The sequence below is a fragment of the Eptesicus fuscus genome, chromosome 19, assembly GCF_027574615.1.
Source record: "Eptesicus fuscus isolate TK198812 chromosome 19, DD_ASM_mEF_20220401, whole genome shotgun sequence".
NCBI lineage: Eukaryota > Metazoa > Chordata > Mammalia > Chiroptera > Vespertilionidae > Eptesicus > Eptesicus fuscus.
In genome coordinates this window covers 47,037,463-47,109,551 of record NC_072491.1, presented here as the reverse complement: position 1 = coordinate 47,109,551, position 72,089 = coordinate 47,037,463, and the positions used below count along the sequence as shown (strand labels likewise).

The 72,089-nt window shown below is 41.9% G+C and overlaps 1 long non-coding RNA gene across 1 annotated transcript; it reads left to right on the top strand.

The window, feature by feature from the left end:
* Positions 1-30,957: 30,957 nt before the first annotated feature.
* Positions 30,958-47,059, top strand: LOC129147211 (uncharacterized). Its single transcript, XR_008554553.1, has 3 exons — positions 30,958-31,166; positions 43,270-43,404; positions 46,877-47,059. It is a non-coding gene; the product is annotated as an uncharacterized LOC129147211 (long non-coding RNA).
* The last annotated feature ends 25,030 nt before the right edge of the window (positions 47,060-72,089 follow it).

The window sequence follows — 72,089 nt, the reverse complement described above, 5'->3', positions numbered from 1 at the left end:
CAAACAGTGACTCATCTCAGTACACCCTGTATTGCTTGCTAAGTGACACCAAGGCAAGCACTAATGGCAGCCAACCTGGATTCACAGTACAGCCTTTTTGGCACCTACAAGCCAAGTACAGGCAGCTACCAAGCAAAGATCACTTTGTAGCTTCTACCTGATGGCCCCAGGATGCACAGAGGCAGTGGCTGACCTTGGCCCGCACCTAAACCCCTCCCAAGTGGCCCCAGAACCAACCCACTGGTGGCCAGGTCTAGACCACACCAGAACACCAGCCAATTAGCGCCACCAGAGGGTGGGCTTGACAGGCACCAGGTCATTGATAGAGCAAACCCCACTCTGTGGGGTCAGCCCACACACAACAGTTGAATCTACAAACAAAATTGAACAAGCAGAACAGAAACAGACTCACTGATACAGAGAACTTTTTGTTGGTTGCCAGATGGGAGGGGGACCAGGGGATATGTGAAAAACGTGAGGGCATAAAGAAGTAGACATTGGTTATTACAGAATAGTCATGGGATGTAAAGTACAGCATAGGGAATATATCAATAATATTCTAATAACTAGGCATGGTACTGGGTGGGTGTGGGGATGATTGGGGTGGTCACTGAGGTAAACACCTGAAACTAATATAATGTTGTATGCCAATTGTAATCGAAAATTTTAAAAATGATTAAAAAAAGAAAAAAAAATGTCAGAAGGTAACTGTATCCACTGAAGGAAATATATAGGAGTCATAAAAGCGATCCTTTCCTTTGCACCAAGGGAAGGTACACTAACAACCTCCAGTGTGGTGGGATGAACCAGCTTCCGCCCATCCACCTGCCAGGTGTTGATGAAGCCAGGGATCACTATCCCTTCGCTATCTTCCACACCCATCAGTAAGCGCCTATGGCATATGGGTAAACATCTGGGGTCTGGGATAGAACATTAGCAGTTCAAATTTAAAGATGTAGCCCTGGCCGGGAGGTTCCGTCGATTGAAGCATTGTCAGGTACACCAAGAAAGGTTTCAGGTTCAATTTCCCATACCTAGGCTGCAGGCTTGGGCCCTGGTTGGAGAGGCAATCAATTGATGTTTCTTTATCACACCAGTGTTTCTCTCTCTCCCCCTTCCTCTGTCTCTAAAATCAATTAAGACACATATCCTTGGGTGAGGATTTAAAAAATGTAAAGATATATGTGAGAATACTTAGATCAAGATTAAACTTTCATATTTGAGGTGATTTTTAAGTTAACAAATTGAAGGCGTGGATAAAGATGAGGTTTACTCAGCCAACCACAGATTGCTCTCTTTTTGTGCCTCAGACATCGGAGAAGATTGTTATTCACTATAGACCCTCTAGTTAGCTACCTCAGTCTTGGCAGATCAGCCTCTCTCCAGTGCATGGAGCAGGAGCTGTGGAGGCCTATGCTGTCTGTGTCATCTCAGCCGACCCAGGCCCACCAAGAGACCTGGCAGCTGCCCAGGCCAGCCTTGAAGGGAAGTAACACCCAGAAGGACGCTCAACAAATGAGAAAAGGGAGTCTGGGAATAAATAGTCCAGCTTTCTTGCCCCTCAAAGGGACAACTCTGAAGTGTGTACCCACCCAGCATCTGCACTGAGTTGAGTCCTAGTGGCCCACAGGACTCGCCCTTCCTTTTTTTTATTGACTGCCCTGTCTTTCCTTTCTTGATTTCCTACTCCTTCCAAGCATTTCGTTTTGGATCACATCCTAAGTAAACTACATGTATTTAAGTCCGTGTCTCGGGGTCTGCTTCTGGGGGACCCCAAACTAAGGCAGTACATCTGACATATTGTCAACTGTTAGCTGCCTCCAGGGCAGTGCCATTTGTTATACCGGGGACAAGAGAGAGCTCTGTTTGAACTTGTCGAATCAGTATTCCACATTTTCTCTCTGCTCCATGGTAACTTAAAAAAAAAAAAAAAAGGTTGATTGACTTGGGTGAAGCAATAATACTCTATTAAAGGATGTTTATATTGAGTTTAGATTTAATTTTAGTTTGAGTGCTCCATCTTTAAACAAAATAGCAGCTGAAATTTTTCCAAATGGAATGTTTTCAATAATTTGTAAACTATATTTTACAAATGTAGTTTGCGAAAGAATTTGCTACATAGACAGAGGTCTCTTTGGGTAGCTTGTATAACGCATGGAGTTCATTAAACCACTATGTAAGATCAATAAAATGGAAGCCCCCACACGTTTCCATGCAAATAGCTGATATTTATATCCACCAACTGTCATTCAGTCTAAGAGCGATTATTCCAAAAAGTATGTGCTGGACTAAAGAGACTGAAGGAAATATGTCAAAACCATGATTCATTCATCCAGGTATTCATTTATTAATAGGATACTTATTGAACACTGAGTTTATTCAAGGTATGTGTTTCATTCAAATTGTGCGGAAGATTGTGTAACATAATTTTGAGGACTCTGCTCATTTAAGTTTTGATTTATATCCTGTGTGTTTTGCTTTTCTTATTTTCTGATCCAACACTAAGTCAAATTGGAGGAAAGAAAATGCTGTAATTAGTCTCTGCCCTAGAAAAAGGGAGGTTAGCCCATAAGATAGTGAAAGGGTATGAAAAGGAAACTGTTTGGGGTCTGAGTATACCTGAGGACAGACTCTTTCCACTGCTGAGGTGTTTTTTCTTTTTCTTTTTCTTTCTGTGTGTGTGTGTGTGTGTGTGATGTGTTTGTGTTTTAGGATGAGAAGATAGAAAAAACAATATATAAGTTTTGGACTGGAGCTAAGAGAGCTAAGTTCAGAGTCCAAAGTGGAAAAGTGAAGGAGTGAACGCAGGGAGTGGGGGCTTTGTTCTGGAGAGCACTGAGCTGCTGGGCTTAGCTCTGCTGGGATCCCCATGGCTCTTCAGGACTAAGTTCCCACTAGCGTTTCTTGTTGTCTAAGTGCCATTCCACACTTTTCCTCTTCCTTTAAGAAAGTTCCTTATTGTGTGTGTTTGGGGAAGGGTGAATGCGCTAAGGGCCAATGCAGGGAAATCTTCCCATGAATGTGGGATGTGATCGAAACCAGGTGGATCTGAGACTGGGCATTTCCCTGGCCTGCCGGTATGTATTGATGTGATTTCATTGCATGAGAAAATTCACTCTGACCTCTAAGGTCCCCCGGCATGGAGTGAAGCACAAAGTTTTTCTTATGATATGAAATGCTGAAAGTTACAGAGACTAGAGTCTGCTCCACTTCTAACAAGAATGCAGACCCTGTAGCACGGGATTTATGGGCTCATTCAACTCATTTATCCTACTTTTCATTCCGCCATTTCTTCTCCATTACTTTTTTTTTTTTTAAATATTGTACTATATAATTTTGTATATCACTTGAGAATAGAAATATATTCAGATATCATTTAGGACAGCTTTAAATTCCATAAAACCTAGTATACTAACCAAGAGCTTTAAGTTATGGCAGGGAAGAATTAAGTTAGATATTAAGAAGAATTTACTTGCTATCAAGGTTGTTAAATAGCTTGCCAAGGAGTCTTGTCTCTGTGGACATTTTAATGGTAACCCACTTTCTGAAGCAATTTAGTTGGAGTCCTGTTTATAGAGAGAGGGATATGCTCTGTTTTTCCAAAATGAGAGAATTCGACACTCAAATCACTGAGCTTCTTTCCTTTGGACTAAAAGGGTCAGTAGCTGCCAAACCTCCGAGGTTAAGGGGAGGAATAATAACAATAAAAGAAAACAACAACAAAAACTTTTGCCCATTCCTTGCAGATAAATTATCACAAAGAAGGAAACACTTCTGTGGAACTTATGGCCAGTCATGTAGAATGCAGTAATCTGCTTATTTAGATATTTAAAGCTAAACCCACCCTCTAACAGTCACTCCAGTTCCTCTTAGCCAAGTGGATGGACAAGATACACACATGCACAGCTGCTCGGCAGGTCTTGACATCAGACTTGCCTGGGAGATGCAGCCCAACCATATCACAGGGCAACACTGTACGTAGTGGAATAAGCTGTGCTGGGCCTCCGTGACCAAGTGCGGGTCTGAATGGCATTGCGGGGAATAGCAATTGATCCTCAGATCTGCTAAGGCCCATTGCAACTCAGCAGGAGCCGTTTATTTTTTTTGCTAAAAAACAGGCTGATGGAGCTATCACCTCTTTGAAAGTCCCCAGCTGTGGGTTCCAGGGAACGAGAACTCTAAAAAGTCTTGCATTAGCAATTATATGTTTGGCTGGGAAGTGAGGCATATCAATTCCACTCATGACTCATAGACTAGAACAATGAGATCTTTTCAACCATCCAACAGAGTGTCAGAAGTACCATACTACAAGGGGAAAGAACTGAAAATAGTTAAGGACGGTGTTAATGATTCTCTCTCTCTCTCCCCCCCCCCCTTCCTCTTTCTCTCTCTCTCTCTCTCTCTCTCTCTCTCTCTCTCTCTCTCTTCCTCTCTCTCTTCTCTCTCTCTCTCTCTCTCTCTCTCTCTCTCTCCCCCCCTCCCTCTCTTCTTTTCCCTCTCTCTCATTTTCTCTTTTTATGAAATGCAAACTAGTCAAAATTATTGGGTACCTGTTACTATGAGAATATTTTCTTCTCTGACTTCACGAAAGATAATAAATATCTGTTGATAATGCCGAGTGCTTGAGCATCTAAATAATTTATTTAAAGAAAAATATATGATTTACAATGTCAATTGGACACGAGCAATATATAATAGGATGTCGACATTTTTATTCCTGTGAATCTTTCCTTTTAAAGATCAATAAGAAAGTCTTTCAGTTCTAAGGAAAAGAACTGATTTGGCTTTCACTGATTTAATAAAGTAACTTGATTCCTTTTTTAGTGCTGAGCTAGACCACATTCCAAGATGTTGTAATGAACTGAACTATGGGAACAAATGGAAAGAATAGACAGTTGTTCTACTCAAGTATTATGCAAATCTAGACTCGAGCATGATGTCCACCAGGCGGGCATGATGCATCTTGTTGCATTTGGTACAAGGAGCAGGTTGTAGGTTAACTGGAGAATGTCGCAGCATCCATATTCTAAAAATCGACAAGTATTTTAAAGATTTCACTCTTTGGGCTGTGTATGTAAAGCAGTATTGTTAAACTTGGAGTGGAAAATAAACCCTATTTATATGAGTTATTAAGGCTCAAATATAAGTGATCAGTATACACCTGAGTTCTTTCACTTGGGAATACGTAAGAGGTTTAATTTTCTTGTTGTTTTTTTTTTTAAATATATTTTATTGACTTTTTACAGATAGGAAGAGAGAGGGATAGAGAGTTAGAAACATCAATCAGCTGCCTCCTGCACACCCCCTACTGGGGATGTGCCCGCAAACAAGGTACATGCCCTTGACCGGAATCGAACCTGGGACCTTTCAGTCCGCAGGCCGACGCTCTATCCACTGAGCCAAACCGGTTTCGGCAAGTTTAATTTTCTTAATCTTTCTCAGAGAACAACTGCTACATAGCATAAAGCTAGAATGTCCAGTATCAGTATAGTTTTCCCTCTTTGGTTCAGATTCATAGAATGAACATGAACTCCTTGATTTAATTAAGTTAAGTAAACATTTTGGGAAACATCAGCTATAAGACCTGCATTCACTGTTAAGGAAAGTAAAAATTATAGTTTTAATTCATAAGGAGTTTAGTATATCTTGAGAGAGACAAGATTTGTGTGTAACCATTTAATAAAACTTAGAGCATATTTAACTTAATATTAAATTAAGACTTTTCTAGGAATTCTGACTTTTCGGCAATGAAGGGTAAGATCTGAAAGAAGCTGGATTGGTTGAACAATGTGACAGCAAGGCAGACATGTGTAGGGAGGTCTTTGAGTATTTGAAATCCACTTCCAATCAATGCACTGGACAATTGGGCTGCACAGTACAATTGTAAAACTAGCCTCAAAATGTATTATTTTACCTATTTTTGGTCTTAAAATTTGAGTTTGCATGAGAGCCTTAGGTTATTCAGATCATTTAAATTTTTTTTAGCTTTTATTTTCAGCATATTCTGTACCTGTATATGTACTTTCTCAAAGTAATGCTTTCATATTAATTGCACTAATACAAATTTTGCACTAATTAACCGAGGTTAAAAAATCTTACATTTTATAAGTCTTAAATGTTAATGCCTAATCAGAGGTCATTCAGAGATAGTTGTCCATGATTTAATATAAATTTAACTGAGTTAAAAATAAGATATACTACTCAAATGAATATTAACTGCACATGTATAGATTTATACTTTACTGATATTAATTGAAGTAATATGAAAGTTAATTGAAAAGTTAAAAGATATGATAAAAGTTCATATAAATACTTTGACACTGAACATTTTCTTTTCTTCTTCTTGAGTTATGAGAGATCTAGATTGATTTCTTTATATTTAAACAATCTTAACTCCTTGAGGTAATAGAAATTGCAAAACAAAAGTGAGAATCAAAATGTAAGGGAATACAGTTTAAAAAGGTAGACCAGGCACATGCTTTTACTTGCAATTCCTCCTGAGACCCCACCGTACTGACAGCAGGGGAGGGGGAAATTAATAAAGCTGTGATAGAAAAAAATAATGGGAGAGGTCAGGACATGGGTCTTGGGGCAAATAAGCTCATCTATAAACAAGAGATCAAAGTGGGTGGGAGTGGGAAGGCAGAACAGCCTCACAATATTATCTAAAGGGGCTGGAGAAACCTGGACTTCAAGTCAGCAGGTGCAGGGAGGGTGAGAACCCAGTGGGTGGGAAAGCCAACTGAGGGGTTGTGACATGCAATTCCCACTCTGATTGAAATTACCTGGCTCTCATCATAGACTGCAACACTTTCAAGACCATGATCATTGCCATTGAGAGAGAGAGAGAGAGAGAGAGAGAGAGAGAGAAGAGAGAGAGAGAGAGAATTAGTTCTTGGCTATTTTTTTCTCGTATTTTTCTATCACAGAGACAATAAATCTTTGCCACATGTCTAGTTTTAATGAATGAAAAAAGAAACTTTGGGGCAAGATGGAACTATTGAAAGAGAAAAATATAGTAATGTTTAACTTTTTTTTCATTACAGTAGGAATCAAGTGTGTGGGCATAACAGGCATATGTCCTCTCTTTGGAAGTCAGTCCAGAATGAATTTTAGCAAAATTATAAAATTTAAACAAGGAAGAGAAATACATGATAGCTAGGAAATAGTAGATTTGCCCCAGGAATGTAGAGTGTTTGGAAGAGGCAGAGTTTCATGCTCAAAAAAGTATCTTGAAAGACCAGAGAAGCAGGGAGGTAGCTTCCAAAGGGAGTCCCCAAGAAAGAAAGGAACTTGATAAAATAGAAGCTATAATTTGAGGACAGACAAGCATGCAGTTCTAATAATTAGAACTTTGGATAAAAAAACATGTATGCGAAAGTTATTGCTCAAATATGTAGCAAACTAAATATAAAATGTTCAAGAAAATAACATCAACTTAGAAGAGAGAATACATTTGATCTTGCGGACAGTAAACACATAATTTGAGGGACCCAGATGTTGAGACTAGACTCAGTGAAAGAAAGCATTTCTGGCCCACCAGTTTGCTCAGTGAACAGTATTCGTACAATCACAATATACATTCTTTATTAGTTTTCAATCTTTTGAGCCAAACCATTGACAAAGCAGTAAAGATTGGACTGTGGTACCAACTGAATATGAAAGAAAGGGTGTAGTGGGCACAGGGCACATGGGAAAGTAGGAAAATTCACATGTATACGCATCCAAAATTTTGGAGATGGATCAAGAAATATGACCAATAGTTGACAATAAAGTAAATAGGCACATAAATACAGGTCATCAGTAGAAGAACTAACATATACATTTTAAAATTGAGAAAGAGGTCGGAGTGTAATTAAACCAAATTCCCATGTCCCTTTAAATAAATATTATTTGAGCTATAAATAAAAAATACAGAATAATGCATATATTACCTAGATTTGTGGAGGTAACCATCAGGAGAAATAATAAAATATAACAACCATAGAAAACATTTAAAATAGTTTGCTTTAACAGTAAGATGAGGAGGGAAGGGTTGGACAGGACATTGTTATTTTTGAAGTCATTTTTGTACTCTGATTTATTAGATGTGCATACATTACTTTCAGACTAATTAAAAAACTAAACTAAAATTAAGTTTAAAGAACTGCCCTCTCCCTTAGTACTGTGTGACGTAGGGAAAATTACTTAACCTCCTTGTGCCCCAACTTTCTTACCTGCAAATTGGAGATAAGAATAGTACCTACCTCACAGGGTTGATAGGAACAGAACAGTGCTTGGTACAGAAGCACTAAATCAACCTTAGCTTTTACTACTACTAACAACTACTTGATGCAGGCCAGTTGGCTAATGGAAAACTACGGCATTTGAGTAATTCAGACACTTTCAGAAATCCTGACACAAACTGAATTAGTCAGTAAAGGAATTGACTTGCTAGTGCCAAGTTTTTGCATGAAAGATTCAGAACCACATCTTTCTGCACTTCCGGCTTTGTGCTCCATCATCCTCAGGCTGGAGGAGAGGGGGCCACAGGAGTTGTACATTCACTTCTTGTCACAACAATGTTTTAGGAAGGAGAGAAATCATGGCTCTGTTTTAGGAGAGGGAAAACTTTTCCCAGAAAGTCTCAGCCAAAGAGCATATGGGCCAGTTTTCAGCCCACCCATTGAGGCCGGGAGTCAAGTCAGCTTCCTTGCAGCGCTGGTCTTCATGGGGATGGCGGCACATTGACACAAGCATATCCTGAAGGCACAGGCTGTATTTCCTAAATCTGTTGATAGCATCAGAAAACGGAAGAAAAGTGTTCATGAAAACTACCATAAAAAGTCTGGGGCAGTAATAACATGGCCATAAATCAGGAACCAGTCTAGAAATAACCATATGAGGCCACGGCGGAAGAACGAGGTCCGTGATATGCCTGATGCCATGGACATCATCTTCCCACCTGTTTTCAAGAAAGGGCAACATAAAGCGAAGCCCCAAAACTTTATTATTGTTATTATTATTGCTTGCTTGCAAATGTGGAGGGAACAATGTGGGGCATGCTGCTCAGGACTAACACCAAGTGACTCTGTGGTCATGCCAGTGCTGCAGGCTCAGTGTCATGGAGACATCTGAATTCCAACTGGCAAATTCCGATAGAGCAGGCAAGCCGTCTAGGTTCACACCTTGGTCGGGCCATTTGCCAGCAGAGCTCCCAATGCCAGTAGGTTTGTAGGTGTGCCTATTTTCCTCAGGCACTGAGTGCAATTTCTTGGCTTTTTCTACCTGGTTCCTTGGAGAGATGCTGGAGTTTCCAAGATGATCCCGTTACTGGACAGGAAACAGAAGTCATGGGACCCATCAGTACAACTTACTGGTTTATCCATCTCTGTCTCACCATTTTTTTTTCTTTTATATATTTTATTGATTTTTCACAGAGGGGAAGAGAGAGGGACAGAGAGCTAGAAACATCGATGAGAGAGAAACATCGATCAGCTGTCTCCTGCACAACCCCCACTGGGGATGTGCCCGCAACCAAGGTACATGCCCTTGACCGGAATCGAACCCAGGACCTTTCAGTCCGCAGGCCGACGCTTTATCCACTGAGCCAAACCGGTCCCATCTCTGTCTCACCATTTTATTACTGAAGGGTGTATTTTGCTCCGGTAAATAATATAATCTCCGTTCAAATGTGAGATTCCAAATACCTACTATGTAACCATTGTAACTATCAAAAGAGTTCAGAGAAGGCCAAAACCGGTTTGGCTCAGTGGATAGAGCGTCGGCCTGCAGACTGAAAGGTCCCAGGTTCGATTCCGGTCAAGGGCATGTACATTGGTTGCGGGCACAACCCTGGTAGGGGGTGTGCAGGAGGCAGCTGGTCGATGTTTCTCTCTCATCGATGTTTCTAGCTCTCTATCACTCTCCCTTCCTCTCTGTAAAAAATCAATAAAAATATATTTTAAAAAAAAGAGTTCAGAGAAGTTTTTAAATTGGACATTGTGACGTGTTTTCCGTTGGTTTACAGATCTCAGCTTCCTGGGCACATCCAGTAGAGTTTTGGAGTGGTCACTCTGAAGTGAAACAGCAGGATGCACACGAGGCTGTGAATTAAGAGCTCCAGGCTTATTTCCAGTGGGTTCTAGGCTGGGGGCTAAGACTGCTGGTAAAGGTAGTGCTTGAGTAAGGGTTTTATATTATAACTCCTACATATTGATTCTTACAAATGATAAAAGTCTTCTATGGGACTAAAGTCAGTATGGATATAAGTAGATATCAGAAAATCCCAATTCCTCGATCTTTAGATAAGTATTAAAAACTAATATATGAACATATTCTTTGAAGATGAAGCTTCTGTTTTGGTAATATGAAGCTAGGATCCTCTGCTGTGTAGAAAAGCCATTCAATTACCAAGTGATATTTTCCTTGCTCTGTTTTCTTTCCTCTAACTCTTTCCTGCCGTGGAGATTCTGGTCAGCGAATAAGCTATTTTATGGTGGGAAAAAACAAGAGCTCACCGTAGCACTCTTTGCCTGACAAATGGCAATGTGGGGGCTTTTCAAAGCAGTGCTTCGAGGGGAAACCACGGAGGGCCGCATGGACTTTGCAGCTGAGAATGTAACCGCTGATGGGGGTTTCCAGCCCAGATGCAAGTGCTGCTCTGCCACTGCCCTTCCTGCCCGGACCCTGGTGATGCCGAGGCCAAGAGCACTCGCTGGGCGGGATAAGGCTGCCCACCTGTCTGTACAGGACTTGCCTACCTGTACTCCACCTCCTGACTCTCCCCGGGGCCACCCTCCCCACCTTCTGCTTGGAAAACTTTGAATGTGGAACAAGTTTTAAAAAATGTAAGTTCCCCCTTTCAATCCTGAAGACCTGCAAAGGTGAGGGCTCTAGAGCCACACCCGCCCTGAGCGTTTTCTATGGACTTTTCACACTTGGCACCTTTTCGCTGCTCACCTGCAGGGCCAGGATGTTTTTAATAACTTGGTGCAATATGAATGTTGATTAATATTTCGATAGCAGCTTCAAAAGGAGAAGGTCGGTGTCAATAGCAGAGAATGCCCATATTTGGCAAAGCCATTGAAAGGAAAAAGCAACATAAAGGCAAATGATTTAAATCCCTTCTGGTGTAATAATATAAGGTGTTGGAACACAAGTTTATAACGAATGTTATTTATTTTCTGAAATCATTTTGACAGTCTAGTAGAAAACATGTTCTCTTAAAACAATTCATTACACTTTCCATATCATGGGCTGGTTTTGGTAAAATACTGTGTGTGCTAAGATTTTTAATACCTCAGGAAGTGGGAGGCACGGGACCGTTGTTAAAAGCACAGGCTGCGGAACTTCCCAGCCCTGAGTTTGGTTCCTGGATCAGCTGTTCACATCTTGTGTGAACATGGGCAAGTCAACCGCTTTACGCTTCAGTTACTTCATCCCTAAATGGGATGATAACAGATGCTATCTTCCTGGGGTTTAGGAAATTAAATGAGATAATATCTCTAAATTGTTCAGCACAGATACTGGCACATCGTAAGCCGCAGAAAATGTGAGGTAATGGTAATGAAATCTATTTTATTTTCCTACCACATCAATAATAACCTGCAGAGCCAGGGCAATGCTTGATAATGAGGCTTCCATGTCTTTGCCTCTTGAGCAAGTTAGCATGGCCGTCTTCGTCTTTCCCTTTCATCTTGTGCCATGCCATACTGCAGCCCAGAAACCCCGGGATGTTTTTCATTTATTTCTGATAGGCTAGAGTAAAAATAAAAAGTGAACTACGCAGTTATGAAAAGGGGCGGGCGCATCTGGATTCAGGGTCATGGACATACATGACGGACCCCATACAGAGGTAAGCTGTATGACCCCCGTCAGCTTGAAAGGCCTGTGAGCTTTAATTTCTTTTTATAAATATATTTTATTGATTTTTACAGAGAGGAAGGGAGAGGGATAGAGTTAGAAACATCGATGAGAGAGAAACATCGATCAGCTGCCCTCCTGCACACCCCCTACTGGGGATGTGCCCGCAACCAAGGTACATGCCCTTGGCCGGAATCGAACCTGGGACCTTTCAGTCCGCAGGCCGACGCTCTATCCACTGAGCCAAACCGGTTAGGGCGCTTTGATTTCTTCATCTGCAAAAATAGAGGCTAAGACCTAGCTCTCCAGGCAAATGAAACAACATACATGAAAACAGTCAAAAATTATAGTTAAAACATGAATTTTTAATAGAAATTGTTCCATCGTCCATGAATCCAGCCATCCAGCAATCCATTCCTGCATTCATTAATTGACTTCTACAATATTTAAGACACATTAGGGAAGGAGTGTCCTATTTTTAGCACTTTGTACCCTTTGCGCTATCCCTACACAGGTCAGAGACCAAAGCGGCCTGGGGAGACCTGCCAGGATGAAGGAAATAACAGAGTGGTGTTAGTAATTGTGGTAGGCAGAACTATGGCCTCCAAAGAGGTTCACATCCTGACCCCCAAACCTGTGAATACGTTGCCTTCCATGGCGAATTATTCTGTCTCTTGGAATGAAGAGATTTTCTGGATTATTCTGGTGAGCCCAACCTAATGATGCCTTTAAAAGCAGAAAGCAGAGAGTCTCTCCCTGATGCTGTGAGAGAGAAAGATGGGAAACAGAAAAAGAGGCGGGAGGAATTTGAAGCATGAAAGGGCCTCAGCTCACCACTGCTGACTTTGAAGATAGGAAAAGGGGCCACGAGCCAAAGAATGTGGTGGTCTCCAGAAACTGGGAATGACAGGAAACAGATTCTCCCTTGGAGCCTCCAGAAGCACCCGGCCCTGGATGTTAGCCCAGCGAGGCTCACATTGGACTTCTGATCTCCAGAGCTGTAAGATAAAATGCTTGTGCTGTTTTGAACCCCTGCTTTGTGGTACTTTGTTCTGGCTGCAACAGAAAGTGAAGACAGTCCTTAAAGGGCAATGGGTTCAGACGCAGATAGGAGTCTTGGAGTCCCGGGGAACGGAGTTGGCATTAGGACCAGACGGAGCTCCTAGGCCTGCCAGGAAAATGCAGGCTGCATGCAGTAGTCCTCAACCAACCACACCTGGCTCCTTTCAGATTTAAGGACACAATTTGCAAATAGCATGACAAGGTGTGCACGGAACGCAACACTCTGAGATCTAGCCAAACACGTATGGTGTGTGAAGACAGGCTGAGAGGACTGGTGGTAGGAGAAGCGGAGAAGAAGCAAAGGAGCGCACAGGGACCTGGCAGACCACGGCATGTTTGATGTCCCAGTGGGGACCCCAGCACCATGTGCAAAGGAACCACACAGAATAAAAAGAAGGACTCTCGTGCTGCAGTCCAAGAGAAAAACCAAGCATTTGGATTGGCATGAGACTTATTAGGGGCATTATAATTTACTGTACTGAAGAGGCCTTTAACTACACGTAACCATTCTATAATTATGCTTTTAAAGAGTCCTATTGATAATAACAACCTTTATTTCATTCCAGAACCAATAAGTGATGTGGTCTAAGAAGGCTAATGATTTGGTAGCTCTTGAAATTGACATACTTTAAACATATATTTATTATTTGCCCAATGAGAATAGGAAGAAACTGATTTTTTTTTACTTATAACTAAAGTTGGTATTAACTGGAAACTTTTTATTGAGTATCAAGTCATATGTGTAGTGTGCTATGGCTCGAGACACTGGGGGAGCAAACATGCCTGTAGAAACAGAGCCACTAGCCCAAGCAGTCATGGTTATAGTCTGTCATATTTATATCATATTTCTGTGCATGTATCTGGCACAGCCATATCGTTTGTCCCCACCATAATGACCCTTCTAATCTGCTAATAGGTATTTCCTACAGTTTCTTAGGATACTCATGTCTCTTATCTCTGCCATGTGGGATACTCATGTCTCTTATCTCTGCCATGTGGGATACTCATGTCTCTTATCTCTGCCATGTGGGAACTAAGAGGGGGAAGCTAACCACCTCCATCTATTTTCCTTCTACCTTACTGTGCCTCATTGCACTTTGAATGAGATTTTGCTTTTTTTGTAGACAGGGTGGTAGAGGGGCCTGACAACCAGCCTCCTTCCAGAACCCAAAATATCAGGCAGAAAGGCACGTTTGTTCTCAGAAGTACCCTTGGTGATCTGAACGTTGCCCCATAGTGACCCTCTTGCCAGATAGAAGCCTAGATAAGGGAGATGGAAGCCCCCTCTCCCATTATTGACCTAGCTTCTTCCTCCTACTGATAGGGGGGACTTGCAATCTAATAGATAGAGCACCTAAAATAATCATATTATTTTAAATCTTAGAACACATATATGTATATGAATAGGGGATTACATTTTTAATATGTGAATAGGGGGTTAAGTTTTTCTTAAAGTTGCCTTTTCAAGGCCTGTGCAAAATGATTAAGGAGGTGACTCAGCTGTGAATCCAGAAAGCAGAACCGATAAGGAGTCAAACATCATCTCATCAACATCATCTCACCAATGACTAAAGACAATAGTTGGTGCCTGCTGACCCCCGGGGCTGCACGTAGCACCCCGGCCCCTTCCCCTTTATAACCCTGGCCCCTGCACCTGCTGGGAGGCAGGATTTGATGCTTGTAAGTGCCCTGTCTTCTTGGTTGGCTGGCCTTCTCAATAAACGCCGTATGTGATTCAACCCGGCCTTCGTGATTGGGCACAGCGACAGGCAGCCCGGGCCCACCCAGGGGTTTCCCCGGTAACTACTTTGGCCTGGAGGCCTGGTGGCCGAGAATTATAACTGGAATGTTTATTGCTTTTACTCAATGAAACGAACACTCTCATCTAAGTCCGCCTGGTTCTGGCCTCAGTTCTTTCTAAGCCAATGTGGCTTGTTAGCTCTTCCACGGGAAGGTTCAGGTCAGGTGAGTTCCAGTGGGGCCTCACGTGCAGCTCTTGAGATACTCTGGGCCTGCGGGACGCCTTCACCCACTTTTGAGTCTATTGTCCTGCTGCAAAGTCCCGTTGTGCTTGCCGGAAGTTGTGTGAGTTGCGTTAAACTTTCTTTCTCTGCCTTCCTGCTGAACCGTCTTAAGCCTCCTCCCCTTACTCAGTAGGTATCTGGCATCTTGGGGGATGGGTGACTTGAACAGGCTGACAAAGAAAAGGTTATGAACATCAAAATGCAAAAGAGAAAAGCACAGTCCTTCTGCGTCCCAGTTTCTCCTTCCGTGAAATGTGGGGCTATTGGGAGGACGAGAGCTGGATGTTGATCTAGTCCCCGTGGTGTAATGCACATGCGATTCTGTGAACTTATCTACTGACGGTTACTGTGTGTGAATGTACCCGTGTGGGGAAAAGGTCTTGGGGAGACATTTCCACCAAAGGGGGGCTATATTTCATTACCAAGTGATACTGACAATACATCTTCAGACCCCCACATAAAGCTCCTGGCTTTTTTAAAAAGAAGTCTAATTAGACGATCTGACTTGTCAGAAGGCATATGATAGTCTCAACTTCAGGAGTCTAGTTGATGAGACTGTAGTCTTTAAAAATCCCAGTCTATTAGGCTGTAAATAACAGTTGGCTGATGGATAGACTCTCCTTATACTTTGATAATACTCTTTTATGGAAACGCTAGTGTAATACGTCCCTAGGGCGGTTTACATGATCTGAGAACTTGAGAGAGGTGTGGGCCTCTGCTTTAGGAGGTGCCCCTTAAACTCACGTGACCTGGGTTTTGGTGAAAGGGAGGTATAATTTAATAGCTCTTGGTGGGACCCCAGATTCATCCTAATGAGAAGGTGCCAGGCGACAGTGATGCCGCTGCCCCACAGCCCCCTTGTGGCTGGGCTGAGGGCAATATACACTGGGGGGGGGGGGGGGGGGCGGTTCAGATGATGCCAGCTGTTGCTACTGACCCCCTTGTGAGTGGTGGGTTGCTGAGCACACAGTTTGGGAAGCACAAGATGTTCTTGCACTTGGGCTTATGGAGAACAGTGTGGGATGTTTGAGGAGTTGCCATCATGCTGGCCGATGGCTCGCGGTGAGCAGGGAGGATACAAAGCACAGCTCGGATCCCAGACGGCGCGGCCCTGCTGCACTATGGACCACAATGCCGTCAGGGTGTGTGCAGTGCAGGGTTTCCCAGCAGAAGCCCATTATGTTTCCCATTGAACACATCAAGCTTTGCAAGAGCAAAATCCACTGCTATGGGGGGGGGGGGGATCCTGTGATGCCTGCACCCTGTCTCCCTGGCCCGTTCTGGGAAGAGTGGAGGTTTACAGCAAAGGGCTTGGTGTCCTTGCCATTCCCGTGCCCATTCTATAAATGAAGGCAATGTGCTATGATGTGGGGGGCAGTGCAGAGTGCTGAATGTCCCAGCCCAGGCTCATACCCCCGATCCGCTGTGGGTAGGAGTAGAGGTCCCAGTGCGGACAGTCTTCCAGGAGACTTGGCAGCTTTTCCACAAAGCCTATCATGAGGACTGATCTTAGCGTGCTGTGATGGTTAATTTCACGTATCAACTTGGCAAGCTAGGGGTCAAACACCAGTCTAGATGTTGCTCTGGAGATATTTTAAAAATGTGATTAGCAATGATCATTAGTAGACTTTGAATAGAGCAGATTACCCTCCATAATGTGGGTGGGCTTCATCCAACCAGTTGAAGGCCTTAAGAGAAAAACGACTGTGGTCCTTTAAGAAAAAGGGAATTCTGCTCCAAATAGCCTTCAGACTCAACCGCCACATCAGCTCCGCCATGGGTCTCCAGGTTGTCAGGTGGCTCTGCAGAATTGGATTAGCTAGCCCCAACGATGATGTGAGCCAGCCCCTTAAGATAAATCAGCCCTGTCTGCATTTAAACAGCTTTTGGAACCATTTCTCTGGAGAACTCTGAAAAGGAAATGTGGTGTCAGATACCCTTGGCTTTGTCCCAAAAACTTTTCCACAGATGCCCTGTGAGGAGCAGAGCACGGAGCCGCATGTCCTGGTAGCATCCTTCCTCTCCCCGGATTACAGAGTGACAGAGCAGGCTGGGCTGCAGCATCAGAAACCCACGGTGCTGTGTGCTGCTCCGTGTCCACACTGTGGTTGGTGGACAGAACAGAGGAGGAAATCCCAGAGGATACCCATGCTCATCTGTCACAGAACCCATGTGAGTGTGAGGCGCACTGTGGGGTACTGCTGTACACGGGGCGCATGGGAGCGCAGAGGTGTGAGGTACAGGGTGGGGTGCCATGGGTGTTGATACTGCTGACCCACAAACTGCCCTGTCAGGACTTGTGGTAGAGGTCTCAGCGGCAGGTACCCCAGCAATATGCATGTGGTGCGGGTCCATTGGTCACTCGGCGAGTCCTGGCTGTAAGTACAGTACTATGTTAGCATGTTCCATGTGTTCCATGGTCTATCCTGTGTGCTTGGCATTCAGGTGGCATTGCTGCTGCTTATCCATGAGCCATTCTGTGAGTTTGGGGGTTTGACATGGGGCTGGGGGAGGCCCATGTGATGCTGTGCTGAACTCGGGGACAACGTGATGGTGGAAGTTCAGGTTTCACTGACGGATGCTGCTTTTCCAGGTGCTCACTGTGCTTGGTGGCTGGGAAGTGGGGCATGGACCTTGCGTGGTGCCCATGTCACTAGTTCGCAGACCGCCATGGAGTATTAGGTTTTCAGCACACTGTTGTGTGTCCCAGGTGACACCTTCTTGTTTTTCCATGAGCCACCTGATGATCAGTGGGGTGTAGAGCACAGGTCGGGTGTCCCAGCTGGTGCAGGTGCTCTGCTGCTCCACGGGCCACACCTCAGGGGTGCTCTCCAGATGTTGCTTGCCTTGCTGCGTCGCGCCCCACACCATGGCCCCCACAGTGTCCTGCATGCCATGGGAGGCATTTCCTGCAGTGTTGCCCCTACAATCCTGTAGGAAAGGCTCCACATAACCTGCTGGGATTGCGTCTCAGTAGAATGAGGCTACGTAGATGCCATCCCTCCTCCTTGAGCATTCAAGATGAACATGAGGCCAAAAAAAAAAAAAATGTTTGTGATCTTTGCCCACTGCAATGGACCCCCTTGGAAGGACTTGAAATGCTCAAACTGCTATGGAATTCCAAGCCCCCATTCACCAGTATCTTGGCTGGAGAAACATCAGGAGGGGAAGAGGGAGAAGGTGAAGTCTGAAATTCTAAAGAATGAGAAGGTGTTTATAACCTGGCCTTGGAAATTCTGAAGAACCTCATAGAGACTGGCTCATCGTGTTCTCCACACTCTCTTGGTGAACTAACGAAGGCCTGTTCTAAGAAGAGGGGTCCCACAGGCCTCTCCCTCTTTTGTCCAACAAGGGTTCGCAGTTCCTGTAAGAGAAAGAGAACTCCTGCTTGTCATGAGAGAGAAAACTGTCCCCCAACAAAATGTTCCCTTCAGGAGCACACGCTCACCGTGCTTTCCTGTTAGCCTCACACTTGTGTTCGTGAATCTGGGGGGAGGGTGTTTCCGCACTTTGCAGGCGCTGTAATGGGCCCTGTGAAGTCTGTGTCTTCATGTGATGTTCTTCTCTGCGCCTCCCACGCAGGTGACTGCAGTCAAGTCAGGTCGAATGCCTGTCTCTCATTAACATCTCACAAAGTGGGTGTAAACTCCTTGCTCTCTGCTTAGCCTGGTGATAGAGAAGAGGGGGTAGCGGGGAGGGATTCTTTGGGCTGCTGGAGCTAAAGGGGAATCAAGTGTGCAGCACGAGGAAGCCTCGCCCTCGGGCTGCTGTGACCTCAGCCCAGAGAGCACATTCAGAGGGGCAGGGAAGTCTTCTTTCCCTGGCAGAGAGCATGCATTGCCAACAGCAAAACAGCTACGAGCTACTCAGAAAAGTTTCAAATATTTCAATGACTGACTTCGTACTCAAATTTGTTAAAGGGGGGGATGAGAGGTTTACCCCTGAGATTCTTGAGAGGTACACTGCAGGAGCAAATTCCCATGGGAAGCATTCCTGCAAACAGACAGAGGGCCACGGAGTTGTACAGTGCCTGGAGGCATGGGGCACAACCACGTGGTAAGCGAGGCATGTGGGGCTCTGCAAGCTCTAGGACAATGCCCTGATTTCTTCCCCACAAACACAAACCCCTCGAAAAACCCCATGATGCCCCAGAGCACAAAATCAATGCCAGAGGTTTTCAGGGCTGCTCAGAACAGGGCTGAGGTTTGCCTCCATTTAAGCACTTTCAAACCTGCTTTCAATTTTGACTCCTAATGATATAAGGGCTTTTTAAACACAAGGGGTCAGGGCAAAAGCCTGCTGATCTGTGTGGGAGCAGTGCTTCCTTGGCGAGTCATGTTGCAATGAGGGAAGGAAGCTGTAATGAGGCGCCCACCCTCTGAGTGGTGGAAAACGTCCCTATCTGGCTGACTTGGCACCCCAGAAGGCTGTGACTTCACTTAGAATCCTCATTTAGTGATGTCTTTGTAATGTCCCAATTATCCCCTGAAATCTATACTAATAAAAGCCTATGTGGTCGTCACACCCTCACACTGAGATTTCCTCACGCGGTAACAATCCATCACCAGGAGGCAGCAGGCACGATCGAGTGGGTCCCCTGGCTCCGGCCTACCGCTTTGGTGCAATCCATCGAGAAGCCCAGGATGGGTGGGTGGGGCCTACCTCTTTGGGGAGATCAATCACAGGGCTCCTGCACTGTGAGAGGACACAGGCCAGGCTGGGGAACCCCTGCCCCCCACACCCGAGTGCATGAATTTTGTGCATCAGGCCTCTAGTATTTAATAAGAGTAGTAGGAATGTGCATCTTCCCCTTCCCCACCCCAGCTCTGAATCTGCCGAAACAACAAAAACAACAAAATGTCCTCTAGCATTGGACATTTTACCAGCATAATGATCTGTTCAAGAAACAGCTGAGAAAAAAATGAAAAGCAAGGGTAACACTGACGTTCATGCAAGGTTATATGGGTAGCAGGGGTGGGAGAGACACCAGGTCTGCATATAGCCCGGGGTAAGCATGGTCCAGAGGGCTCTGCTCACCCGAAGGTATGAGGGAATGGTGGCTGACAAGGGGTTCCCAACATCATTGAAACAGAAATTTTGGGGGTGAAAAAGACAGGTTTTAGGAAATTTTAGAAATCAAAGGGACCATGGAAAAAGCACAGGGCTGCAGAGCAGCAGAAGGTATATTTCCATAGACTAGGGGAGCTGAAAAGCTGCAACAGGTACATTTCCATAGAATGAGGGAGCTGGGAACAGCCAAAGGTCTATATTTACAAAACAAAGGGAAGGAAGCCCTTCATCCAGAAGGAGAAGAAGAAAGCCCAAAGGGAATAGGAGGTTCAACCTTGAGCCCAGGAGTTACTATAGTAACCAGTCCAAGGGAATAGTGACCAATCAGAGGGGATATCAAGGCACCAGGATCTGCAGCCTTTATAAGCCACAGGGAAAATGCACTCAGTGGGACTCTCCCCCCTCTGTACAAGGTAATCAGTTCTGTGGGACTCTTTCCCTTTCCCCAAATGGGAGTCCGTTCTGTGGGACTCTTCTCCTTCCCCACGTGGGAGTCTGTACTTGTTCATTAGTAAATTTCCACCTTTGCTATACCCTCTTCTGTCCGTGGATTCATTCTTTGACTCCGGTGGACAAAGAATCCGGGTTCCAGTCCAAAAAATTCCATATCATCATCATGACACCACCACTCCCAGGAGGCCTTCACTAGGCCAGCCCAGACAGTGATGGGAGCAGTATGCTCTGAGGACAGCTCAGCCAGGGGTCTGGCACCCTGAGTTGTGGGGCTCTACTTGCTGTTAGTAGGGCTTCTCCAATCAACTATCCACCTAGTTTTCTTTCTTTCTCTCGTCCACAGAAATCGTGGCTCCTTCAGGAGTTTCAAGTGAGGTTGTGCAAGATCTATAGTGTGTGTGTGTGTGTGTGTGTGTGTGTACTGTTGACCCTTTGTATGGTGGGTCTCACATCCATGGATTCAACCAACCACAGATCAAAAATAATTGGAAAATAATGTAGAGCATTGCTGACTTGTACTATGTAGTTGGGCCTATGATGGTTGCATCTGTAATGAACATGTACAGACTTTTTCTTCCCTAAACAATACTGTGTAACAACTGTTGACATTGCGTTTACATTGTTTTAGGTAGTATATGTAATGTAGAGATTATTTAAAATATAAGGGAGGATGTGCGTGGGTTATGTGCAAATACTATGCCATTTTATATAAGGGATCTGAGCATCCCCAGATTTTGGTATCTGTGGGGTTCTGGAACCAATCACCCTCAGATAACTATGTGTTTTTTTTTCCACCCATGTATTGTTTTTATGTGAGGGAACCCCCAGATGATGCACCGGGGGGTGGGGGGAGGCACAGTGGCACGAGACCTGCACACCCCCTTTTACTTTAGCTGCTTCCATCATTGACTGTTTTCCTCAGGAAAAATGACGCAGCTCTAAGGCTCACATTCCATGGATGTAACAGAGCAGGGCTTTCTACACGGGCAAAATGGCATCGATGTTCAAACAAACAACAGGAGCTCACCCTCCTGTGGGCACTCGTCAGTGGCTGTGAGGAAGGAGGGCCACCGAAGAGGAGAGAGCCCCCTGGGAGAGCACAGTCTGCGGAGGAGCAGGGCTGCATTCCACCCTCGCAGGTGCCGCTTCCTTCCTCTGCTCCACAGGCCAACGCCGAGCTTCCAGTCATGACCACACACACCCTTTCCACCTGGCAGATCAGGCTGGACAGGTGACTGTTCTGCTCGGTGCCTGCTCTTACAGGTGCCTGCATTCCTGAGCGCCTCGTCAGCGCAGCCTCACTTGCTGCAGGCTGCCCCTTGTCCTGCTCCAGGTGGGGGTGAATGGCCTGCCCTGCTCAAAAAAATGTCTTCTAAGTCTGAATTAGAGCTCAAAACACCCCTGCTGGCTGCCCTGCCCCCCGAGGAAGGACTGGCTGCTGAGGGTGTGGGCTTATCCTCACTGCATTTCTGGGAAGGCAGTTAGGATTCAGAAAGAGGGAGATGCAGGTGACTTCTATTGAAGAGGACTGAAGTTTGATCTACCATGGATTCAGATCACATTATTTTTTTTTTAATTTCAGCTAGTATTGGAATAAAAAAAAAATAATTCCCTCTCATAGAAATCTGTTTGAAGTTCAGTGAACTGTGCGCATGCTTTCTATCAGGCGTGTTCATCTCCTTAGAAGTCGGAGGCCCCGAGGGCCAGTGGTGGCACTCTTCTGGGCATGTGAGTGTAAGTGTGCTAATACCAACACTTTTAGCTTAATCAGACTCATCCTAGAAGTGAGCAGTTATGGAGGCTACACCGTTTGCTGAAGCTGGCAGTGGGGTCTACCCAATTAATTTGAGTTGTAGTTTCAGTGTTCCTGCTAATGAGCTCTGTGTCCTTGGGCAAGTTGCTCACTGTTCTCTGGTAGGGGAGGATGTTTTTCTGACAAACAGCCTTCACATTTGTGATGCTGTGTCCATCTGTATCAACGTCACCCTCAATGTCCAACACAGCAGTGCTGGGTGAATGCGAAGTCCCGCTTCTTTACTTCATCCAGACACTTCTATCTGCAAGACGTCCACACTGCCAATTACAACAATACACCTTTAGTTACCTTTGTTATCTAAGACCGTCTTAAAAGAGGACCTCAATTATATAAGTGGATAAAGTAGTAACAAAGCAAATGTGTAAGAAAAGGAAGAATATAGGGGGAAAATAAGTGGTCTTAAGAGGATTATACATACGCTAAACACACACACACACACACACACACACACACAGAGGCCTGGCCAGTGTGGTTCAGTGGTTGAGCGTCAACCCATGAACTAGAGGTCACAGTTTGATGCCCGGGTTTGGAACTCCATCCCCAGTAGGGGGCATGCAGGAGGCAGTGGATAGAGCATTCTCTCTGATCATTGATGTTTCTGCCTCTCTCCCTTTTCCTTCCTCTCTCTGAAAGGAATAAAAACAAACAGGAAAAAACCCACACAGAGAATGATTTCTTTTATCAAAGGCATTGTGCCATAAATTAATAAATGAGATAATGATAACGAACCAGTTCCTCAGAAAGCCAGGCTGTTTTTTATTGTTATGCAGCCTGGCTTTCTGAGGAATTGTTATTCCAAAGTGATTTCTATAAATCCATCAGCAGCAGCTCTTATGTTAAATACACATTTCTCAAAAGATTTGCTTTGATGCCTTTCGAATGGCTACAAGAGACATGTCCCACGCCACAGCTTGGCCTTCCAGGCCCTGCACTGCTCAGTCCAGGTGTCCTCCTACCTTCGAGCCCACCTCTCACCTCCCTGAACCCGCTGACCCCTCCCCTCTACACTTGAGCTCACTTTGTTCCACTCTTTGAAATCCCCTCCCCCCCCACATCTTGTAGGTCCATCACCTCCTTCTTAACTGTTCTGTGACTTTTAAAAAACAGACTTAAGTTTTGGAGCAATTTTAGGTTCACATCCAAACTGAAAGGAAGGTGCATGGATTTTTCATACAGCTCCTACTCCCCACAGACATTCCCATCATCAGCATCCCCCACCAGAGCAGTACACTTCTAACAATCCATGGACCTACATTGACCCATCATAATCACTCAGAGTCCATAGTCTACATTAGGGTTTACTCTTGATTTTTTTTTCTTTATTGATTAAGATATTACATGTGTGTCCTTATCCCCCCATTGCTCCACCCCCACACCCCACCCACACTCATGCCCTCACCGCCCCCCCTGGTGTCTGTGTCCATTGGTTAGGCTTATATGCATGCATACAAGTCCTTTGGTTGATCTCTCCCCCTTACCCCCACCCTCGCCTACCTTCCCTCTGAGGTTTGACGGTCTGATCGATGCTTCTCTGTCTCTGGATCTGTTTTTGTTCATCAGTTTATGCTGTTCATTATATTCCACAGATGAGTGAGATCATGTGATATTTATCTTTCTCTGACTGGCTTATTTCGCTTAGCATAATGCTCTCCAGTTCCATCCATGCTGTTGCAAGTGGTAAGAATTCCTTCTTTTTTACTGAAGTGTAGTATTCCATTGTGTAGATGTACCACGGTTTTTTAATCCACTCATCTGCTGATGGGAATTTAGGCTGTTTTCAAATCTTAGCTATGGTAAATTGTGCTGCTATGAACATAGGGGTGCATATATCCTTTCTGATTGGTGTTTCTAGTTTCTTGGGATATATTCCTAGAAGTGGGATCACTGGGTCAAATGGAAATGGAACTCGCATTTGACCCAGTGATCCTACTCTTGGTTTTGTCCATTATATAGGTTCGAACAAATATATAATGACATTTGTTCACCATATGGGATTTTTTTTTTAACTCCAAGTGATCCTGAACTCCTTCCCTGCCTACTTATTCTATCAGGCAAAATGTAAGGCATTGCCTTATGTATGATCTTCTTTTTACAGCTTTGGCTTATTAATTAAGCCATTCTTGGTTCAGACATCATCATTTGGTTGTGCTTTGGGGCAGGGTCTGTCCACTTCAGGGCACCTTCACTTCCATATGGTATGGACAGAGTAAAATAAAGTTAATAAACACTACTTGACACCCGTCATCTCGGGTGTCAAGTAGTGTTTATTAACTTTATTTTACTCTGTCCATACCATCACCTCTACCTCACACCTCCTGTTGGTTGTTTCTCCTATATATAATTTTGTCACACTTGGGCCATACAGATTTTAAACTTTTTGTTTCCACATTATACTACATAGATAGATTCTCCAATATGGCAATATGGTGGTCATTAGCCAAGGTGGCTATTTAATTTTAAATAAATTAAAATTGAATTAAATTAAAATTTTCCTTTCTCATTGGGACTAGCTACATTTCATGTGCTCAGTAGCCATATGTGGCTAATGGCCACCACATTGGTCAACACTGATTATAGAACAACCCCATCCTTGCAAAAGTATCTACTGGACAATACTGCCATATATTGAAAGGTCAATAGATATCATAATTTTTAAAGATAGAAAACAGGTCATTGCCCTATACAATGAATTTTAATATACTCACTTTCCTTTTTAATGTTCCATAGTCAATATATTGCCTTACAGCAAATTTTTTCTGGTTAGAGAGCGAACATTCAATTTTTTAAATCCTTCTTATTTGTTAACTAAACAAAGAATGTTAAAATCTAAACAGTATTTATGCATTAAGTTCATACTTTGGAACAGATGAAAATTGTCTCCTAAAAAAATGGAAGACCATATAACAGCAGAGATCATGGACAGTATCTCTTATTTTTTAGGTTGAAGTAGAAAGTTCTAGACATGTTTATTATCAATTTGTAATTATTTAACTTCTGCTTTAACAGAGGAGTGGAAAGATCTTTCTTAAAAAAAAAAAATGTAATTCACTTCAAGTTCAAAACTATACCAAACAGAAACAGCTGTGTCCATATGTTGCTTAAAAATTATTTTCTAAATAATGACACTAAGATTAAACTTTATGTTAAAAAGAACCCTACAACCGATTGAGGTCACCATGGGCTTCCTCTTTGCAGAAATGCCAGAAGGGCCCCTGACCTGGGGAATGTGAGCGTATTGCTTGTTGAAATGCGTGGTAGGTTGCAGTTCCCGGTGCAAAGCAGTGAGTGTGTCCGCACTAATGGAGACTCATTGACATTAGTGTCAGCTGGACAATATTTCCCTGTGATAGTGAGGAAATCAGTCTATTTCTAAAAATTACCTTGCATTTTCTTCACATTTGACATCTTAAAGTTAGGAGATTGGGGTCATCTTTTGGATTTTTTTTTTTTCTTGAATAAAGTGAAAGTTCATTTCCTCAGGCTTTGTGATGAATGCAGTACTTGTAAAGATCAATGGCTTTAGTAAACAGTGGTAAAATTTGTCCTAGTAGAATGGATTCTTAATCTTTATCAGTTCAACTCCAGTCTCCAAAATGCTTTCCCCCAAGTCTTCTATAAATAGGCAGTTTTTAATTTAGCAGAAAAATGCACACGACACAATGACATTGTACCCATTACTTTTCACATTTAGTGGCTCCGGCAGCCATTTTCTTTTCTGTAGTTAGGCAGAAGTTTTGTGAGGTCCAACAGACCTAGGGATTACGTCACATGTGGTTACTTAATGGATGATAATTTGTAGGATTTGCAGAGCAAGATCTGCACATGAATATTCCAGTTCAGCTTTTTTTTTTCTTTTAATTACCAGGAAGGGACTTTATATTTCTAGACATATTTAAATCTATCTGTGTAGTATGTAAGTTGGCTTCTCGTAGCATTTTCAAATCAGCATCAAGCAATTGATATTTCAGTAGAAAAGCAAGGAGAGAAACAGAACATAGAAATCTGGTATCATATGAAAAAAGCTAAAATAAATAAGAATTAGCAAAGAAAATATACCGATAACACCTAGCTCTGTTAGGGCAGGGCCTTCTTTTCAGTGAGAAATCTATAATAATAAAAGCGTAAGATGCTAATTAGACCAGATGACCTTCCGGATGAAGCCAGGGCTGCAAGGGAAGCCCAGATCCTGGGTGCCAGAGGGAAGCTGGTGCCAGCAGCCAGGGAAGGAAGGCCTATGCTTGCACGAATTTCGTGCATCGGGCCTCTAGTATTTAATAAGGAGTCAACTTTGCTGAGACAAAATACTTATTTGTTCAGTTTTAATCACTGTGATTTTGCAGTTTATGAACAGGTAATCTCAAAGTTTATTAATGAGTTAGTTGTTTGAAAGTCAGAATTTATTTTCTCGTGTTATTAACTGTGGATGTATTCCCAGATTAGCCAATAAAATCCTGTTTATTCCATAGTATAGCAAGGCTATATTCCCAGCTGCTGTCCAGTGAGCCAGATTCCTGTGAGTGCATAGTTCTCTGAGCTCCAAAGCCGGCAGTGGGCCGGCGAGTGAGATGAGGCACCAGATGGAAGTTCTGGAAGCCAGGCAACTCTCCAAGCATTCATAGAACCAGATCTTAGGAGCAGCTAGGTGGGAAGGTGGGATGGGGTAAGGCCCCTGATGGGGCTCAGTTGGTGGCAGGGACTTTCAGAGTGGGAGGGCCAGCTGTGGGGCATCCAGCTGTAGGGAATGGGGTGGACCCTGATTGCAGGTGTGGCCTTGGACAGCAGGTATGTGGGGGCTGTTGTTACAGGCTGGGGTGGGGCTGGGAAAAGGGATGGAGGTAGAACTGCAATGATGTTTGAATGTTCCATATCATTTCTAAGTCAAATGTCCTCAGAGCCCTTTCATATCAAGGCTGACTTTCTCCCCTGAACCGTGATGGGCTGGGGTCAACCATCGCTGTGTTGTGTTAGGATTCTGGGGTACCCTGCTTATGAGGATGTTTCATTTCTACCTTTGGTAGGCATGTGTGAGCATTATTGAGCAAATAAGTGTAACCTCTTTGAGCATCAATTTCTTAATTCAAAAACTAGAGATAATACTTATTATTTGATGTATACCTCACAGAAATCCTGTGAAGATCTAAAAAAAATTTCAGGAATCCTGTGAAGATCTAAAAAAAAATTTTTTAAATATTTAAAATAATGTGTGGAGCTTATGTGAACCCCAACTTGTTTAAGGAGCTATGATATAACATCTAGGTAAATACCTGTGGGAAGACCCCAGTTGACTAACTGCTCTGATGTTTACATCTGCAGGTGAGTTCTCACGTTGTTCCAAATTCCTAAAGATGGGATAAAGATGACTCAGGAGGTCTATGTACTTTAACAGAGAATTTTGTTTGAACTGTCCATTCCAAAGTGTGTAGCTGATGGGCATAAAAAAAAAAAAAAGCGCGCAGAGATGATGCGGAAGCCAGGGCACATCGCTGGAATAACTCGGAGGAAAGCGCCGCCAGGGGAGTTCTGACCTGTTCAGGGGGAAGAGTGGAAACACGTGGTCTGAACTCCTGGTCAGGGCTCCCGCCCGATCCAAACAAAGCCTGGGGTAACGGAACGCAGGGAGGCACCGACCCCTCCGGCCCCCTCTGCCCGCCCTCCGTCCGCCTCCCCAGCGCTCTCGGGCTCCGCGCGGCCGGCCCCGGGGCCGTTCTGCAGTGGGGCCAGGTGACGGCTGCTGGCCGCGGTTCACCGGCAGGTCTCGCACAGCCCGGGCTTGTCCGCCGCGGAACGTCAGCGGCGCGGGGACTTGTAATTAGCAGCCGCGGGCGGGCGGGCGGGCGGCGGGCCCTGTGAGCAGGCTTTGTTTCCTCTGCCTGCCCAGTGGGCATCCTGCCTCCGCGGAGCATCTCCCCGGGCCGGGCGGGGGCGGCGGGGCGGGGGGCACGGAGGCATGTGGAGAGAGGAAAACAGGTATGAGTGTTCAAGTCCTGGCAGGAAGCCCCATTAGTCATGTTATCATAAAGCGGGCAGCACCCGCCCCGCAGGTAGTCAGAGCAGCAGGTAAATAAAGAGCTCGGTGTCTCAGGGGTTCGCGCCGCCCGGAGTGGTGAGCTGTGTCATTCTCTTTCCAAAACAAATGCTCCCGCAGGTCTTGCTTTAATGATTTCCTTGCGTGAAGTGAGCACTTGAGGCGGAGTGTTTGGACAGGCCGGCTGTGGTATTTACTGCTTTCTGCAAGGCACAGGCTTCCCTGGGCGGAGGGGGCCTGTCCAAACCTCCTTTCTCTCCGTTCCCTCTCCCCCCTCCCCTGCCTCCACTTCCCCTGCAAAGAGCATTCCCCTGAGCAGGGAGGGAGCAGTGTGGTAGTTGCTGATGTCTACACACACACACACCCGCCCGCCCCCCAAACCTTAACCCCATCCCCCCACCCCACACACAAAGACTTGGAAGGGTCAGGAAAAGAAGAAGAAAAGGAGCATATTTGTTAGACAATTAAAGCAAAATCTTTGTCATATGTAAATGATCAAGCATATTTTACTCCTGTTGCTAGAACAGTTCTGGAATCATGATGGTTCCTTGCCATCATCTAGTTTGTTTAACATCTATATGATATACCCAGAGGACATTGACAACATGTGTAGAAATGACACTCCATGCTTTAATGCAGTTAATTGTCTTTACAGCGGATGCTTTTGGCTTTTCTAGGTGACAGTGGACAAGATGCCATGTCTGAGCATTTCCATGCACTCTGAGGCCATGGGGCCTGAGAGGGAGCTCCATGAGGTGTGCATTTGAATTATGTGAGCCAGATAATTTTGCCAAACTCCCCACAACAGATATGGACTGGGTAGGATCACAAACTGCAGGCCTGTCAGAGAAGGAGATCCTAAGGTTCAGACTGTTATAATGAAACGGGCCATTTTATAACCTCATAAATGTTTCCTTTCTCATGGGGGCAAATGAAAACACAGTGTTTGCAAATGTCTGACATGGTGGCCATATCTCTTAGTCTTCTGACGGACAGAAGATGAGGACTGTATGCATTTAGAATGTGCTTGATTTTTATTGCTTTCTTTATAACATGTGTTTTTTTTTTTCTGGATAAAGTCTTCCTACACTGAAGGCATTAATAAACCCATAAAGGAGCACACGGGATTGACTTCATGTGGAATTTGCTCCATCTGGTAGACCAGTCTTGCAGCTCAGAGTCCACGTCCAATCAGAGATCTTCATGGAGGTGGGGAAGAAACTCTCTCATTTTTAAAAATATATTTTTTATTGACTTCAGAGAGGAAGGGAGAGGGAGAGAGAGATAGAAACATCAGTGATGAGAGAGATCATTGATTGACTGCCTCATGCACACCCCACACTGGGGATCAAGCCCACAACCCAGAGGTGTGCCCTGACTGGGAATTGAACCGTGACCTCCTGGTTCATAGGTGAACGCTCGAACGCTCAACCATTGAGCCACTCTGTCTGGGAAACCTCTCTTTTGATATGTGTTTGATAAGGAGAATATAAGTAAGAAAAATCTCTTTATAAGGTTTTCTTTTATTTTTGGTTATAGAAATTATTACATACTCATTGTCTATAAAATGTGCTTTAAAGTAATGGTACTATAGCTAATATTTCCACCACTTGCCTCTCATTGTTTTGACATGTTTCTGGGACTCCAGTGAAAGATGGTTGTAGTGCCATCTTTTCCTTGGTGACTAAGAGAACTTTGAACTGTGCATGACTTCAGTACCACCTCAGTGCAGATAATTTGCAGATTTTCATTTGTAGTTTCACAGATTCTCCCTGTTATAATATCCTATCTTCTCCAAAGCAATTTTGATATCTCCCCTGCCGTGGCCATGTTTAATTTTAATTTCTAAATGTTCAAAACTGAGTGCGGAGGATTCTGGTCCAGAGAGAGGACATTGACTCATCTCTGCTAAAGTCCACAAGTTCAACTACAACGCTGAAAACAACACAAAGACTATCTCAGAAGAATTCTAAAGTTGAAAGAGGGAAGCAGAGTGGTCTGAACCCAGGACTCCAAGAGCCCCACCCAACAGATAAAGGTCAAGGTGCGCTCATTTCTCCCTGAAGATACAAGGTCAGCCTGCAGCAAAACAGGGGTGTCAGTGCAGAGCCCTGCTAACACCAGGAACCCAGAGGATGGGATTTCCTTCCCTCTAGGCCTCCTGACCGAGAGGGAGGCACCAGCACAAGGATGTCCCCACAGAATGGAGATCCCCCTTCCCATCCCAGAGGCAACATGGGGCTAGTGGATCCCCTATAACAGGTGCCCAGAACCATAAACTCTCTTCCAGCCCAAAGGCAGAATTCTTTCTACCACCTGCAGCTGGGCAGCCAGCAAGCAACAGATTTAGCCACAGCAAGCAGCCACTTACCCAGGGAAATGCTGCCAGTCAGGTAGAACCTGAGTCTTCCCTCCCCTCCTTAAGAACAAGGGACAGCCGGGCAGCAGCAGTGGGGCCCTAATGTCACAGTAAGCCCTGGCCTGGAAAGGATTCTTTGTCCCAGAAGGCACGAGACCCCATCCCCATTCAGAGGCCCCAGGCTTCTTGGCCTCGTGGGCTCCTTCTGTACCCTCAGCTAATGTTGCATGGCATACCTCTTCCCATCCTTTAATTTTCAACTGTCTAGGCCGTTGTATTTGAAACTAATTTCAGCAAGGATCAGTGGAGTAGCAGCAGTCTCAGACAAGGGCGGGGGCGGGGGGCGCCTTAAAAATGTAGGTTTCCAAGGGGAATTATGTTACTCATAATAAAGTCAGAACTGTGTGACTAAAGAAGAACATGGAGGATGGGGGCAGCCCACATTCACTGCTGCAATGTTAGGAAGTAGCCAAGCCAGATGCTGAAGGACAAGATAGACCTGCCGATAAGTTGGTGAGCACAAGAATCAAGTTACATACCAAATGAATCAATGCTTATAACATTATTGAAATGACAAAATTTTAGAAATGGAGGACTCTGTGAATTTTGCTTCATGACTTTGAGGCTCTATTGTCTGGTGAATATATATTTTGGATCATTATATGATACAGAGGATTGATCCTTTTGCCAGTATATAAGTTTTCTAGGGCTGGGTGGCTTCAAAGAACGGAAGTGTATTCTCTCAAAGTCTGGAAGTTAGTCTGAAATCAAAGTATCGCTGGGGCCATGCTCCCTCTGAAGGCTCTCAGAAAGAATCCTTCCCGCTTCCCTCCTAGTTTCCCGTGGTTGCCAGCAATACTTCCTGTGGTTCCTAGGAGTTGGAAGTCCTTGACTTGTACATTCGTCACTCCAGTCTCCCTCTGTTGTCACATGGCATTCTTCCTGTATGCCTGTCTGTTGCCTAAATTTCCCTCTTCTTTTTTTCCTTACAAGGACATCATTCATATTGGATTAGATCCTACCTAATCCAGAAAGGCCACATCTCAACTTGATTACACCTGCAAAGACCTGTGTTCCCAAATAAGGTATCATTCACAGGTACCAGGCATTAGGACTTGAACATAGCTTTTTTTGTTGAGTGGGGGGGGAGCGGGGGGTGCAGACACAAGGGGGGGGAACAGGGGGCGGGGGGGAACAGGGGTCACAATTCAGCCCACAATAAGCCTCTAGTAATTTTCTTTTCCGCCTAAGTACATTGTACTAGATGTTAATATAGCCACTCTTTCTTTCTCTCTTGTATTACCAATGTTTCATGGCATACCTCTTCCCATCCTTTAATTTTCAACTGTCTAGGCCGTTGTATTTGAAACTAATTTCAAATACACTTTTTAGGGGGTGAGCTTACAACAATAAAAGCTTACTCATCACTCATAGGACATTTTGGATGTGGGACAGTTGTAGTATTGCTCCATAGGTCTTTTTCATTGGGTTCCTAATACTAATAGGGACATGTTGTTGTTTGAAATAGAGAAAGGCCCAGAACTAGGAACAACAATGGCTCTCAAAGCTTCTGCTAGGAATAGCACCCACCACGGCTATGTATGTTCCATTGGCCAATGCAAGTCATGTGTCTAAGCAGCAACAAGGGTTATTTCTCATTCATGTTCTTGTTGGCCCAGATCAGCTGTGGCTCTCCTCCCTATGTCCTCTTCATCCTGGGATACAGGCAGAAGGAGCAGCACTAACTGAAACCTGCAGCATACCGCTACCTGGCCTTGGGTTTCTGCTTTCAAACTGAAATCCAGTGGAAATAAGAGCTTCAGATCTTTCTCCCATGGACATTAGCATTCAAATTTTGGGGATAATTCCAGACTTCTCAAGAAAAGGAGGAAGACAGTTACCCCATGCAGTGTTTGTATGTACCATGTGAGCAATAGTGTCATAAGCTTTTTTTGTACTCTCTGGGTCTGGACAGTATTTAAAGCAAACCTTTTCTTTATGGGGGAGCTTTGCTGTATTCTCTGGAGAATCCTTCTATACGTATCTCTCTCCTGCTATTCCCTTGATGTAAATACATCTCTGTTTTGGTGAGTGGCTTAATCTTTCGGCAGCGCCACAGGAACCTAGTAATTCATCTCTAGGATTTTCCTGCGGAGGTCCTATTAACTCAGCAGGCAGCCCTATTGCACAGAAATGATGATGGCCCAGACCAGCTACCTCACTTGCAGAACCTTCATCTGCTCAGTGGAAAATACTCTGACTTATTATTTGCCCTAATAAATCCTGGGCTCATGAGGTGAATTTCTTGTAGATAGCATATGGTTGGGTAATTTTATTGTATACTTTCTTTCTAATTTCTGTCTTTTTATTGGAATGTTTAAAACCATTGAAGTTATTGATATGTTAGGGCTCAAATGTTCCATTTCATTATTTGTTTTCTGTTTTTTATTTCCTTTTTCTCATTCCTGGGTTTCTATTTTTTTTCTTTTTTTGCTTTTTGTGTGGATTACATAAACACTTAGGATTTAAAAAAATTTTAATGTATCACACATTATATTTAAATTAATGGTTGTTACCTTACACATAATATATATCATATCTACTGGTGTTGACCTTTGATGACTCCAAGTGAAGTACAGGAACCATCCTACCATTTAGGTACCATTCATTACCCTCTCAAAGCAAAGCAAAAGAAAACAAAAACAATTGTCTTAAGCATTTCTTATAATACACACTTACTACCACATCAGATGGTTTTACATATTTTGTTTTAACCATCATATATGATTTGGGAAATTCATCAGAAGGAAAATGTGTTGTGTTATATTTATCTCTATTTTTCCTCATTCTAATGGTTTTCTTTCCTTTCTGAAGTTTTGAGTGGTCTGATATTTCATTATTGCTTAGAGAACTTCTTACATGTATTTTTCAAGGGCCGGTTTGCTACCATCAAGTGCTCTTAGTTTTTGTTGTTTTTAGAGAATGCCTTTATTTCCCCTTCATTCCTGAAAGGTATTTTCACTGAATATTGACTTAATGGTTCACATTTCTTTTCTTTTTTCTAATACTTAAAAAACGTGCCAATTCCGGCCTCCATCATTTTGGATAAGAAATCTGCTGTCTTTCAAATTGGTATTCTATAAATATGTGAATTCTCTGGCTGCTATTTTTTTTCTTTGCTTTCAGTTTTCAGAACTTTGATTAGGATGTGTATTGTCATGGACTTCTGTGGGTTCATCTAATTTGAGGTTGGCTCAGATTTTTAAAAATATTGTTTTCTGTCTTTCATCTTTCACATTTGGAAAGTTTTCATTTATTATTTCTTAGAAACTCTTTTAGCCTCACTCTCTTTCTTATCTCCTTTTGGGACTCTGATAATGTGATTGTTGAACCTTTGGTTATATTCTCTCGGTTTCTAAGACCCTCTTCATTTTTTTTTTCTTTTTATTTTTTCGTTATTTGTTTAGATGGGCAAATGCTTTTGCTTGCTCATTAAGTTCAGTGATTCTATCCTTTGTCATCTTCATGCTGCTTACTGAGCTCATCCAGTGTGTTTTTATTTTTGTTTTTGTATTTTTTAGCTTTATACTAGTAATGCCATTTGGTTTTTTCTTATAACTTCTCCTTTGCTTCTATAATTTCTACTTTTCATTTATTTCAAAATAATTTGAAATTACATATTAAAGCATTTTTATGATGAATACTTTAAAACTCTTGTCAGATAATCCCAACATCTGATTTAACTTTGTATTGGGTATCTGTTGACTATCTTTTTTAAATTTAGTTTGTGATTTTTCTTGGTTCTTTGTGTACCAGATGAATTTTGATTGTATCCTGAATTTTCTGTTTATTATAATTGGAATCTCTGAGACCTATTCAAGTCCTCCATTTTAATAGGCAGTCACCCTGTCTAGGCTAACTGATAGGTCCTCGGTAATTTTGCGGGCTGTGGCTCCAATGACAATTTAAATTCAAAATCCTTGTGATGTTATTTTGGTCTGTTTGGTTTGCCTGGTGCTATTAATATTTTATAAATATGTTAATGTATTAACATATTTATATGTTACCTGCTGATACGGCTGTAGGTGTAGAAGGAGACACCCACACCAGGGCGGTAGGTGTAGAAGGAGACACCCACACCAGGAACATGGGACCTATTAATGGGGAAGGGGTCTGAGGTCCTCAGGGTGACCAGGAAAAGGTAGATGTAGAATGCCAATCACCCATTTCAGATCACTTCTTTAAATCTCCTTGGTGCCAGGTGGGGTTAGAGGCTTAAATGGCTGCTACATCCTGTAGATGTTACCCTGGTAGGGAGTGAAAGATCAGCCTCCTGCTCAGTCCTGTTGACACTAACCCAGGGGAATTTGAGTGCCATAGGACAGGAGGGAGTGTGAAAGTACAAATCCCCTTTTGGCTTACTGAAAATGTAGAGATAGAGAAGGAGAAAGGGATGTAGTTTTCTATTGCTGTTTGCCTACAGTAGAGGACATATTTTCAAAAAAGATTTTTGTTGTTAGGCTACCCTTTTCCTAGTTCATTGGCCAAAAGAAATAGGATTTTCCTGGAATTCTTTTTGTGCTGATAATGGTTCTGGATTGGAGGCTTCTACAGCACCCTGTTGAAATATATGGGGGGAAATAAGAAAACCCAGGGAACTCCCTGCCATCTTATTCTTCCAGTCCTGAGCTTCCTCTATATCTTCCTTCCTCTTTTTACCTTTCAGAACCTCCACATGCTTGTTTTTGTGCTGTGGCCACAGTGTTTTAGTTGTGAGATGGAGGGCTTGTAGGAGCATGACTATTGAATCTTGGAAGAACTGGTAGTCACCCTGAGCTTATTTTAGGAGTCCTAATTTACTTTTGATAATTTCCTATTCTTGATATACTATTGAAATGTCATTCCATCAGGTAAACCATACAATGGTACCTAACTCTGGAAAGTTTTGTAATTCTGTCAAATCTATAATTGAATGGGGGATTGGTATGGGGAAATTATTTGTCCAACTGTCTTTATGTTGGTAAAATACATGCTTCCTTTTTGTAAAGTGCCAATTAAATATGAGATTTCATAAGCCAAGGTAAACAAAATCCCAACCACAGAATGAAAAGCTCATGCAAACCGAGATTATAATAGTTTTATGGACAATTTGAAGCTGGCAAAAGGTTAGAATGAAGATTAATGGGAAACAGGGACTTTAGGCTTTGTGACTTTACTCAACTCACATTTTGTTGAGTTGAGTAAAGGAAAAAATTTACATTTTGCCCTTTGGTATTAATCTGTCTAACTGCATACAGCAGCTCCAAGTCATTTAAGGACACAGCAAGAACAAGAGAGTCATTTACAAATAATCCATCTTATTAAACTTTGCAGTGCTAAGACACACATGCAAATTAGTGAAATACCTGACAACATAGTATCCTTAATCTAGCTACTCCCTCCTTTTAGGAGTCAATAGTCAATAGTCTTTTCTAGATTGAGTGCAGTTAATCTTATAGGAATTCCCCTTGGTGTGAGAAACAGGCAGTAGTAGCCCACATATTTCTCTCCATTAAAGAAAAAGAAGATACTAATGTAACAAAATGATGCACATTAGGTTTGTTGAGAACTTTCTCACCTACTTCTACTTTTCAGCAAGTTTTTCCATTAAATTATTTAGTGACATTCTGCTTAGGTTAGATTTAGCACAATCTAGAAAGATAAAGTTCTAACATAACCTGCTACTTTAAAAGAATGATTAAGCATGAATAACCTGGACATCATAAATTAAACCAAACTCAAGCTTTCACAGGGAACCTTAGGAATAACATCACCTCTGCTTAAAATTTTATTTTCCACATTATTTTTTATATGTTTAAAAAGATGCTAACCTTATATCCACTATTGGTAGCATTCAAAGTCTATTAAACTTTAAAACATAATACAGGCAGGTGATTAATAACATTTTTGTAACATCAATATGGCTTTAATATTTTAGCATCTAATCTAGATATTTAGTGTGTTTACAATGGAATACTATGCAGCCATTAAAAATAGGAACTCTTACCCTTTTGTAACAGCATGATGAATCTGGATATTATTATGCTAAATGAAAGAGCGAGGCAGAGAAAGACAAATACCATGTTCTCACTTGTATGTAGAATCTAATGAACAAAATAAATTGATGAACAAAAAAGAAACAGAGACATGGACACATGGAACAGACTGACAGCTGTCAGAGGAAAGAGGGAAGGTGGGGACTGAATTAAAGAAGGTGAAGAGATTAACCAAAGAACATATATGCATAACCCATAGACACAGACAACAGTGTGGTGATGGCCATAGGGAAGGGGTGGGAGTCGTGGGGCTGGGTGGAGGTAGGCAAATGGAAGGGAATGGGGACATCTGTAATAATGTCTTTACATTTCTAGTGTGTGGTTTCTACACCTAGGACGTAAGTTCCATGAGTGTAGCAATAGCATTTATCTTTTGCTGCCCTATCCCTATACACTAACATATATGAGAACCTCAGAAATAGTTGTTGAATGAATGAATGAATGAATGAATTCACCAATGTATTTTGTAAGTGAGAATTATACCCCATTCAATAGATTAGTATAATGAGACTCTCAGAAGTGTGAAGTGGCATTAAGCTGGCTTTTGTCATTATTAAATGGGGTATGTCAGAGCCAAAAAAAAATTAAAAGGAGGCTGGAGTACATTAAAGATGACTGTGTTTCCCATAGGTTAGGTTGCTTACATATAAGTGCTGTCTGATGAGCTTTTTCATATTTGAGTTAAATGTTTCCCCTTATTCAACTTTTATTGTCACTTTTAAATTATTGTCCCGCTCAACACTGTCAAAACTGTAAATTTTGAACTTAGCCATCATATTATTCTATTTTCTAACTAATCCTCATTTCAGCAAGCTATAGACTTTCAGGTCATGTGCTTATAGTTCTTGAAGATTTTTAACCCCTAAGTTATTCTTTCTAACACAAAAGCAGTCATCAAGACTGTTGGTTTCAGAATCCATATAGATGGTGACTCAGATAGTCTAGCTTCTCAGCTCTTCCAGTGATTCTGTGTCTACTCTTAATATGCCACTGGCACCCAAATCTAGATACAGGCCTTGTCAATACCTCCCATTATCTCAAGTTCCATTATTTACTTTGCATCTACCTGTTAAACCATTCTAGTACATGATGCCTACAAATCCTCATTCTGACAACTCTTTGATCTCACTAGGATCTAAAATTCATTGACCTTTTCTTTCACTTTAACTCACTTTCCTAATGTCTTATCCTCATTTCATACCAGCTAAAATGCAATAATCCATCATTACAATTCCTCATTTTCATCATCTATTATCCCCCCCTTGCTTTTCTTTCCCATTTTCATACACCTTTGATAAAACTCTAAGCCTGGTCATATCCAACTCGTACCAGGGCATCTGAGTATGGCAGGATAAAAACATACAGTCAACAACTTTGGGCGGGCCTTACTAACTAGAAATCATATTACATTTATTCAGATTAATATTTTCACCTTTTTCTCCTTCTTCAAATTCTCATTAACTCAGTCTCAGATGATGAGTTTTTTTATTGTACCAAGAAAACTTTCTATTCTTCAAACACTATATCTACCAATCTACCTACACATTTGTCCATCTTCCCACCTTGCCTTCTTGTTACTATAAATGAATGACCTTATGTAACAATAACCCTTCTGCTTCTGCACTAGATCCTGTCCCTTCTCACAAACTCAATAAAATAATTCCAATTTTCCCCACTAACATGTTAAGAACATCTTAAAAGTCAAACCCTCCCTTGACTTTATATTACCTTTTGGCTGCTGTTTAGCTCCCTTTTTCTGTGTGTGTGTGTGTGTGTGTGTGTGTGTGTGTGTGTGTGTGTGTCAAGAAAAGTCATTGACAGAGTTGTCCAATTTCTCTCCTGTTATGACTTCTTTTGGCTACTCCTCTAAGTTACCAAAAACCTCACTCAGCAAATTTCAATAATTAAGTCTCAATTACCTCTGAGCAAGCCTAACAGTGACATTTAACACAGGTGATTATAGCCTCCTACTTGAGACTCATTCTTTCCTTAGCTTTCTGAAAAATACTCGCGACAGACAAAATTTTCCAAAGGTGCCAACACAATCTTTTCCCAACTTATGGACTATTTCATAATGTAACCTTGACACTTTCTATTGAGAGATGGGGTCTATGCTCTTCTTCATCATTCTCCTGTGTAGTCGTTACTCTCAAATACAGTGTATTAAGCAAACTATAAGCTTCATCAAGTTGAAAGCAAGAGTCAGATAAAATGTCCTGGTGGGAGAACAAAACCATCACAAAGCACGTTGGCCCACCAAAGTCTTGTCAGAATATTATTAGTGAGGAGCAGATTTTTAGTTAGAAGGGACTAGAGTACAGAGGCAAGAAACTAGCTAATCAAGGGAAAGAGTACACTTATTTAAAATCTATGCTTCTGGGGAAATATGATAAATATATGTATAAAATCTAAAATTTGAGAACCAAGATGGCAGTATAGATAAACGCTGATACTCGCTGCCTCTCACAACCATATCAAGATTAAAACTAAAAGACAGAACAACCATCATTCAGAACTTTCTGACATATGGCTGAATGGAAGTTCTACAACTAGAGAAGTAAAGAAGAAAATACATCGAGACTGGTAGGAGGGGCAGAGGCTCAGAACAGACTGTTCCTATGTGTGACATTTTTTTTTAATTGGGAGGGATATCTCTGCTGTAGAAGCCTTCTTTGAGAAGCAAGGGGTCCCAGCCCCACACCAGACTCCTAGCTCAGGGTTCCAGAGCTAGGAAGAGATATCTCAGCAACTTTTGGCCATAAAATCCAGCGGGGATTGTGGCTGAATGACAGGGAGGGTGCTAGAGACCCAGGCAGTCCATCTTAAAGGGCTGGCACAAGAACTTACATGGTCCCGCACTTTCTGAGCTCCAGCACTGGTTAGCAGCTTTGGGGGAACTAGGGACATATGAGGAGAAATTGGATTGTCAGGCATCAGGGCAGGAACTTGAGGGCAGCTTTCTCCAGATGGAGGTGCTCACAGGGCTCATTGTTCCCGTGCTGGGACCTCTCCTGTCACAGAGCTGACTGGCAACCATATCTGAATATCCATCAGCCTGGCTCACACTGTTTGCTCCATTCTGGTGATTCCCTGAGACCCTGCAGCCCCACCCAAACAGTTTGTAGCAGCTTTTCCATATGAATGTCCTGTCCTGACAGAGTCTTCAGAGTTTCCTAAAATATCTCAAACAAGCAGCATCTGGACTCAGTGTGCCCCATACATATCAATAAGAGACCCAAGACCCAGCACTAGCACCAGCCTGCCTTGCTTCAAAGATTGGCCTTGCCTGGACACTTCCAAGCCCAATACAAATAGTGGCCATCTGCAAATCACTCAGCAGCACCTCCAAGGAGGCCCCAGAGCCAGTGCAAATGGTGGACAGCTTGAGACCATACCAGATTACAACTCTATACATCCATAAGTGACACACTCAAGGGGCAAACTCAGTGAGCACCAAAGCCCCACTGAAGCAAGTCCTGCACAGCAGTTCTTCCACTATAGTTTCAGCTGGTACTCACAGCCAGTTGGCCTGGAGGTCAACTCTTCCCAGTGATGCCAACAGCAATCAAGACTCAACTACAACAAGACTGTGCACACAGCCCCCACAGGGGCCCACCTAGAATGCCCAGCTCAGGTGACTGGGAAGGCTGAGCCACTGGGCCCTACAAGACACCTACTACACAAGGTCACTCTCCTAATTCCAGGAGACATAGAAGCTCTACCTAATATATAGAAGCAAACCCAGGAAAGCAGCCAAATTATGGAGACAAAGAAACATGTCACCAATGAAAGAACAGAAGAAAGAACAGCTGAGATTGAATAAGGCAATGCTCTGTCTTCTATCGCCTACTTTCATTATGCAAACAACCATCGTTTTTGCAGTCTACTCAGTGCCACATTTTTAACATTTTTGTGGGTTTTTTGTTGTTGAAGATTTTGATTTTTAATATGGCCCACAACCACACCTGTGTTAAAGTGCTGTCTAAGGTCCCTAAAAGAACAGCTGTGAAGTGCCTTGTGCAGAAAAAACATGTATTAGGTAAGCTTTGCTTGTGCATGAGTTATAGTGCTGTGGGCCAGGAGTTTAATGTTAATGAGTCCATAATATCTACACTAATAAAAGAGAATCATGCAAATTGACCATCACTTCGCTATGCCCACAAGCCAATCAGGAGTGAGTATGCAAATTAACCCAACAAAGATGGCAGTGGCCCCACCCCACCCCCAGCTGCTCTGGGCCTCTGGGCAGCATGCATGCAGGCTCAGAGTGGCCGGGAGGGGCAGGATGCCTGCTATGAGTGGGAGGGCAGGGGGTGAAGAGAGCTACAGGAGGGGTGCTCCACCTGGAGCAAAGACTGAGGAGGCAACCAGAGCGAAGCCTGGGTCTGGGTGCTGGAGGAAAACCGGTGCTGGCAGCCAGGGGAAGGAAGGCCTATTGCACGAATCTCTTTGTGCAATGGGCCTCTAGTATATTCAATAAGTTGTCTAAACAGAAACACATAAAACAGTTATATGTTAATTGGTTGAGAAAATATTGTGACCAGAGACTCAAAGAACCCTAATCCTGTATTTTCCCTAGAAGCAAGGGTTTAGTATTCACTATTTTAGTGTTCACCATGTTTTTATACAACACAACTACTACAAATAACAAAAACATTATACACACACACACACACACACACACACACACACACACACACACACACTAGAGGCTTGGTGCACAAATTCATGCATGGGTGGGGTCTCTCAGCCTGGCCAGCGATCGGGGCCAATCGGGGCCATCTCACCCAGTCCTGATTGGGGCTGATTGGAGCTGGCTGGCTGGGGGAGGAACCTCGGGAGATTGGCTGTGGGAGTGCACTGACCACCAGGGGGCAGCTCCTACATTGAGCGTCATAGCTACTGGCCGGTCGTCTGGTCATCCAATCGTCCAGTCATCTGGTTGTAATGGTCACTTAGGCTTTTATATATATAGATAATATATATAATATTTATTTAAAATTCGGGTTTATAATAAACTGCTTTACTGTACACTGTATTCAGCACCCAGGGTCACTTTCAGAACTTCGTCTGATGCTTAGCAGTGTCTTTACTTGCCTATATAAGTGGTTGTGTGGAACTTCAAAGTAAGTTATAACTAGAAAGAATGATCACTTTCTTGATCTAGTTTAGGTTTCTTCATTGACTAATACTTTAGATAACTGGTAAGTGCAGTTTTTGATGTCTGTAAGCAAATCATGGATTATAGCTGGAATATGTATCTTTATTTCTCAGTCTTTTAAACAGACCTGAACTTTACTCCAAGAGGATGCATAAAAATTAGTCTTATACAAGTGCCCACGTCTCAAGTGTTTCCCTGGATGTCCTATTAACTCTGCTGAAAATTCATGCTCTCCATCTGCCTCCTGGACTCTTTGATCACACAATTTTGACTTCTGTTGCCATGGTCCACTCAGATGTTTCCCTTGAGTCTTCTGTCCCCTTGGGAATTTTTCTCTGGATTGACAGTCCTCCTGCACCACTTTTCACTGGGGATGCCCTTTAGTGTTCCTGCACCCAGATTTTTGGGTGAGGGATCTATGTGCTCCCAGACCCTGCCCTTCAGTTCCCTCCTGATCTCCTAAAAAATCACCATATTGCATTAATTACCAATGCTTAAATGTCATTCTAAAAATTCTTACAGTCATTTTAATGACTGACCATGTACACATTTGCTCTTGGTCATTTGATTTCAAAATTGGGGATGGAGTCATCACAGTGAGGATTCAACATTACATCTGTTCTCCGTGTAACCTTTATCACCAGAGATGTATTATATACCTGTATGGCTGAGAAAAATATGTCAAGGCTTTTCCTGTAAACACTTGTCTCTCACAGGTGGAAGTATGAACAATAAATCAAGTTTTTGGAAAGAGTTGGACCTGTGTTTACACCCAATGTATAATTACTAGTATAGAAGCACTTCAAGTGCATTCCTTACTTAAGTGTATTTTACTCCCACTTATTTGCTGCCAAATAGAAGTTTCAGTTGCTAAAGGAATGATGCTAACAAGGCTCATGAACTCACATAGTATGACAAGGTGAATCATAAGTAGTCACATGTTTTATGGAACAGAGTTTTCCCAGAAAAAAATATGCTTTACCTTCATTTTATCAGAAGGTAGGAAGAACACACCCGTGTTCTAATTATGCTCAGCTCTGCATCGTGTGCAGATCCTTCAAATGCCCTGGGCTTGCCCAGGGTCTTAATGAGGAAAGACAAGTGACCATTCCATGGCCACATGCAGTATCATGTGCCAGGTTCTCTGAGTGCATGATCTGTTTATACAGAGAGAATTTTGACCTTTTCATTACAAGGATTCTAGCAAAGAACTGAGACATTGTACCGTGAATGGTATAGACTTCTAATGTCTTATGTAATATAGAGTGGCTTCCCCAAGTTCTCAATTTCCAACTCCTGCAGCATCTTTCCGGGAAAAGCTTGTTTACTAAAATGACTTTATTTGCCATTCTTTTTGCAGGTTGTCACCTTAATTTTTCCTTCCCCCATGTCATGTACCTGAACAATTGAAATCTTTCGTGATGGCACTAAAGCATTCAGTCTATAAGTAATGTGTGTTATTGAAATAGAAAAGATTCTGCTACCCTTCCTGAAGGTGAGGACAATTGATTTTACATCATCCAGAATATAGATTACCAGAGACATGAAAATAATGTTACTATACAGCATCTCATTAAAAATAGTAATAATGGTAATACTTTTTATTGTATGCAAGTCACTTTACATACATCTCTGATTCTTAAAACTCTGCAAAATGTTCACTTTTATGCTTATTATACAAATATGGAAACAATGTTTAAGGGAGATTTAATTGTTTGATAGCTAATGAGTGTTTAAAACTAGAATTCAAATGCATGCATTTCTGACTCAACTTTCCACTATTCAACACCCAAATTAGCTCCTTCATTTCCTTTTTCTTCTTACATTCCCTCTTTTCCATCAAATCAATCAAAATTCTTTTTATTAAATTGTTAATGTGATCCAAACACCATGACACACTCTTGAGATAAAAACAATGAATACAACTTCATTTTATCTCTCTATAAATTTCTACTCCAATAGAGGACACAGACATGAAATATAATAATTTGATTAAAATATACAATTTTAAAAAGATAAGTATAAAGCACAGTGGTGGCCCAAAGAGGGTCCAAGATGTATAAAATATGACCTTGAGAAGGATGCCAGTGGGAATGCCTGCCAGGAGAAGTGCTAAAATGTGCACAGGTTGAAGCGAGGGACAGAGTAGGAAGTCCGGAAGTCCGATAACAAAGCATAGCTGCCGAGTGCTAGGAGGGCAGAGCAGTGGGACAGGCAGACATATGGTAACTGAAAGCCGGGCCCCAGAATCAAATGGGCTGGGTATGCCCTCCTGCAGGTGTGACGGAAAGCAAGGCATTTCCTCCTTGTATTTTAATTTTCTCATCTGTAAAAAAATGGGTGTATAAATAATGGTGCCTATCTCACTTAACAAAGATTAAGTGAGGTAATATTTGTAACTCAGAAGAGTGCCAGGCACATAGCATTTTATACAGTGAGTTTTGGATAAAAACAGTCTTGGCTATGCATGAGGAAGACTAGTTGTAGAGGTTTTGAGGGCTGGGCAAATGTGCTCAGACTTGGAACTGGATGAAGAGAAGCCATTGAAAGGCTTTATCCAGTGGAGTAATGGGATTAGCTTTGCTTTTTAGAAGATCACTGTGGTGGCCGTGTGGAGGGTGCTTGGGAGGTGGAGAGGTGAGCTGCAGGGAGGTGTTTGAGGCCAGCCATTCCCAGTCCTCGCATGGGGACAGTACATGCCACATTGTTTAACTGATGCTCTCCTCCTTTTGTAAATGCCCAAGTTTCCCAAAATGGCCAGTTTAAAGGAACAGCAATCATTTGGATATGTAAACTTAAGTTGAGTCTCATTACCAAAGTCATATCTCATACTAATGTGGTTTTAATTATTTCTCTGAAACTTGAGAAAAGAAAGCTTGCCATAAAACATAATTTGCTCTATAAGAAACCTCTCAAGGACTTTTGAGTTTAGCAGAAAATTCAATTGCACCCACATTGTGAAACTAGAAAATTCTGTTTATAAAATATCTTTTATAGTGATAAATTTCAATGAGAAACTATATTAGGGAATAAAATTTTGTTTCTTAAGTTAATTACTCTCATATTAGGTTCTTAAGTAAGCTATTCTCAAGTTAGATATCTGGCTCTTGTGTGTCTGTAAGCCATGAGTTGCTCTGCATTTTACCTTTGCATAGGGGCCACTTGGGGTAAAAGTTTGGCATTACTTACAAAAACTCAGAAATGTCTTTCTTTGGCATATGTACCCCAGAGCAATGCACACATGCGGCACTAAGAGATCTGTTCAAGAATATCCATAGCAACATTATTCATAATAGCTCCCAATTGGAAATGACTCAAATGTCCATTAGAGCAAAATGGGTATGTATTTCATGGTGCATGCATGCAATGAGTTCTAAAAAGCATTCAATAAAATGAACAAGAGGTACATTCAGCAGTAGGATGACTCACAAACTTAATGTTGAAATAAAGAAGCCAAACAAAAGAGAATATATACAGTATGATTCTATTTAAATAAAGTTTTAAGGAAGCAAATAAACTGGTGTTATAAATCTGCATTGTGGTTACTTTCCTTGAGAAGGGAGTTCATAATGATTGGGAAAATCATAATGGGTGTGTCTGGGCTCTTAGCATTTTACTGGTTCTTGATTTAGGTAGTGGTTGCATAGATTTTCATTCTGCTGTTCGTTCTCTCTCTCTCTCTCTCTCTCTCTCTCTCTCTCTCTCTCTCTCTCTCTCTCTCTCTTTTCTCTCTCTCTTTCTCTCTCTTCTTCTTCTTCTTCTTCTTCTTCTTCTTCTTCTTCTTCTTCTTCTTCTTCTTCTTCTTCTTCTTCTTCTTCTTCTTCTTCTTCTTCTATCCCCAGCTTCATTTTCATCTTCACCTCCACATTCATATCTGTATCTATATCTATCTGTGTTTTCACTTATCTGTGCTTCGTTTCAACATGTTAAAAATAATATTCTAGTGTTTCATGCATATTTTAAGGTCATAAAGATACAACCTGTATATAAAATGTTAGACTTACAAGTTTAGAAAAATAATCATAATTATTGAGTTAAAAGAATATTTTAACATCATAGTGTAATAGGAATTTTTAGTTCTAGAATTGGTCATAATGTTCTATAATTATACTAGAATTTTAGACTTATAATAATAGAGTATTAACTCCCACCTCTTTTATTTCTTAGGCAACATTCCTTAAATAGAAAGTAAACATAGTTAACTGCTAGTGAATTAAATTTTAAGTAAACAGACTTGGAAAAATTTCAGTGTTCAGAGCTGAGTCATACTGAACTCTTTCAATGTATGAAAGTCCTAAATGACATGTTAACATAGATGTCTATGATGCATACAATGTGATAACAAGGTCAATGTTTTGTGCTGCTCAAGTAATAATTATATCAATGATGCATGCTTATCAGCAAGTTTTGGTTTAGCCTATAAGGTTGTGGTTGAGGCCAAGTTAGTCATATCTAGAAAAGGATATGCTTTTTTGTGTGCCCAGTTTTACACACACACACACATGAATATAATCTCCAAATAAATGCACACATGATTTAAACATGAACATTTGTCAAGACATGCAAAATTTTAGGCTGTGGAATACATAATAAACCCATAGTTTCTATCCAGTTCATGTTTGAAAAAATGTAGGCTCACTGTAAAGAGCGTTGGTCTTCTAATCTGATTTTGTTTTGTTTGAGAGTTCTCAGAGCTCCATGTCCTAGATCCACTACAGTTGGGATCCTCAGTCTTTTTATAGCCATTCTGATGGTGGTTAATAGTATCTCATTGAGTGGTTAGGGTTTTTGTTTTGTTTTGTGTTTTTTATTTGTAAAATATTCATTATGGAATTTTTTAAACATACACCAAAGTAGAGAGGATAGTATAATGAACCCGATTCTCCCAACATGTAGCTTTAACAATGTTTAATACATGGCAGATTGTATGTCCCCACTTACTTGCCTCTCCTTCTTCCCCTGTGCAGGTTATTGGAAGCATATCCCAGACATCAGAAATGGCACCCTTTAGTTATGGTGTACAAGTACTATATATGTGCTGGAGGGTATGTTTTTGTTATATTTCCTAAACAATCAAATTTTCTTTGAAAATTCTCCAATGTAAACAATTTCATATCTCTAGCCATTTATAGAAAAAATAAATTATAAAACTTTAGACACCTTTAAAAATATTGGGTTCTTAATTTTTTTCATATTAATAAAAATATTTTTAAAATTTTGCTTGGTAACTTGAGTGCTAAATTCAGAATGTTACTTGTAATGCCATAATGTCATTTATAATGGAATTTGTATATATCACATATAGCTGATATATTTTTAAAGTTTACTTTTTTTCCTAGTACAAAGGTAGAAAAGTAAACTTATAGCATGAACATAACATGGCTCCCTTTGGAAATATCCAATGTTAAATATTAATTATGTTTATTTTCATTTTTTTATGTGGATCTATTTTATATAGTTAAGTTCACGCCTGGTGTTCTAATATTTTTAAAAACTTTTATAATATCCAACTTTTTAAAAAAATAAAAATGTGAGCAACCTATGGTTTGCCAACCCACTAGGTACCAGGAACACAATGACTTGAAAAAAAAACAAATTTGACAGCAATTTGCTTACAACTAAATTTTTATTCTATAAATTTATCTTTCAAGTTAAAATGTAACTATGACAGGAAAGTTTTTATAACATAAAATATTTTTTTAGATTATAACCAAAAGTGAAATACATTAGAGTGTTCCAGAACTCACAGTTCCTAGGGATCAACAAAGCCCATTTCATAAAACAGTAAATTACCCAATTGATCATTCATAATCACAGATAATTAAAGTTATTTCAAACTTGAATTTAACCTTCTCAAGTAAACTCTAACCAGAAGCTTTTCCCAGGGCAGAAAGATCTTTCTTAGCAGCCTGTGGTGGTGGTACCCCTCTTCCTGTTTTTTGTTTGTTTGTTTGTTTTTCTTTTCAGTCAGACAAGTCTCAGGGCTCCCTAAGCCCAGCTGGCTGTTCTCTGTTGAGGCATTACCACAGGTGCACAGCTTATACGAGGGCAGCTCTGCATGCGGTGGGGCGGGCAAAGGAGACAGCTACTCTCTGGCCTTCTCTCAGGTGGTTGGATTTGCCCGGGGAAGGCAGAGCAATGTATCCAGCCCTTTCTGTGAACACGTTCCTTTTTGGTAAAGATCCCAGCTTCACATCCAGCCAGATGCTGCTGTGGCCTCTGAGAGCCCCACTCTCTTCTGCCTGTCATGGGACCCCAAGAGCTTTACTTTTGGTCGTTTCTTAACGTTGCACCTGCTTTTTACAAGTCTAACATGAAGACCAGGAGAGAGGAAAGTGCCTGGGTGTACCTGGGTCTAGTGAGGAAAGGTGAAAGGGGGAGATGCTGGCACTGAACAGCCAGCCTCTCTCCATGGGGCTCACAGCAGCAGGGAAGAAGGAAGCTCTGGCCAGAATTCCTGTGTCTCCCAAGGTCATGAAGCAAGTGGGGCTCTAGCTCTGCTACTTCTGTCTGTCCTAGCTCTAATGACCTGGCAATTGATTTAGTCTATGCTCAGTTTTCCCCTCTGTATAATGGAAATAATAGCAGCTCCATATCTTAGGATTCTCATGAGGATAATAAAACAGATTGTTGGGTTAAAGTGTTTTGAACAGTGTTTGACAATCGATGCATTTAATTCTTTATTATTATGTAGCCACTTGACACATACTTGTTGGATAAGTATTTGATGAATAGGTGAATAACTGAGTAAATGATAGAAACATGGTGTCAAGTTACAGTTTGCATACGGCTTAGTTATGGTCCATAACTGCCCAGGCTGGCACACCTTATCACTACATGGCATAGAGACAGACACGCACTCTCACCCACACACACACACCACGTGCACTTATACCACACACAGACTCACAATCAGTGCACACACTCTCTCACACACACATCCTGCTAGAAGCAATGAGATTACTAATCTGGTGGATAATTGAGCATTCTGCCTCTTTCTGACTACTGTTATTTGCTGCCCTGTGCCTTTGTTCCTACGTTGAGTTCATGATGGGGATGCTCCCAGCGTTACTCCTCACTATGAAAAGTGCTGGTACAGGCCACATACAGTACTCACGCAAGGTCGATTTGGAGAGTCCTGAGGATTGTAGAGATTGGTTTCAGTCACATAAACCTGGCATGTGTGCATCTGGGGTGGGATAGAGTCAGATTTGCTTATCATACATACAACTTGTGGTTGAATCCATTGAGATCTGTCTGTGTAGAATGTCCTGCTGGCCCTGGGTTGCTGATGTGGCCTGCTTCCCAGCCACGGTCCCTTAAGGTAAGATGCTTGTGAGTCAGTACACAGGTAAGCACTCAGGAAAACAGGTGTTTGGCGTGTAAAATCAGAAAAAGAAAAGCTTCCAGTGATCTAAGGACAGTGACTGTGCCTGGGCTGAGGGGAGGGGCAGGGAGGTGGCCAGGGCAGAGCTCTCCCCTTTGAGGCAGGTTACTGTAGCACTTCTAAATGAAGCAGGGGCCGCATTTGGGACTGCCAGGTGTAGGGCTGAAGAATGAGCAGTTTACTTTATGCAACTAGATGACCACATCATGTATAGAGTTAGGCCCTTCATCATTTCTGGGCTTTGGGATCCAGCAATGAGTTCTCCTATCACTGGTGCTGGAGACAGGTTTCTTCATCTCTCATGGGAACAAAAATCCTAGTTTGAACACCGAATTTCTAATTATATTCAAGGTGTTTGCCTTTGGAGACTTTAAAAAGACCTTCTGTGAGATTATCTGGGTAATTTGATGTAAAGATGGCGTAACTAGGATCAGTAGGGTGGCTTCATTCTCTCCATGAGTAGCTCTCCTAAAGGGAGTGAAAGGAGAACCGGGAAAACAAGGTGGTCATTGTAAGCAGGGCCTCCTTCGGGGCCCTCTGGGACCGCACAGTGGGAGAGGAGAGGACTGTGGTCACAGGATGGTAATTGCATTGGTTCCACTTGCTGGTCACAGTGGCACATGCTGGTAATCATGCTCCAGCCAGCAGACCCTGGAAGTTCCTCCTCCTTTTCTCCATACCCATACCAGCACTTGTTATCTCGTCTTTTTGATAATGGTCATTCTAACAGTGGGGTTAGAAATTGGTGCTGTGAAAAACAATATGAAGGATCCTCACACAATTGAAAATAGAATTTCCATATGATCCAGCACTTTCACTTCTGAGAATATATCCAAAGGAAACAAAAACACTAACTCAAAAAGATATCTGAACATTTACAGTAGCATTATTTACAATAGCCAAGACATGAAAACAACCTAAGTGTTCATCAATTATTGAATGGATAAGGAAAACATAAAATGTGTGTGTGTGTGTGTGTGTGTGTGTGTGTGTGTGTGTGTGTGTGTGTGTAATGTCATTCAACCATAAAAAAAAGGAAATAATACCATTTGAAACAACATAGATGGACCTTGAAGGCGTTATGCTAAGGGAAATAAAGCAGACAGAGAAAGACAAATATTGTATTTACATGTGGAATCTAAAAAATAAAAACCTAATAGAAAAAGAGATGATACTGGGGACACCAGAGAAAGAGGATGGGAGAGGGAATTGGAGGAAAGGGATCAAAAGGTACACGTTTCCAGTTATAAAATAAATAAGTACTAAGGATGGAGTGCACAACATGGCGACTACAGCTAACACTAACACTGCTCTGATATAGAGGAGAGTTGTTAAGAGAGTAAATCCTGAGAATGCTCATAACAAGGAGAAAATCTTTTTAAAAAATATATTTTCATTGATTTCAGAGAGGAAAGAAGAGGAAGAGAGAGACAGAAACATCAATGATGAGAGAGAATCATCAATCGGCTGCCTCCTGCATGCCCCACATTGGGGCTCAAGCCCACAACCCTGGGCATGTGCCCTCACTGAGAATCAAACTGTGACTTCCTGGTTCATAGCTCGATGCTCCACCCCTGAGCCATGCAGGCCCGGCTCTTTTCTTTTTATTGTATCTACATGGGTGTTAGCTAAACCTATTTTGGTAATGATTTCACAATATATGTAAATTAAACCATCATGTATACTTTAAACTTATACAGAAATGTTTGCCAATTACTAATCAGTAAAACTGGAGAGAAAAAAGAACCCCTGTATCATAAAATCTCTGAGATGACATGTGGTGAGCAAAGGCGCAACCATCTTGGAGATACTACAGATGCCCCAGCCCTCGGGTTTCCACAGCACCACTGTCAAGTATGTGTGGTGTGGGGCAGAAAATAGCTTTCTCTGCCCTCAAGGCTCTTTTGATTGGCTTAATAATTAAAAGACATGAGACAGATTAGCAAGATAAAATAACCAAACATGGGAACCCCACATACATTAGAGAGTCAGAGACCCCACAGAAATGAAAGTTTCAGAGACAGAATGGAAAATTGAGGTATATGAGACATTCTGAGCTAGGGATGGTCAGTAATTATTAGCTTCCCTACCATATAGTTAGGTAGAAAGTCATTTCTGGTTTTGGTTCTTATTGTGGGCCAGGCTTCTAATATAAATTATTCTAGATAGTTAAGGAGATGGGGTGGGAGTGGCTAAGGGCAACTGAGACCCTGCTGGTGGGGTCTCTGTTGCCTTTAGCTCAAAATAATCCACATACCACAGAAGCACATCTTGGGGTTGGAAAGAAGGGCTCTTCTGACGGTTTCAGTCCATCACGGTTGAGAAGAAAACAAGGCCCGCAGAATACAAGCACAGATTCGATCTAGATTGCAGAATCTAGTCAGGGAAATCTCTGGAGACTTGGATGTTATTATCAGAGAAAATCTTTTATACAGAGGTATTATGTGAAGGCATTTAATGCTTACAAATATATGATCTTATGTAATCCCATTTGGGTTTTGTTTTTTGGTTTTTGCTTTTTGTCAATAAAGAGATTTAAGCTGCTTGTTATTTGAGATGTATAACTTAAATTAAATGAAAAAGACAAAGTATAAGAACAGGTTCTCTATTTTTTGGTATCTGTGTGCAAAGGAACTTCACTACCAAATATTAATCTTTTAAGTATTTATATTAAAATGAACATTATAAAGAATAAACTTAGCCATGACAAATTTTTTTTTTCTATTAGGTAAATGGTAAGTCACATTTAGAGTGAAAATGTCAGGATGGACATAGTGGTCTGTTTTTATAGAAAAATAATAATAATTTACAGAGACAGAAATCCAATTGTTACATTGTTATATTGAGTTTTGATGGTATGATTGCTTGGGGAGTTACGAATTAACCCAGGTTACATGTGACTCCACATGTAGGAAAAATGACAGGCTCTTGAAGCACTTCGGTACAGCAGTCTCACACCGCCAGGGTTTCAGACAGAGCCCACTCTGAAGATGATAAATAAGATGGAGAACAGCCGCTAAGCTCCTAATGGCTGGTGAAAATTACTTTAGTAAAACTTTCAGGAAATTACTTAAATGTTTTCTCACAATTAGAATGTAGAAAGGAGAAAGGGGTGAGGTGATAACGATGATAGATTATTTCTGAAGTTCAGTTTTGCTGTTTTTGATATGAAATTGGCTATAGGCACATTCTCAAGCAAGCTCTACGTGGTTTCCACATTAACATGTTAATAACAGGAGTTCCTGTCAAAGTTAAGGGTTACAGAGATAATTGTACCCCCCTTCTATTCTGTTAATATAGATAGCTGGGAAGATAGTAAGGTTAGTCTATTTCATGACTAACAATTTCTTAAAAGAAAGGAGCTGTATTAGTGTGTAAGAACAGTGACCCCATTCAAAATAGTGATAGCAACAGGAATTTTCAGAAAATAAATCGTAATTATGTCAAATAGATGTGAGCAGCTGTAAGTACATCATTCATTTTTGAACACTTTTCTCAAAATAAAATTTAGAATCTAAAGAAGGTACCTACTAGATGTGAGGGGTATTGAACGGATTCTGGAAATTCCCCATTACACATAAGTTTGAAACAGTAGTGGTAAACCTCCTATGAAGGACATCTTATTTGTCATTGCAATTCATATTTTAGCATGTTTATATCTGGCTCAGATGTTTTGTTTTGTGTGTTTTTTGTTTGCTTGTTTTTAGAGAGTAAAAATACATTCCTTAAGTGAATCCAAGTGCAGGGGTACACAGTTGTTCCTATGGAAAAAGACTTGCAAGTTGTGGTTATTACAATAGCTTTATTAACTCACAAGAATGTTACTCATAACTATAAGCCTACTTTTGCCCACCCTTGTATGCACCAGTATATTTCTAGTTCTAAAATGTTATCAGATTTCTTATATACTTATAAATATAAGCATATACTGAAATTATTTATTCATCTTTTTTATCGTTTACCTTCCATAAACAATACCCGATGAGCAAAGGAAATGGTTAGTGAAGCCATCTCCATTTGCATCTGAGGAAAAGCTTTAGTGCATAATTCCTTTCCCTTTAAGAGTTTCTCAGAGGCAGTTGCTCATCCTCCAGCCCAGCTTGTGCGGAAGGGCAGCCATGCCTCCGGACTCATGTCCTCCCTCCAGCTCTGTGCTGCCCGGGACAGGAGCCAGGAGACTCCAGGCAGGTGTCGGGCTGACTCCCTGTCTTCGGTGGTGTCCCAAACTCCACAGGGTACAGAGGTTCAGGATGAAAATGTGCAATTAGCCACCCAAGTCAAATGGAAAATTTCAAGATGTTAGAAAATATGGGGATAGCTGATGGCTGAGGTCATGGCTCAAAATGATTTTCTGGTTTACCTGTTTACCCAAAGCATTTCACCCATTCCTTTAAAAAAATAATAAATAAAAAGAGAACTCACAAGAAGAAGGAAAAACACAGTTGTTAATCTTTTTTGACAAGCAGGATAAAAAGTATCATTTAAGTTGATATTCATAGATTTAGCATGATCTGTGTGTGCTATATGACAAAATTCTTTAGGCATTTTTTTACTCCTTGTTCTTGGTGTCATTTCTCAGAACTCATTTAAGTATACATATTTACAAGGAAATAGAAGCCATTGTAGAACTATAAATAGACTAATGGATGGGATGGATATTTAGATTTACTTGAGAATTTTTGTTTTCCTGAGAGAAAGACAATCCCATCATTTGGTTGTATCTATGCTTTAGGGTTTTAAAAGGGGCTGAGGAGGGATTCTAGAAGAAATGGAAGACTGTTAGGAGAGGGTGCTCCATGGGATTCTTGGTCTACATAGAAAGAAAGAGGATGTGCTATTTACTCAACTGACTTTATTGTTGGAAACTTGACCCAATATAAATGCTGGCCCTTGTGTTCTTTACAGTCTCCACTACCGATACGTGGGCCCCACTGAATTACTTACATTTCTCATCACCTTCCCAGTCCCTGCTCAGCACTCCTTTCCCTACAGCAGGTAATCAAATAGGTGAGGTAAATGTTCTCCCCAAGGGGCTTTCCCTTGTGTGTTTGGGGGGCACGTGGGGAAATGCAAGGGGCTGATAATCTACAGAATATATGGCAGTGTTTATGACCTACAAATTCCATGGGATATTGAATTCTTTAGTTTAAGAACTTCCAGGACTCTTCCAATATGTTAAAGTAAACTTTGAAACTGCAAAAACAAAACAAAACAAAACAAAACAGGGTATGCAGCATGTGACAGACTTCTAACCAGAGGGCTCTTTGCAAAACATCTGAAAAGACTCACATTTTCTGGAGCACATTTTGGGAACCGCACACTGGCTTTCAACCTCCCTCAGTGAGCTCCTTGCAGGAGCTTTGAAAGGAAACAGAGAGGCAGGATTCAGGCCTATTTCAAGAAGAGTCTTTCTTACTCATTTCTTTTCATATCTGGCTCTTTCAATGACTAAGCTTTTCTTTGAAGAAATTTTTCCTTGACCAGAGAAAGGATTCTAGAAATATTTGTGGATGCTGAAGACTGGATCTCAATGTCAGCTATTTTCCCCCCCTGGCTTTGCTACTCCTTAGACTTTCTGATGATATTTTTGGAATGAAACCACATTCAAACTTGAGTATGAAATCCAAAAGCCAAAAATGTCTGATATTTTTTCCCACAAGTGCGTTAGAACCATGAGCAAATAAAATGACTCCCTCTTAGTGGGAGATCACTGATGAGCTGAACAGAAAGTAAGAAAGATGAAGGCAATTTGATGGATTTATGTATAAATTCTCCATGTAATTTATTAGCTGGAAACTCAAGTGAGCACCAGGTCGTCCTGGACAAAGGTCATGAGTCACCGAGTCAAGTGCAATGGGTGCCTGCAGGATAGAGGGTTGCACACCAGAGGCCTGCTCCAGTTAGATGGATGCCACAGAAATGTATCACTGTCTCTTGATAAGGGGACAAATTAAAAATTGTGGGTTTTAATCACAGGCCTGAAGAAAAAACAAAAATGTGTGAAATAGAAAAGATGATTCTTAAACATCAACCTGAGATATTTTGTTTATACTGCATTTTCCTAAATGTCAATATACATGCATTATTAAGCATGAGTCTAAATTATTATTTAAAGTGAGAAGATGAAATTCAACAAAGGCTGATAAAGGCAATTGTTTAGTGTCCTACGGCTATGCTGGACCCTACTGTCTACAGCTCAAGTTGTCCCAGGAGCCCACTCATTGGGATGAAGCAAGCATATTTAGGGGGATAGTTAAGGAAACCCCTGGTAGATGCTACAAAATCAGTTTTCTAACCTCTTGGGTTTTTTCTTTCTTTTTAATTTAATTTTTTTTGTTTTTAGTTACATACTTAATAACTTGTTCTGGACAAAATCCTCTCATCAGGCTGTGGGATAAGTTAAAAATGAGTAGCAGAAATGACAACTTATCTTTATTTCAACATGGAAATGTGGTTTCTCCAGATGTTTCTAATGTTCCAAATAGGATTTTCAAAGAATGAACATTGAATCAAGGCTGCCAGCCTAAAAGACTCTATACAATGATGGTGCTTCTGTAACACACACACACACACACACACACACACACACACACGCACGCACGCACACACACACACACACACACACCAGAAATGTTGCCAGTGTCTTAAATTGATGCACAAGTAAAAATTATTTGAGGTGAAGACCAATTTTTCTACCTCAACAGAATGACAGATGACGGTTAGACAGATAGTAGGCAACTGCTATTTGTAGAACCGTTAAAGGTACAAAAGAGTCTTAAACAGTCCAGAGGATCGAGTGAAGGGTGAATCATTCTGAAGGCTGGTTTTGAAGACCACAAGAATCAGGGACATAACTTATAAGAAACATCAAGAGCACAGACCACACCGTTAGAAAATCACATATATTGCTCCTCCTTAACATATAAGGAGAAAGCAAAAGAGATGGCGAGAATAGTTTGTTTATTAGTTTCCACATATGAGTGAAATCAGATGGCACTTGTCTTTCTCTGGCTGATTGTTTCACTTAGCATAATGTTCTAACAAACAAAAGAGAGACAGACTCGTAGATAGAAACCAGGCTGGTAGCTTTGGGGGCTGGGGGTGGGGTTGGGTAGTGGTGGAGGGATTGAGCAACAAAGAAAAAAAGAGAAAGAACTCATGGACATGGACAACAGTGTGGTGATTGTTTGGGAAGGAGGTGGAGGAAGGTATGGGGGATAAATGGTGATAGAAAAAAAAGAGAATAAAATCGAGAAAAAATAGATGGTGCGAGAGAGACAAAAACAGAGACAAAGAAGTCTCACAAAGTTGAAAATATGGCTTTTGTTAGAATTGTTGCTTTCTCATCAGGTCTTTAAGTTTTCTATGAGGGAAATATGGAAATGGTGGTTAGAACACAAGGATTTGAGAAATGCATTAATGTAGTGAAAGTTTGCTTAGGTACTGCTGCATGAAGAAACAATTATTTGATTATTCATAGATGTATGTCTGTGCTTTGTATTATTTCAGCTTTAAGGTGTTTTATGATATCATTAAAGTTTGACATTGAGAAGTTAAGTCATTCCCACAATCAACTAGATTATGTCTACTTTATGACAAAATTATTATTCATGCAATAAAAAATTTCTGCTCATCTCTTAGGTCCCAGGAATATGTAAGTATTGGGAAGTAAAAATGTGATCTCAGTCTCTACTCTTAAAGAATTCATAGTCTAGTGAGGAGATAGGCACATAGGCAAATGATTATAACATAAATTATGTATGATGCATAGTAGCAATATAGATAAGAAGCCATATGTAGGTCTGGGAAAGTCAGGGTAGGTTTCTTAGAGGAGGCAACAGTTGAACTAAGATTCCAGGGGAATATAGAAATCATTCAGCTACAGAAAAGTAGAATGGGTGCTAGGAATGGTAGGCACATGATGTATAAGAGTTTAGTTTGTTTAGAAAATTATAAATGTTCAATATTTCTGGAGTGTGCAAATATATAAAATAAAACAAATTAGATATTTTTGAAGGATCAACAAAAGCTTGTAACAGCAATTTTCAACCGGTATGCCACAAGAATTTTTAAAACATGCAATGCCTAACTGTGTAGTCAGGGGCACTGACCTCTTTTCCCTTAGATTGTCAAGTTTAAAAAATGACAACAGCTAAGACAACAATAGCCAGCCAGAGTGAATGCCCTGTCTTGAACCATATATATATATATAGGTCATATAATAGAATAGTATCTTCTTGGTCACATCATATAATAAGGTTGCAGCTGATTGGTTAATTCTTGGTACCAGAAATCCTTATATACAGTATAGGCATCTGAATTTTTAAAGTCACTCTGGAGCAAAAAGGGTAGGTAATTGCTATTATTATTTTGTAAATCATAAAAATTATACCCATTTTTTTTTCAGATCAGCAAAAATTATAACATAGTTTGTATGATACAGAATTTTAGTAATTAGTTTATGTGTGCCATGAGATTAAAAAGGAAGAAAATCACTGGCATATACTAGGTTTGGGTAATGTCTTAATATGTATAAAAGTTGCCTTTGGGATCATGTGCTAAGAAAATATTTTTTGTTAAATTGCTTTAGTTAGGAAGCCAAAACTCTGCTTTATGTTATCTAGCATCTTTTATCTTGGTTACAAGACTGGGATAATTCCGTGAAAGAACTGCAAAGCACTGCACATTACTGCTTATCCAACAACCTTATGTTTCCCTTGAAACTTGAACCAGTGGGTCAGAAATTCTCTCCTACTAATTTTTCCTTATTCATCAAGGACTGAGCCTAGAGCCACAGCCATATAAGATATTCCTATTTACAGAGGTCTAGTTTGAAACCAAAATTATTTGAATTTATTTTCATGATCCCCAAAATAAGCATTTTCTAAATTTTCTAAGAGCGTTCTAATCCTCCAATACAGCCTCTCTCATCCTTTCTCCATGTGCTGGTCTTTGAGTGGCCTAGCAATATGACTAATAAATTATTATTAATATTCAATATGGCTAAATAAATTGGCCATGCTGTTTTTGTGGTAACAAAAGTCAAGTTCCTGGATTTTTCTTACATATATGTAGGAAAAAGATTGTTTTAAATATATTTTTACTGATCTCAGAGAGGATGGGAGAGGGAGAGAGAAATAGAAACATCAATGAGAATCATTGATCAACTGACTCCTGCACGTCTCCTACTGGGGATTGAGCCCACAACCCAGGCATTTGCCCTTGACCAAAATCGAACCCGGGACCCTTCAGTCCACAGCTGACGCTCTATCCACTGAGCCAAACCGGCTAAGGCAAAAGATTTTTTTATGATAGGAAATGAATTATACAGAAATATCAGATCTTAACAACTTTGTAGTCTTCTGAGTGTTTACTTATTACTTGACAAAATATAATTTTGTGATTACTAGATATTAAAAAGCTCTTTTGGCCAATAAAAATGTTAAAATTTTGATATGATTTACTGAGTTTTCTTTTTTATCTGATGATCTCCATAGATGAGTTAGCTGAGTTAAGTTGGGGTTTGAATCCCACTCCGTTTGGTGGGATCCATGGTTGATAATGTTGAGCAGTGGTTAACCTAAATCTAAAAACCCAATGATTGCTTAATTTTTTTCTTTTTATATTTTTACTTGTATGGGAAAGAGTAAAACAAGGTACCTGATTAAGTACTAGTTAAATTTTTCTCTTGCTTTTTGTAAATGATAAGGATGGGTACTTTGTTATTTCACTGAATGAACCGAGTTAACTTGTAGGAAAGAGCCAAGGTGGACATTGAGGGTTATTGAATGTCAGACTTTCAGTGGGTTTTCTGCCAATATTCAGTTCACTTTTTTAAAGATTTTTATTTTAGTTTTAGTGTATTTTTAATTTCTTATTTTAAGTTGAATTAATTTGAAGGCATTAGAAAGTTGTCTTGGTTTAAAAACAAACTTGATTACTGTTCTTTCTTTGGAGAGTTGTAACATCTGTGTGGTTGAGTCATTCACACAGGTGGTAAAGAACTTTCATAATAAAAACTATATGCTCAACACCAATAAAACACCAGCTTCCAAACTCAGCTTCCACTCAGGTTGTTCAACCTGAAAACTATCTATAGTCTATTTGAATATTAAATAGTATTTCAAGAAAATACTATATTTTGCTTTAGAACTTATATTTTTCAACTTCCTAGATTAAAAGTTACTAATTTAGAATTGTAAGTGCTGTGATTCATATAGGGGTAAGAATATGCTTATGAAAAACAAAGTCTATCATTGTATCTTAAAAGGTCTTAATTGTGACCTTTTGATTTTAAATGACCTTAAATGTTCTGGTTTTGAAGTGTATGGGTGACTTGGGAGAAGGTTAGAGTCAATCACGTGGTGTATTGGTGGCAAGTAATTCTTTCTCAGGAAAGCAAGTACCTCCTAGCGGCAGGCAGAGGCCAGCCCCACCATCTAAGCCTCCTCCTTCTCGGGGCTTGGGTTCTCGGGCCCCTAATGATTCTATGATTATTGTGAAGGACCCAGGGAGTCATTTATCAGTGCACTTACTTCACTTTCAACAAAAGGCTTGATCTGTCCTGGTAACGTATTGTCTGTGTTAGTGTCCAGTCAGCGGTGAGAGTTTTGACAGGCAGAATGCATTGCACGGGTGTCAATGGCAATTGTGTTTATAAAAAATGTAAGTGAAAAACCTATTTCTAATTTTCTCTTTCAACTCTGCTTCACAATATTTTTCATCTGCATATCATGTTAATCTTCCTAATGAAATGAAATTACTTTGTTTTTTAAATTATTTTCTCTTTGACGTAGACTCACATAACAAGTTATGTACATGGGGAAAGAACAGAACAGTATGAGTCAAAGTTTGAGCATAAAGTGGAAGATAGACAAAGTGCTCTTTTTTTATTTCTTTAAATACTTCTTCCAGAAGTAATATATGCTTTCATATAATCTTGCAGGTTATATAAATACATTATATAGAAGGTGAAATATGTCACAAGGCTGTCCAAACTCATTGGATGCTGGAGAGCTTTTTGTATATTTTGGTGGTTTGTAAGTCTGAGGAACATCATTCTAACTTTTTCAGCTTTTTTAACTATCCTTGAAAAGACAGTGAAACTTATGGGCCTACTGTCCATATACTTTAATCCACTAAGGTAACCTGATTAACTCCGTGTTCCTATGCATCTTAACTGATTTTATGTTAAACTAGCTTTCCCGTTGCAGGAAAATTCCTGCAATGGGATTTCCTGCTGCACTCTACCCCGCCTCCGTTCCTCCCTTGCCGCCCGCCTCGCCTTCTCCTCCGCCCGCCCACGTTTCCCTTCGCCCCCGGCCCCGCCTCCGCCCCGCCCTTGTCACCGGCCCCGCCTTCTCCTCCAGCCCGCCCGCGTTTCCCTTCGCCCCCCGGCCCCGCCTCCGCCCCGCCCTTGTCACCGGCCCCGCCTTCTCCTCCAGCCCGCCCACGTTTCCCTTCGCCCCCGCCCCACCTCCACTCCGCCCTTGCCGCCCGCCTCGCCTTCTCCTCCGCCCGCCCACGTTTCCCTTCGCCCCCGGCCCCGCCTCCGCCCCGCCCTTGTCACCGGCCCCGCCTTCTCCTCCAGCCCGCCCGCGTTTCCCTTCGCCCCCCGGCCCCGCCTCCGCCCCGCCCTTGTCACCGGCCCCGCCTTCTCCTCCAGCCCGCCCGCGTTTCCCTTCGCCCCCGGCCCCACCTCCGCCCCGCCCTTGCCGCCCGCCTCGCCTTCTCCTCCGCCCGCCCACGTTTCCCTTCGCCCCCGGCCCCGCCTCCGCCCCGCCCTTGTCACCGGCCCCGCCTTCTCCTCCAGCCCGCCCGCGTTTCCCTTCGCCCCCGGCCCCGCCTCCGCTCCGCCCTTGTCACCGGCCCCGCCTTCTCCTCCAGCCCGCCCGCGTTTCCCTTCGCCCCCGGCCCCGCCTCCGCTCCACCTTTATCACCCGCCGCGCCTTCTCCTCCGCCCGCCCACGTTTCCCTTCACCCCCGGCCCCGCCTCCGCCCCGCCCTTGTCACCGGCCCCGCCTTCTCCTCCAGCCCGCCCGCGTTTCCCTTCGGCCCCCCGGCCCCGCCTCCGCCCCACCCTTGTCACCGGCCCTGCCTTCTCCTCCAGCCCACCCGCGTTTCCCTTTGCCCCTGGCCCCGCCTCCGCCCCGCCCTTGCCGCCCGCCTCGCCTTCTCCTCCGCCCGCCCACGTTTCCCTTCACCCCCGGCCCCGCCTCCGCCCCGCCCTTGTCACCGGCCCCGCCTTCTCCTCCAGCCCGCCCGCGTTTCCCTTCGGCCCCGGCCCCGCCCCGCCCCGCCCTTGTCACCAGCCCCGCCTTCTCCTCCAGCCCGCCTTCGTTTCCCTTCGCCTACAGCCCTGACTTCGCTCCTCCCTTCTCCTCCCCCTGCCCCCCTGGCTTGCTTGCTTCTTCGAAGCTTTACTCCCCTTTGCAGCTCTTGGCTTCTTGCGACACTGTCTTGATATGCAAATTAGCCGCCATCTTTGTTGGGGCAATTTGCATACTCGTCCTGATTGGTTGGTGGGCGTGGCTTGGCTGGTGGGCGTGGCTTAGGTGTAGCGAAGGTGCGGTCAATTTGCATATTTGTCTATTATTAGATTAGATTATTAGATTAGATAGTGAGTGACAAGCAGGTGAGAAAGACTTCTGGAGAAAGGAGGATGCCTCTTTCTAATAAATAGAATAAAATAATGTTTTGATTGAAAACCAGTTTCTGCTGTAAGAAAAATACATAGGTTGAGCTCCACTGTGTGACCCTGAGGTAAGTGCTTGTCAGAGATTCATGCAATGTCTTTATCTTCACCCACCTGGATTCTCCACTATGTAGGTGATGAGACTGAGTACAGCTCACCACCGTGTATCCCAGGTGGTAAAACTGCAACTTGGGTCCTGGTCAGTGTGATCCCAGAGCCCTGCTCTTCCTATTACACTCTGTGCTGATACCACAAGACCCGAGTAGCTTGGATTAGAATGTGACTACATTGAATAGTTTGTTTGTTTTTAATTAGTTTTCGTAGATGGTTTTTATTACCCACCATTATTTCAAATGGCCTACCCGCAATTTCTTAGGACAAATGAAAATGAAGCCCCATTTGAAACTGAAAAAAAAAGTGGTTGCCTTTAAAATCAATTAGGACACCTCCATGGAAAATTACCTGGGCTGTTTCACGGTTGGCAAGAGCAGAGGAGGGAGCTGGCATCCTGAAGAGGCACAGGCCTGGCTTTGGGTCTAGCCAGCACCCACTGGCAGCAGCTCAGCCCTGGAGCTGACAAGATTTTCCTAAATTGTAAAAATCTGAAAGTTACATTTTAGAATCGTCTTTTCTTCTAATTCCTTATTATTGCCTTTTTACTGCCTCAGGAAAGTAGTAACACAAAAGATCCTTTTACATCTTTTGATTTAAAACGCAGAATCCAAGAGGGATTTGTCTGGCGAGGTTCATGAAGGAAAATCTGTAGCTGATCAGTGTTCATCCTACCAGTAAAAGTCCAATCACAGCAAACCAGTTCATTCATTTTAGCTTATAAACTCAAGAAAATGATTTTAAATTATGGGGAAAAGAAGCCTGGATTCTCACCCATTTTAATTTTATAAAGAAATCATTATCACTCTGGAAGCTATAATTTCTTGTTCTTTCATTCTGTGAGATAGAATTTTATTGTGCTAAATTCCCACCATTTACCCCTCTATAATTACAGTATATTTCAGCTTAATTTCAAACTCTGTCAAAGTCCTTGTACTGCAAACTATTTTTTTTAATGTTTGTGCTTCTATAAAAATATTTTTTACCAAGAGATCTTTATTCAATACTTCTTCCCACTGAGTGCCTGATGCAGGAATTGCCTGGAAAATAGCAGTATACAATGAATAACAAAGAGAAAGTGAAAGGGTTCTAAACATGTGGTTTACAGCACATGATTAACAAGGACAGCATAGTCTGGGCCCCCTACCCAACCTCCCATCGCTGTCTCCAGACCAGCTGTGTCTGCCTCACCTGGGAGATGTTAGAAATGTAATTTCTTAGGTCCACTACAACCTTCTAATTCAGAAACTCTGGGGGTTGGACCCAGCAATTGGTGTTTTAACCAACCCTCTAGCTGAGTCTGATGCTCTCTGAAGTCTGAGAGCCATTGACGCAATGCTGTTCTTGCAACGTTGTTGGTTCTTTTTCCCCTCACCGATGGCCTCTGGAGCCTCCTTCTCCTGCTCTCTGCTGGCAATAAGGTTGCTTTCGTCCACTTGATCCCTAGACCTGGAGAGGGACGGGCTCGGCTTCTCTATGTCTGCTTGTCTTCAGAACTGGAGGAGGCTGGAAGAGTCTTGATTTCCCGCTGGGCTAGGGCAGATGCAGGGCATTCTCCTCGTTCCTGCTGCAGGAGACGGAGAAGGGGACCATTAGTCACTCATGCTTCAGTGGGGGACCAGAAGTGTGCTTTAGGCCTGTATCAGAAGACTGTCTTTATCCATAAATACCTAGAACGAATACTTATAACCAGTGCATAGGCGCAAACCCAAAGCACACCTGGGACAAGCTCCGGCGGGAAGAGGGCAGAAACACGCAGCAGATGCTGTAGGTGCTCTCACTGCTTCTGCGGCCTTCAATCCCGCCATGCTCTTCTCTGCTCTCAAGTGGGATATTCCTCCTAATAAAGATCCAGAATATTGGGTACCATGTCCAAATAAAGCATCGGATTAAGGAAGATCGGGTTAATTGGAACTGATGGAGGGCAGCGCTGAAAAGGAAGTCCACACTCATCTCATCTTAACACATAGAAACAGATGCTAAAGTGATGATTTAGCAGAATCCATGATTTAGGTCATTTTGTACTTTATTGCCCCCAAAGACCTTACATTATTTCTTGCCTATTTCTTTAGTAAATTCCTGCTGAATGACCTTATAATTCAAACCTTTACTTCATTCAGATTTTGTGGGCATTGGATGTGGGGCTCTCCATTATATTTTGTTGTAAGAAACATGGTTTCATTTATTTATTTTAATTTTCTGATTTATTTTTACATTTTTAAAATTCTTTTCAGTTACATTATATTATTATTTTGTATTAGTTTCAGGTGTACATCACAGTGGTTAAGCAATTTTATACTTTACAAAGTGTCCCCCTGATATTTCCAGTAGCCAACTGGCATCATACATAGTTATTACAATATTATTGACTATATTCCCTAAGCTGTACTTTATATCCCATGACTATTTTGTAACTACCAACCTGCACTTCTCAATCCTTTCACCTTTTTCAAACAGCCCCCCAAAACCTCCTTTCCTCTGGCAACCATTAGTATGTTGTCTGTATCTATGAGTCTATTTCTGTTTTGTTTGTTCATTTATATTGTTCTTTAGACTCTACATATAAGTGAAATCAATCATATGGTATTTGTCTCTCTCTGACTGACTTCTTTCACTTAGCACAGTGGTCGGCAAACTCATTAGTCAACAGAGCCAAATACTAACAGCACAATGATTGAAATTTCTTTTGAGAGCCGAAAACCGACTTCTGTGCATGGGCCACGAAGTTTCAATCGCACCGTTCGTGCACGCCCGCACGTGGTATTTTGTGGAAGAGCCACACTCAAGGGGCCAAAGAGCCGCATGTAGCTGCGAGCTACAGTTTGCCAACCACTGACTTGGCATAATACCCTCTAGTTCCATCTGTGCTGTTGCAAATGGTAAGATTTTGTTCTTTTTTTATGGCTGAGTAGTATTACATTTTATATACTATGTACCATGGCTTTTTTATACACCCATCTATTGAGGGGCACTTGGATTGCTTTCATAGCTTGGGTATTGGAAATAATGCTGCAATGAACATAGGAATGCAAATATTCTTTCAAATTAGTGTGTTGTTTTTTTTTCAGCTATATTCTCAGAAGTGGAATCACTGGGTCATAAGGCAGTTCCATTTTTAATTTTTTGAGAAAACTCCAATTTTCCACAGTGACAGCACTGGTTTGCTTTCCACCAACAGTTTATCAGGGTTCTCTATTCTTCAAATCCTTGCCAACACTTGCTGATTGTTGATTTATTGATGACTAGAGGCCTGATACACGAATTTGTGCATGGTTGGGGTCCCTCAGCCTGGCCGGCAATTGGGGTCCATGGGGGCCGGCCAGGAGGAAGGACTGCGGGAGGTTGGCCGGCCGCAAGAGGTTGGCTGTGGGAGCGCACTGACCACCAGGGGGCAGCTCCTGCATTGAGCATCTGCCCCTTGGTGGTCAGTGTGTGTCATAGCGACCATTTGACTGGTTGTTCAGTCCCTTAGGCATATATATATATATATACATATATATACACACACACACACACACACACACACACACACTAGAGGCCTGGTGCATGAAATTCATGCATGGGGTGTGTCCCTCAGCCCAGCCTGCACCCTCTCCAATCTGGACCCCTCGAGGGCAGTCGGACATCCCTCTCACAATCCAGGACTGCTGGCTCCCAACTGCTCACCTGCCTGCCTGCCTGATTGCCCCTAATTGCTTCGGCCTGCCAGCCTGGTCACCCCCTAACCACTCCCCTGCCAGCCTGATCAATGCCTAACTGCTCCCCTGCCAGCCCAATTGCCCCTAACTGCTCTCCCCTGCTGACCTGGTCACCCCTAACTGCCCTCCCTTGCCAGCCTGGTCACTCCCAACTGACCTCCCCTGCTGGCCCAGTCCACCCCAACTGCCCTCCCCTGCTGGCCTGGTTCCCCCCAACTGCCCTCCCCTGCAGGCCTGGTCCCCCCCCAACTGCCCTCCCCTGCTGACCTGATTGCCCACAACTGACCTCCCCTGCTGGCCATCTTGTGGCGGCCATCTTGTGTCCACATGGAGGCGGCCATCTTTGTGTGTTGGAGTGATGGTCAATTTGCATATTACCTCTTTATTATATAGGGTAGATAGCCATTCTGACAGGTGTGAGGTGATATTTAATTGTGGTTTTAATTTGCATTTCTCTAATTAATGACGTTGAGCATCTTTTCATATGTCTATTGGCCATCTGAATACCCTATTTGGATAAGTTTCTATTCAAGTCCTTTGCCCAATTTTTTTTCTTTTAATTTTTAAATGCCTATCTTTATTGAAGGTTCAGAGGATTTTTAAAAAATGTAATTCTTTATTGTTTAAAGTATTACATATACTATTACATATGTCTCCTTTTCCCCCCATTGACCTCTCCCTGGCCACCTCCACCCCCCAGCACATGCTCTCACCCCCCTAGTGTCTGGTTTTGGGTTTGTTTGTTTGTTTGTTTTGGTTTTGAGTAGTAAAGGTTCTTTATTAATGTTGGATATTAACCACTTATCAAATGTATTACTGGCAAATATTTTCTCCTATTCGGTGGGTTGACTTTTCATTTGTTGATGGTTTCCTTTGCTGTGAAAAAAATTTTTAGTTTGATGTAGTCCTATTTGTTTGTTTTTTCTTTTGTTTTCCTTGCCTGAGGAGATACATCAGAAAAATATATTACTAAGACAAATGTCTGAGATTTTACTGCCTATATTTTCTTCCAGGGTTTTTATATATCCCGTCTTACATTTAACTCTTTAATCTATTCTTAGTTTATTCTTACATATGGTGCAAGGAGGTGGTCTAGTTTCTTTTTATTCCATGTATGTGTCCAATTTTCCCATTTATTGAAGAGACTGTCATTACCCCATTTTATGTTTTTGGCTCCTTTATCAAATATTAATTGACCATAGTATAGGTTTATTTGTAGACTCCCTATTCTTTTCCATTGACCTATATGTCTGTTCTTATGCCAGTATGAGGCTACTTTGATTACTGTGGCCTTGTGGTATAGTTTGGTATCAGGTAGCATCATTCCTCCAACTCTGTTCTTTTTTCTCAAGATTGTTGTGGCTATTTGAAGTCATTTGTGGTTCCATATAAATTTTTAGGTATTTATTAAAGTTCTGTGAAATACACCATTGGTATTTTGATAAGAATTGTGTTGAATTTATAGATTGCTTTGGGTAGCATTAACATTTTAACAATGTTAATTCTTCCTATCCATGAGCATGGTATATGTTTCCATTTATTTTTATCTACTTCAAGTTCGTTTTTCAGTATCTTATCATTTCACAAGTATAGGTCTTTCACCTCCTTGGTTAAATTTATTCCTAGATATTTTATTTATAATTTGATGCAATTTTAAATGGGGTTGTTTTCTTAAGTTTCCCTTTCTGATAGTTCGTTATTGGCATATAAAAATGCAACTGACGCCCTAGCTGGTTTGGCTCAGTGGATAGAGCGTCAGACTCTGGACTGAAGGGTCCCAGGTTCGATTCCAGTCAAGGGCACATGCCTGGGTTGCGGGCTCGATCTCCAGTAGGGGGCGTGCAAGAGGCAGCCGATCAGTGATTCTCATCATTGATGTTTCTGTCTCTTTCTCCCTCTCCCTTCCTCTCTGAAATCAATGAAATGTATTTTTAAAAATGCAACTGACCTATGGAGATTTATTTTGGTGGGATCTCATGGTTCTCTATATATAGTATCATGTCACCTGTGAATAATACAGTTTTACTTCTTTCTTTCCAACTTGGATGCCTTTTATTTCTTCTTCTTGTCTGACTGCTGTGGCTAGGACTTCCAGTACTATGCTGAATAAGAGTGGTAAAAGTGGACTTCCCTGTCTTTCTCCTGATCTTAATGGAAATGCTTTTAGTTTTCCCCCATTGAGTAGGATGTTAGCTGTGGGTTTGTCATATATGGCCTTTAGTATGTTGAGATATGCTCCCTTTATTCCCACTTTGCTGAGAGTTTTTATCATAAATGATTTCTGGATATTTTCAAATGCTTTGTCTCTATCTATTTATATGATCATATGATTTTTATCCTTCATCCTGTTTATGTGGTGTATCACGTTACTTGATTCATGGATGTTTTACCAACCTTGCATCCCAGGAATAAATATCCTACTTGTTCGTGGTATATAATCTTTTTAATGAATTGCTAGATTTAATTGCCTAAAATTTTGTTGAGAATTTTTGCATCTATGTTCATCAGGGATATTGGCCTATAATTCTCTTTCTTTGTAGTGTCTTTATCTGGTTTTGGAATTAGGATAATGCTGGCCTCCTAAAATGAGCTTGGAAGTCATTCCTCCTCTTGAATTTTGTTGAATAGTTTGAGAAGGATAGGTGTTAGTTCATCTCTGAATGTTTGGTAAAATTTTCCTGTGACGCCATCCCGTTCACAAATTTTGTTTGTTGGAAGTTTTTTATTACTGCCTCAATTTCATAAGTTTTAATCGATGTGTTCAGATTTTGTTTCTCTTGAAACAGTTTTGAAAGATTGTATGTTTCTAGGAATGTATCCTTTTCTTCCAGAATGTCCAATTTGTTGACATATTATTGTTTGTAATATTTTGTTATAAGCTTTTATATTTCTTTGGTGTCAGTTCTTACTTCTCCTCTTTCATTTCTGATTTTATTTATTTGGTCCTCCCTTTTTTCTTGATGGATCTGGTTAAAAGTTTATCAATCTTGTTTATGTTTTCAAAGACCCAGCTCTTGGTTTCATTGATCTTTTGTATTGTTTTTTAGACTCTACTATACTTATTTCTGCTCTGGTTTTTATTCTTTCCTTTCTTCTACTCACTTTGGGCTTTGTTTGTGGTGTTTTTTTCTAGTTCCTTTAAGTGTAAGGTTAGCTTTTTTTTTTTTTTTCTTGTTTCTTGAGGTAGGCTTGTAATGTTATAAATTTCCCTCTTAGGACTGCTTTCATTGTCCCTTTTAGATTTTAGGTTGTTGTGTGCTCATTTTCATTGTAACAAACATGGTTTTAAAATAAGCTCACTCTATCTGAGAATACCATGTGTCAGTGTGTGGTTAATCATGTGAAACGTGCCCTGCCAGTGTGCCTAAAGTTGGTAGGGTGTCATCCTGTGCACCAAAAGTTTTGGCTAGGCACATGCCCAGGTTGTGAGCTTGATCCTCAGTAGGGGGCATGCAGGAGGCGGCTGATCAATGTTTCATTCTCACATCGATCTTTCTCCTTCTCTCTCTCTCTCTCTCCCTTTCTCTTTCTTTAAAAATCAATAAAAATACTTTTAAAAATAATCTTTGCCAAATTGTTCTGTAATATAAGTCCTTCGCTATATAAATTTATTCAATAATACATTTTAGAAGTAAAATGATATTCAATTTAATTACCTATTATCTTTTTATTGTGTTTTGGATAAGTTTAGGTATTATGAAATAAAAATATTTAAAAGAGATGGAAGAGTTGCTTGTCATCAATTCTGAGATAATAATTTTCCCTGAGAATGCCTATTTTCAATTTTACATGAATGTTAATAAATAATAATTTATTAAATTGAAATGATATGAGTAAAAGTAAGCAGAGAATTGGAGAATAAATACATCAAATAAAGTACACTTGACAAAATGTCAAATATATTTAAAAGATAATAGTGCAGGAATAGCCTAGGCATCTTGCTTATGCAAGGTGGCCATGAATATGATTGGAAGAAGCCCATGAGCTGTTCAGGTAGGAATTTACCTGACACCGTCAATGAAAGCCACCAGATCCTGAGGGATGACCGGCTGGTGGAGCCAGAGGCCTGTCAGCAGGACTCCCCTCAGTTCATCAATGTGGGTGGTCCTTTCAGCTTGGAGAGAAGTCACATTGAGAAGGTTCTCTGAAAAGAGCAAGTTCCCATCTCCGTGGTGTGAGTAGACTAAAAAGAGCCAGTATGTGTTTCTGGGCCCTAAACATGTACATGAGAACTGGCAAGACTAGATACATACACAGGAAATTCAAATGGAAATCTGAAAATCAAAGCAGAGGCCAAGTCATGTTATTGTGTAGAACCGTGTGACTTGTGGGGGAGCAGAGAAGTCGAGTGGGGGGTGGGGGAGGGGGTAGGGAAGGGGGGAATAAACTGGCTTTGGTGGAAATCTCACCGCCCCTGCCCTCAACACGGGCACACCTGGAGTGAGGAAATATTCCAGACCCCACCTGCTGGTGAACCCGGTGCTGCTATCCTGCTTCTTATTCTGACATTGTGGATGACATTAGATGAGGAACTCAGCTCAGGTGGGAAAAGAGGCCTGGGCTAGGAGCTGAATGTAAGGTTAAAGCTTGGCTACTGCGAGTAAGGTATAAGGGTCAGCAACGCGGACATGGCCTGTGAGCTGCCTAGAGTTGCAGACTCTCAGGCCTTGCCCCAGTCCCACCAAACTAAGATGTCAAGGAGACCCACAGGTGACACTTTACACATTGAGATTTGACAAGCCCAGCACTGTGACAGGACCTCAGAGCCTATAGCTCAGAGCGATTGCACATGGCTGAAGGTGACAGCCTTTTTTACTGTCCTCTCTGCCTAATCTAAATAAGAGCATTAACAGAACACAGGAAAATTTTAAACCTCTATTCATGTGATGGATATGTAGGCAGAAGTTGGAACTCCTAAGAAATATAATCCCCATTCATTTTCTTTGTTGAGAGACTGTATCACTATTTTATTCACTCTGAATCTTTCCTTCCCATTCCTCAGCATCAACTATCACTACCTCTTAACTATGTAGAAGAAGAAATATAACAACCAGGGTGCTTACGTGGGGAGGAGAGGAGTAAATCCCAGCCCAGAATACACTTGAGCAGAAAGGCAACCATCCTTCTCTACCATCTTAACCACTGAAATGGGTGAGTGACAGGTCCATTTCCCTGGCCATTGTATAGGAACATTGCTTAGTGATGTTCGAAGGGCTTGCCAACGCCCTCTACAGATTTCCAGAGAAGCTGGCTGAACGGATTCCACTGACCATTATAACCAGAGGAGCTTAATTAAATGAGCGAGTGTGCAAACTATATAAACACACCCGTCTTTATTCACAGCAGCTCTCCCACTCACTGCTATAAATACCTCACCAGCCCCTTTGCAGTTTGTGGACATGGATATGCTGCCATTTCCTCTGCTAATCTCCAATTGTTTGGGGGTCTGGCCAAGTGCCACAACGGAAAAGTTGCCATGCTTGTTGCTTTTTTACATGCATGCCTTCCACAAAGTAATTATTACTTCCTGGAGGGCTGAGGGGCTAAATTTAACTTCAGCCATAGATTTACTCCTGGGGTCACATTTATACATATTTACCATTGCAAATTAAAAGGAACGGTGTGTTTTTTCCCCCCTCCATACGTGTCTATCTCAGGTAAAGGGAAAACTTTTGTTCCTCATCCGCCTCTCATGAGAACACAAGAATGATAGAAAGTCACCTTATTTGAGAATTGTTGCTTCCCTAGATGACAGAACACTCAATTCTCAAATTAATTTTGCTCGGAATCTTGCCCATGTCGCACGGGGACCATTTCTTGTGTGTGGACCTTAGCCAGAGAAGCCTATGACTTTTCAAAATTATAATTGCCTCATTACACCAGAGTGTCCACGCTTTAGTGGTGAAAGAAATGACTGTTTAGCTTGGAAGACTTTTTAGTCTAGAAAGATAAAAGCCTGGGTGAAAAGTGTGGGTGTGCGAGGGAGTAACAGTGGCCTTCAGAAGAGGAAGTGTTAATGCACAGAGGATGGAGACCAGCTGCTTTGCCTCTCCACTGAGAACAGACTGGAGGAAATGGGCCCACATGCTCCCGGAGGACGTAGGGAAGCTGCTTAAGAAAGACTGTCCTTTCTGACAGGGCCAATGCTGGAGGAAACAGCCAACAGGATTTCTAGAAAGAAATTGGGAAATGGCTCTGAGGGAGTTATATGTTACTGTAAAATCCCCGAACTAAGAAAGTTTCTAAATACACCCTTAAATTATTTAATTTTCAGGGCGCATTATCATCAT